Genomic DNA, 72,089 nt, shown 5'->3' on the forward strand with positions numbered 1-72,089 from the left:
TAGTCCAGGTAGCCATTTGATTAACTGTTCAGCAGTTGTGGATAGAAGCTGTTCAAGAGCATTTTGGACCCAGACTGGTGCTCCGGTACCACTTGCTGTGCGGTAGCATAGTGAACAGTCTGTGGCTGGGGTCTTTGACAATTTTCCTGTCCTTCCTCTGACACCGCCTGATATAGAGGTCCTGGATGGCAGGGAGATCTGTCACAGTGATGTAATGGGCCGTCCGCATCATCGTCTGTAGCATTTTGTGGTCGGATACCAAGCAGTTGCCATACGGTGATGCAGCCAATCAAGATGCTCTCAATGGTGCAGCTTAGAACTTGTTGTGAATCTGAGGGCCCAATTATCCACACACACGTCTTTTTCCTGCCTGCATGCATTTAGAAGTGCTCTCTTTACATCTTCACACACACACACACACACACACACACACACACACACACACACACACACACACACACACACACACACACACACACACACACACACACACACACACACACACACACACTCGCACGCAGGTTGAAGTTTATTGTCATTAGACTTGTCCTGGATGCAGAACCAGCTGCAAAGTAAAAATGGGCTATTTTGTAAATATTCATGGTCTTAAGGGTTAGCAGTGTGGTTAAGGTTAAGCTTAGGTTTACAACAGATTGTATTACTTTGTGGCTGTGCTAGTGACCACTGCCTCCAGAACAAGATTCATGACGGAAAACGCTAACCTGCCACACACACTGTTTTGAGGTCAAACTGTGAGTAGTAGTAGTGGTAGTGGTAGTGGTGGTAGTGGTGGTGGTAGTGGTGGTATTGGTAGTAGCAGTAGTGGTGGTGGTAGTGGTGGTATTGGTAGTAGTAGTGGTAGTAGTGGTAGTGGTGGTAGTAGTGGCAGTGGTATTGGTAGTAGTGGTAATGGTAGTGGTGGAAGTAGTGGTAGTAGTGGTAGTGGTAGTGGTGGTAGTAGTGGTAGTAGTGGCAGTGGTGGTGGTAGTGGTGATATTGGTAGTAGTAGTGGTAGTGGTAGTGGTGGTAGTAGTGGCAGTGGTAGTGGTAGTAGTGGTAGTGGTGGTGGTAGTGGTGGTATTGGTAGTAGTAGTGGTAGTAGTGGTAGTGGTGGTAGTAGTGGTAATGGTAGTGGCAGTAGTAGTGGTATTGGTAGTAGTGGTGGTAGTGGTAGTAGTGGCAGTGGTAGTGGTAGTAGTGGTATTGGTAGTAGTGGTAGTAGTGGTAGTAGTAGTGGTAGTACTAGTGGTAGTGGTGGTATTGGTAGTAGTGGTGGTAGTAGTGGCAATGGTAGTGGTAGTAGTGGTACAGGTAGTAGTGGTATTGGTAGTAGTGGTATTGGTAGTATTGGTAGTAGTGGTGGTAGTGGTAGTTGTGGTAGTAGTGGTAGTAGTGGTGGTAGTAGTGGCAGTGGTAGTGGTAGTAGTGGTATTGGTAGTAGTGGTATTGGTAGTATTGGTAGTAGTGGTGGTAGTAGTGGTAGTAGTGGCAGCGGTAGTGGTAGTAGTTTTATTGGTAGTAGTGGCAGTGGTAGTGGTAGTGGTGGTAGTAGTAGTGATAGTAGTGGTATTGGTAGTAGTGGTAGTAGTAGTAGTGGTAGTGGTGGTAGTAGTGGTAGTAGTAGTGGTAGTAGTAGTAGTAGTAGTGGTGGTAGTAGTAGTAGTGGTAGTAGTAGTAGTGGTAGTAGTGGTAGTGGTGGTAGTAGTGGTGGTAGTAGTGGTGGTAGTAGTAGTGGTGGTAGTAGTAGTGGTGGTAGTAGTAGTAGTGGTGGTAGTAGTGGTAGTAGTAGTGGTAGTAGTAGTGGTAGTAGTAGTAGTAGTAGTGATGGTAGTAGTAGTAGTGGTAGTAGTAGTAGTGGTAGTGGTAGTAGTAGTAGTGGTAGTGGCGGTAGTAGTAGTAGTAGTAGTGGTAGTAGTAGTAGTAGGCTTCCGTCAGCAGGTTTTCAAACCAGGTCCACTAGATAGAGAACATTCTCCTTACACCTCAATATGGTGCCTGTGGCTGTCTCTCATGCTCACAAACACACTCAAATAGCACATACGGACACAAACACACATGACATGGACACACGTGTGCTGCTTGTGATTCAGGGCAGTAACCCCATCCTGGTTCCTGTCACCCTGTGGGTGGGATATGTCACATTACCATACCTCCGAGAGGCTCAGCTGTTTGTCACTCTAATTCTGGCCGTGGCAGCTGAGCACTGGCTGGGAGACTATCCCAGTCCCAATAAACTTAGCCCCCATCACGGAGAGGGGGTATTTGCGGTAATCTGAAGCAGTGAGTCAAGGATATGTCCCACTATGGCTTGAGCCACAGGCTCTCTACATGAGGTGATTGGAGTCAGCAAGATTTTGTGCACACACATCACACACAAACATATATACACATACACACACATACACACAAACACACTTGTGTCCTTTCTCTCCTCAACTACAGATCATCAATTTGCTGGCCAGAGTGTATGGTGGTAACCCAAGGTTAAATGGCAGAGCTGTCTGGATGATTGTCAACAACACAACCCTCCAGTAGAGAACATGACAGTCCAGCAGCCTGCCTCCCAACTGGGCACACCATGTCATTTAAATGTGGAAATCTGGGTAATATTTGGTTGAGATGTTGATAAATGATATTTCAAACTTGATTCACCCACTCAAAAAGACAGACAGAATTTTGTTGCATTTCCAATGTGTTATAATTTTGCTATCAACCGTGATAAGCACAACCAAATTCCAGTGGAAATATAATGTCCGATTTTTTATTTAGTTGTCATCTAAATGTGTGCACGTGTGCACCTGTGTGTGTCAAAATGAGGGAAAGAAATATAAAGAGCCAGAGTGAAGTGTGTTTGTGTGCTAACCACATGAAAAGACGTCAATCCTTTCCACTAACTTGGATGCTGAATTTCACTGACAGAGAAAGAGAGCAACCAAAACAGAGACAGGAAAGCTTTGGACACAGAACAGGAAAAGTGTTTGCTGAGCTGGGCATTGTCTCTCAGAAACACTGTCAGCGCTCTTATACTTTCTGTCAAACACAAACACACACTCACCAGGGCACATGAGCACACACATGCACGCATACACACAATCGCACGCACGCACGCACACACACACACACACACACACACACACACACACACACACACACACACACACACACACACATCACACACAAACATATATACACATACACACATATACACACAAACACACTTGTGTCCTTTCTCTCCTCAACTACAGATCATCAATTCGCTGGCCAGAGTGTATGGTGGTAATCCAAGGTTAAATGGCAGTAGAGAACATGACAGTCCAGCAGCCTGCCTCTCAACTGCTAATACAGTATATTCATGGGTCAATACAGAATAGTCACGGCACCATTCACCTCCCTGTTTGTCATGCTAAATTCCATTTCAATTCACAAGATGAATTCACATTCCAATGCAATTTTGATTAGTGCCATCTATTAGCATTAAGGGATTTAGGAATTGGCTGAATCAAAATGGAACTGAGACAAATCCTGCTTCCTCTTCCTGTTGATCCTTTGAGGTTCTAAGAGAAAGACCAGTGTTGATGGGGTTTCCTGAGAGAGCCAGATAGATGACAGACCAGATCATAAAAACAAGGTTTGGAGAATGAACAAGAGAAGAATGGAGGTATGTGTCAGATCAGGATAGGATGTTGTTTCCAAATGTTTTTTTCACACGCACACGCACACACAAACACACCCTGGGGCTGGGTGTTTGAGTGGCTCGTTGTTCCCAGGTTAGGTGAACACAATATTCAGAGCCTGGTAATGGAGGTTAGATTAATTGCTGACAATGCTGTATTCAGCAGTTCCCTATCTCTGCCTCTGATGGATTTATGACAGAGATTGATGGAGGGGAGGGCCTGAGAGCTGCCTCTGTTAGAGTGGAGGGGGGTAGGGGGATAGATCATTTGTTTTGGTTTTGCCTTTGCAACAATGGCGGCAATTTCTGAAGGAAAATGAAGAGAATAGTCCGAGGGGTATGCTACGAAGCAGGTTTGAGAAGATAGCGAGGTAACTCTAAGTTCAACTCAGGATAACCGGTCATACGAAAGTGGCTCACCTTTTACCCATGTAAATGTCTATAGCAACAAATGATTCCGAACTAACCGGCTCCAGAGTAGGCTAACTCACAGCTAACTCCACTAACCCTGAATCAAATGACTGAGCAGCGAGTTGAAGACCAATGAAATCAGATTCCCTCCCTCTTCAAATCAAATGTATTTATATAGCCCTTCTTACATCAGCTGATATCACAAAGTGCTGTACAGAAACCCAGCCTAAAACCCCAAACAGCAAGCAATGCAGGTGTAGAAGCACGGTGGCTAGGAAAAACTCCCTAGAAAGGCCAAAACCTAGGAAGAAACCTAGAGAGGAACCAGGCTATGAGGGGTGGCCAGTCCTCTTCTGGCTGTGCCGGGTGGAGATTATAACAGCACATGGCCTAGATGTTCAAATGTTCATAAATGACCAGCATTGTCAAATAATAATAATCATAGTAGTTGTCGAGGGAGCAACAAGTCAGTAACACAAGAGTAAGTGTCAGTTGGCTTTTTCATAACCAATCTTTGAGAGTATCTCTACCGCTCCTGCTCTCTCTAGAGAGTTGAAAACAGCAGGTCTGGGACAGGTAGCACGTCCGGTGAATAGGTCAGGGTTCCAGCAGGTCTGGGACAACAGGTCTGGGACAGGTAGCACGTCCGGTGAACAGGTCAGGGTTCCATAGCTGCAGGCAGAACAGTTGGAACTGGAGCAGCAGCACGGCCAGGTGAACTGGGGACAGCAAGGAGTCATCAAGCCAGGTAGTCCTGAGGCATGGTCCTAGGGCTCAGGTCCTCCGAGAGAGAGAGAGAAAGAAAGAAAGAGAGAATTAGAGAGAGCATATTTAAATTCACACAGGACACCGGAAAAGACAAGAGAAATACTCCAGATGTGACAGACTGACCCTAGCCCCCCGACACATAAACTACTGCAGCATAAATACTGGAGGCTGAGACAGGAGGGGTCAGGAGACACTGTGGCCCCATCCGATGAAACCCCCGGACAGGGCCAAACAGGTAGGATATAACCCCACCCACTTTGCCAAAGCACAGCCTCCACACCACTGGAGGGATATCTCCAACCACCAACATACCATCCCGGGACAAGGCCGAGTATAGCCCACAAAGATTTGCAAAGATTGTCATCATCCCCTTCATTTTGACTGATTACATTTTTTACTTACCCCACGATGAAATCGGTGATGGCACTGTCGATCTGTCTCCGTATGTTAGTCACACACGGTATCCCAGACAGCACTGGCTACATTTTTACAAAACTTGGGTGAATGATGCATCTTGCCATAGAGATCTGGCATTTACAAAATTACACTGATTGGCTCAAGGCAGGAGCTTGTGCATTGATACGCACACCAAAGCACACCGAAGAAGGCATTAACGATAAGTAATACAATAAAGACCGCACTTCTAAAAGCCTATTTCACACCATAGCCTGCTGAATTTGAAATAACTTTTATTTGATTTTGATTTCAGCACAAATGAAAATGTGGCACTGACTCGCCCATGGATTGATTTCAGCATTGTCTCAATGAAGAGTTCTGTGTTTGGCCAGCCATGTGCGCAGTCACCCAGTAAAATACTACTTGAGTAAAAGTCTGAAAGTATTTGGTTTTAAATATACTTAAGTATCAAAAGTAAAGGTAATTGCTAAAATATACTTAAGTATAAAAAGTTAAAGTATGAATAATTTCAAATTCCTTATACTAGGCAAACCAGACGGCACGATTTTCTCATTTAAATTGTATTTTGAACGGAAAGTCAGGGGCACTCCAACACTCAGACATAATTTACAAATTAAATATTTGTGTTTAGTGAGTCCGCCAGATCAGAGGCAGTAGGGATGACCAGGGATGTTCTCTTGATAAGTGTGTGAATTGGACCATTTTCCTGTCCTGCTAAGCATTCAAAATGTAACGAGTACTTTTGGGTGTCAGGGAAAATGTATGGAGTAAAAAGTACATAATTTTCTTTAGGAATGTAGTGAAGTAAAAGTAAAAGTTGTTCAAAATATAAATAGTAAAGTACAGATACCCCAAAAAACAAACCTTGTACTGTAGAGTTCAATCTTTCCATATTGACACAGAAAATGCATGGTGCCTTTATTAATAAAGTTAAACAACACGAATAAGACCAAGAGACAAGGCCATATCATACACATACAGGTATATTACTAACATTATTATATTATTAATATTATACTTTCTCTGTAATAATCAGTGTGCTCCAAGAGGTGGGGGAGCTAGTACGATTCTTGCCATTCTCATTTTAACCTCTCTCATCGACGAGTTTACCCACTGCCACTCTTGGTAAACCCTAGACACTGTTGAACTGGCCCGCCTGGCACAGACAATCATACCACGCTCAAAGTCACTTAGGTCACTCGTGCCAGTCTGCCACGGCCACGTGACTCACTGTCTGTAGGAGCTAACCATTTTCGTGAACTGGCCGCTGAGTGTTCGTACGGCTTCATCATTGATCCCCTCCTCTCTGTTCTACTGTCCATAGCCACACCCTGCCCTGACGCTGACATCACAGGAGAGGGGCTTTGTGATTGGGTAGGACTTAGCACCACCAGCTGTTTGTAATCAGGACCTACTCCTCTTCTCTGACAGATGGATTACCTCCAGATGTCTAAACTCCACACTCAAGGACCTCACCTCAGGAGAGAGAGAGATAGAGATTCCCTCAGTCAATGCAGGACTTATGTCAGGCCTCCTAAACATATTTGGCCCAGTTAAATACTTACAAAATGCATCCTTCCTGCTTACTAAACTCACTGATCATGTATTGTATTTGATTGGGTAGAAATTCCATCTTTTGGCTTTCACCAATGAAGCCATGTCAAAAAGTATTCATTAAAAAAACGAATTGAATAACAGGGCCTTTGACTTTCTATGAGGCATCGCCATCTAGTGGCATAATAAGACTGCCTCTTGAGGATGGGATTATTACTTTAGAGACAGTATTGAATTACACATTTCATAAAAAAACACTTCAAACCTTACCCTCCTAAAATACCATTTAAATGCAATGACACAAACAAGAAGTATACTTTTAGAGATGTATGGTTTATTTCCCATGTTTCCATAATCAAAAATGACATTACACATATAAAACATTTAGAATCATTTTGCTATGGACTAAGCATTCAATATTTTTCAGACAAGGCATCTTTCTCCCTGAAAATCTCTCTCTCTAAGCCCTCTGTATCGCTCACCCTCTCTTTAATTTCTCTCTCACCCCGCCCCCTCCTCTCATCCCTCTCTTTCTCTTTGACCTTGTCTGTTAAATTAATTGTGGACACAAGGCCAATCTTGTATTTATCAGAAAAACACTGTCTGACACTGTACACTATGACTCATCTACTCACTACATGGAGGGAAGGAGAAGAGGAGGGGAAGAGGAGAGTAGGAAAGGATGGGAGGAAGAGAGGAGCGGACACACTCAATCACATTGGGTAAACACAGCTAATACCAGAAGTGTATGATCTCAGAGAAAAAGTCTGAGACTGGGGGTGAGGGTGAGGACGAGGACACAGTGGCACTGACTGCACTGCACTGGACAACGTCAAAGTCTCAACGCACACACACTCGACAGAACAGCCGGGGCAGCGCATACTGACATACAGTACCTTCAGAAAGTATTCACACAGCCTGAATTTAAAATGGATTACATTGAGATGTTGTGTAACTGGCCTACACACAATACCCCTTAATATCAAACTGTAATTAAATTTTTACAAAATTGTACAAATGAATGGAAAATGAAAAGCTGAAATGCCTTGAGTCATTAAGTAGTCAACCCCTTTGTTATGGTAAGCCTAAATAAGTTCAGGAGTAAAAATGTGCTTAACAAGTCACATAATAAGTTTCATGGACTCACTCAATGTGCAATAATAGTGTTTAACGTGATTTTTGAATGACTACCTCATCTCTGTACTCAACACAAACAATTATCTGTAAGGTCCCTCAGTCAAGCAGTGAATTTCAAACCCAAATTCAACCACAAAAAACAGGGAAGTTTTCTAATGCCTTGCAAAGAAGGGCACCTATTGGTAGATGGGTAAAAAAAAAATCTATAAAAGCAGACATAGAATATCCCTTTGAGCATGGTGAAGTTATTAATTACACTTACTTTTAATCCATTTTGAACTCAGGCTGTAACACAGCAAAATGTAGAATAAGTCAAGGTGTATGAATACTTTCTGAAGGCACTGTATACATAGAATAACACATTGTTTGAATCGATTTTTTTATTTCTCAATCACATAAAACTAATCATGTCATTTTTAAGATTGCTTTGCTGAATTATTCAAGTCTTTTCTGAGAGCACATCCACTAACAGTATGTGAATGTACAGTAGCTCTGCTTGCTTACAGGTCAAATGCAGCCGTTTTTATCTCAATATCAAATCATTTCTAGGTAACAATTGACCCTTTGCTAAGCCCCCCTTGGTTACTGTTGCAACCTATGACAACATTTTCCCGGGAAGCTCCATTCCCCAGTCAAACGTCTGGAGAAAACCACTCACAACAATCTTAAACTGTGTTTTTAATACACAATAAATTAAACACAAACTATCCTTGCTATTCAGGAGACTATTGGGTATGTTGTGGTGGACTGTCATTACAATTGCTTCACGGGAACCTGGTACAATTACGTTTGTGGAAGATTGGATGGCTCTGAATGCACTGTCATGCAGTCAAAGCTACTACTATAACTACTTTTGGAGCTAACTGGTTATCTCAAGTCGAATCCTGATGTCAACAGCGGATTATAGTTGTATTCATAATATAGATAACTTAGCTAGCTAACATACATTTTGAGAAAACAAGTTATAATAAGTGGCTAGCTAGTGTTAGCAATGTTTGGTGGTCAATGAGACTGAGAGCTAGCTAACCAGCTGAGCTAGCAAACAATGTAACAAAAGTATAATTAGGATAAAAAAATTCTCCAACAGGCTCTGCATTGCAGGAATCACAGTAGCAAGTAACCCTGGTGCATTGTTATTTAGCCATTGAAACAATTTAGCTACATTTTGATGAAACTCAAGTTTTGCCATCGCTCTCATTGGCTTTCATGCGTTTGACACGCTATCCATTGGAGCACTGTGATTGATTTCCCAACATTCTGGGGTGGGGCTTAGTTAAGGGTCAATTAAGGAACTTGCTGTGATTGTTTTCAATTAAAATTGTGAAAAATAAACAAAAATAGCTACTTAGCAAAGAGCAATTTCTCAAGCAAGAATTTTGCTAGGACTGTCTGGGAGTGGTCTGAGTGGGGAAGGGAAAACTGAAAACTAGCTGTTATTGTCAGAGGTTTAAAACTATCTTTCTTATTGGTCTATTAATGTCACCAGGCAGGCTAAAACTCCATCCCACCAAAATCAGGCTGATATTTCTGGTGGTCTTTTCAAACAGCTCTTACACTAAAAGGTTTATTATCATCATTTTCACAATTTCATAATATTATTCAAACCTAGTAATGTGGAAATATAAACACAGGAAAATCCATTTTTTAACTGCCCCGGGCCTTTTAAATCACATTTTGAGTTTGGTTTCTTTCTCTAAATGTATGTTCTGCTTTCACTGTATGTTTTGTGGTTTGTATATTTCAAGGTTGGCTATTTTAAGTGTTTGACTGTTGCTGTTTTATATTGTTTGAATTCTCATATTTTATTGTGTTTGTGTCACACTGTACTTTTACTTATTCTCAAAGCCATTTCATACTGTTGTCTGGGACAAAGAAACAAAATGATTGGATGATTTAAAAGGAAGTTGAGAGGTATAACGCACAGAGGCAAAACATCACCACACTGTATCAAAAACAATACAGTGTTTTCTAGTTACTCCTCAGTACAATGTTTCTTACATTCCATCCATTAGTATTTCCATCAGGTTTGGAAAAAAGAGGAATGTAATCTATAGGACCCATTGGGTGATCCATGTCAAGATGACTATTGACAAACAATCATGGCTTTATCTGAAGCAAGATGGTGTATCTCTCATGATCTTTGTAAGGGTATTATTACTGCATGTAGACTGTACTTAAAGCCACTTTGGCACTAGTCATGGGGATGTATAGAAATGATAACGATCATGACAATCATCATCACAATTACAATTATCATCATGTTGGACACATTCCTGAAGTTTCTCAGTAGTAGGCAGTTGGATTTAGTGGCGGGAAACATCTTGTAAACATGGGAGGATATATTCTAGTGGAGTCATTCCTATTACGTTAGTATTTAGATGCTTTTTGTGCTGCATTCATTAGGCTTCCTGTTAGCGCATTGTCCCATTTATTACACTATATACAGAAAGTGACCGTTTTTAACATTCATATTCTAAAATAAATTATTGTAATAAATTATTGTCATACATAATCTCTTACTCAGTTTCTTGAAAATAAAACATATATATTATATATACTATATCTATACAATGTGCAACTACAAATGAATTGTATGTTATTGAGGAATACTGTGCCAGTATGTTTTCTCGCCTCCCAACTGGCACTAGTCTAGGAGCAAAGAGCACACATCACAGTAAGGAAGGTGGTCCCAATTTACTGGATTAGGGTGCTGTTCAAATACATCCTTCCTTCATTCATTTATATAATTACAGATCTGAGATCAGTAATCAACAGAAGAGAGTAGAGGAAGGAGGAATGATGCACTTTTGAGAAGAAATGGACAGGTTTATCGATGAAATTAAATGTCCTCAAAACGTGGAGGTCATTGAAACATCTACAGTCAGGTCCAGTAAGTGTGTTTAGTGTAGGTAGATTCAGTGGTAGGTAGATCTTCTGCACAGGGCCATTCGTTTGGGATAATTTATTGCTCATATTCAGCATGTTTGGTTTTGCCGATGAATTATGGATGCCCACATATTAAACTCTCTCAGAAATGCACCCACACAGTCAAAAGGTGTGTATTCTGGCCATTTCTGTGAGTAATTTCTAGGTGTGGTCCTGTACTGCTCTAGGCTCCACTGCTACTCCCCTCTGGCTTCTAACATTTTACAGTGTTACCCATACTTAGGCGCTGTGCGTTGTTCCTGACCATGTGACCTGATCAGGAACAACCCAGATCATGTGATCTGGAAAAACTTAAGGTCCTACCCATACTGCCTGACAAGAGTTCCCAATTCCAAAGAGGTCGACTGAGGTAAAACACATGGACAGAAACAGAAGATCACATACATTCTGTACAGGAGCTTCCAATCTGAACAGTTATATTTAACACAGATATATCCACAAAGGTAACAGATTATTATAGCGCATAATCAAATGATTGATTTCACTGGTTGAACTGAAGTACGGTCTCTTCTAGCAATATTATCATATCGTACGTTGCACAAAAACAGACACAGATTTTATGTCCAAAGTTAAATATCTCTACATTATTGATCCAATAATATACTTTAGAATTAAAAAATAATTTGACAAGACCACCACGTTATAAAAAACACACTTATGGTACAGTAAAGAAAAAGACCAACTCTTTAAAGTAAAGATAACATACTAGTAGAGCCACTGTGATTTAGAAAATAACCTGGTTTGGGTTTGAAGGAGCATCCTCATAGACACAGCAAGGCTGTTCTGAAGGTTTGTTGTTGCTGTGGTTGTGGTTGGTTGAGGGAATGTGTGTGTGTTGGGGGTGTATGGTTGTGGTTGGTTGAGGGAATGTGTGTGTGTTGGGGGTGTATGGTTGTGGTTGGTTGAGGGAATGTGTGTGTGTTGGGGGTGTATGGTTGTGGTTGGTTGAGGGAATGTGTGTGTGTTGGGGGTGTATGGTTGTGGTTGTTTGAGGGAATGTGTGTGTGTTGGGGGTGTATGAGAGCAGCCGTTAGGTGTCAGGGGGGAGGGGGCTGGTGAGAATCTTGGGGTCCCGGTATTGTAGAGGAGGTGTTTGGGTTAAAGATGTGTGTGAGCCAAAACACAAGGGGGCATTAGAAATGCTCTATGACCTATGTGTCTGGCTTATTGAAGTGTAGCTCACAGCCTCTGTAGTCATCTGGTTCCACTCTCTCACTGATCTATATATTCCAGATCTTCAATTTCAATCCTTTAGAGAGAAGTACACACACACACACACACACACACACACCAGAGGGAAGTAAGGAATGAGAAAGGTAGAGAGCAGAGAGACATGGTTAATAATATACCATGGCAAATCCAGTTTGAGGGAGATCCAGTTTCCCACTTGTCTATCATAATATTAAAAACTCAAACAACTGATTCTATAAAATGCAAGCAGGAGAGGAGAGAGTTGAGAAAACAGAGAGACAGTAATCTCAGTGGGCAAAATGGAGACATGCAATGCACCAGACAGGGGCGGCAGGTAGCTTAATGGTTAGAGCGTTGGGCCAGTAACCGAAAGGTTGCTGAATTGAATCCCCGAGCTGACAAGGCAAAAATCTGTCATTCTGCCCCTGAACAAGGCAGTTAACTCACTGTTTCCCAGTAGGCTGTCATTGTAAATAAAAATTTTTCTTAACTGACTTGCCTAGTTAAATAAAGGTAAAAAATAAAAATGTGACTGTGAGAGAAAGGTAGAAAAAGAAAGAGGCAGAGAGGGATAGGGCCTTGCCTTCTTAGCAGCCCCCATGCGACTGTCCTTTTGGTTGGCGTTGAGGGATTTCCACACGGTGGTTTTAGACATCTCATCAGATATGTTAATGTCAGAGGGGTCACACCTGGGGAGGAAGGGGTTAAAGCAACGGGTCAGAGGTCAGAGGAGGTGGGAAGAAGGGGAGGGTGGAGTCTGAGGGGGTTAGTACTCAACAAGCGGTGCAATGAAGAAACCTCTACTGTACCATCAAAAGACACCACATACAGACAGTGAGCAAAGACATGAATCAAGACTTACCTGTCCACTAGATGTCATAGCCTAGGCAGCCAATAGTGGGTGTTAGATCTGCACTATCAACTAGGATGGATGTGCATTCCCAGTAATACACTCCCCCATGCACTGGCTAGTACATAAAGCATCCTCCATCCAGGCTGCAAAGGCATCATTTCCCTCCTTAACAACCGCGTTGAGCCAAGGGTGTGCAACATCCGAAATTACGAAAATGTTGACGGGACAGTTAAAGATAGTTAAGGAGGGAAATTATGCTTTGCACACACACAAGTGTACTCCCTTTTCACCCACAACTACATGGCTGCGCAGGACTCCAACACCATCATTAAGTTTGCAGATGACACGACGGTGGTAAACCAGATCACCTGCAATGATGAGACAGCCCAGAGGGAGGTTAGAGACCTGGCTGTATGGCGCCAGGACATCAACCTCTCCCTCAACATCAGCAAGACAAAGGAGCTGAACGTGGACTACAGAAAACAGAGGGCTGAGCACGTCCCCATCCACATCAACAGGGCTGTTGTGGAGCAGGTCGAGAGCTTCAAGTTCCTCAGTGTCCACATCATGGTCCACACACATCAACAAAGTCATGAAAAGGGCACGACAACGCCTCTTCCCCCTAAGGAGGCTGAAAAGATTCAGCATGGGCCCTCAAATCCTCAATAGGTTCTACATCTGCACCATCTACAGCTGCACCAAGTTCTACAGCTGCCATCCAGAACCTCTATACCAGGCGGTGTCAGAGGAAGGCCCAAAAAATTGTCAAAGACTCCAGCCCTTCCAAGTCATTGACTGTTCTCTCTGCTACCCCAAGGCAAACGGTACCGATGCACCAAATCTGGAACCAACAGGACCCTGAACTGCTTCTACCCCAAAGCCATAAGACTGCTAAATAGTTAACCAAATACACTCCTATTTCACTTTTTTCTCTCAGCATTGTTGGGAAGTAAGCATTTCACTGTTAGTCTGCACCTGTTGTTTACAAAGCATGTGACAAATAAAATTAGATTTGATTTATTATCGGGAATGCACATCAATCCTAGATGATAGTGCAGATCTAGCACCCAGTAGCGACTGCCTAAATTATCTCGACCATCACGTATGTGTGTGTTCGTAGGTAAGTGTGTGTGTCTTCATAAGGGTGTACGTGTTCATATGTAAGTGTGTGTGTGTGTGTGTGTGTGTGTGTGTGTGTGTGTGTGTGTGTGTGTGTGTGCGTAGGTAAGTGTGAGTAGGTAAGTGTGTGTATGTGTCTCTTCATAAGTGTGTGTCTATGTTACCTGGGGTCGTGTGTTTTGGGGAACTGCAGGAGCTTGCTGCTCTCCATGGGGATATGGACTGAGGTCTTATCCTCTACTGCTGTACCCAGAATCTCCTCATCCTGCTGCACACACACACACACACACATACACGCACACACACACACACACACACACACACACGCGCACGCACAGAAGAATATAGGGATGATATGTGCATGTCAGGTACAGATGTGGGATCTTAATTAGAGACAGTTTGCTACAGCAGGAAATTAATCCTGCAGCAACAGGAAATGTGAATTATTATGTGAATTATAATTTATGAACATTAATTAGAGGTTGATCCATTTTTCATAAGGGAACATTTTCTAAGTGGAAATTACAAACGTCAGAAGCCATTTTAAACAGCAAATACACTACAAGTAAAACATTTCCTGTATTGCAGGAAAGTTTACCTGCAACAGGGTGATCAAATTAAGATACTACATCTGTAGCAGAAAGAGTGTTACGGTTGGCGGACACTACATGTTTTTAACCCGATCTACGGGCTGCCGAGAAACCGGAGCAAACCTGGAGTAAAACGTACCGCCACAGCCCGTAAAGTGTAAACACATACCTGATTTGTGGTTGAATGCTGTCACAGGCTCCTGGGCACTTGGCATCACGATAATTTCAAATGTTGAATATATTCAGCCTCAAATCGGCCGAGTGTGAACAATGCTCAGAGCAGATGCAAGGCATGTCCCACTGTTAGTCAATCAGCTACTCAGAACTATAAAGGTTCTCTTTACCTATCTCGCTAGTTCATCACACACACACACACACACACACACACACTAGCTGGGCTATGTTACAAGTCACATTTAAATGTGTTCTTACCCCAAGCTCTTTCTGCAAAATCAACACTCCATATTGTCCTCTTTTCCGTACCCAGTTGCATGTCAAAATTCGCTTCATTCTTGCTTTTGTCTTAGCTTTTTTGGCACATAACAATCAGTGATGTAGTGCTATTTTTTTATTTATTACGTCATCATTTCTCAATTAAATTTGGTTCTGAAATGTAGCCTGTTGTAGAATATCATTTTTGAATATACATAGCCTACAATGCATCATCCAAAATGCCTACACAAAGTGTCTCAGAGAAATGTCTCTAGTTTTAAAATCCTAAAACACCTCATTAAGCCTACCTTATTATACATTTTAGGCCATCATCACTGTCAATCGTGAATGATAATTCTTCACCTTTTACGGGTGAAATGTCCATGCTGCATGCCAACCATTTGATCCCAATCAGTTTCAGGGTAATATGCGTTTCGATCTTCTTCTTCTTCTTGAATGATGTAGGCTTAGCAACCTAACTACTGTTTAATCACATTTTAGAGCAGAGGGAGTTTAAGAAGCTATACTTCCACTTGTATTTTGTTTCAATCAAAGCATATTAAGCCTAGTGACGTGCATTGTTGAGTTCTGGCCGCATGAGAAAATAAATGCGACTATTCAGCACAATCATAATAAAATGTCACAAGTAGCCTAATTACTTGGCAGTAGAGCGTAACGTTATACTATGGTTTGTTATGTAAAACACTAATGAATCATTAAGAGATCTTGTAAGACATATTGATTCAACTTTAGTCTAAACTTTATTAAACAAGCACCATTCTGAGAAGTGGAGGAGCGTTGCTTCACTGCATACTGGCTGCACTACACCCCTGACAGCAATGCAGATAAAAGCACACAGCATCTTCCTCCATGCCTAGTAAATATATGCAAATTCTGGCCCGATTGTCTAATCGGATGCTCCGCGAGGTGTATGTACTATTTCACAATAATTTGACTTGCCTAAATCGTTAAATGGGAGAGGTTCTCCGATGGATAGAGCCCGTACACCCGGCAAAAATTGTGTAGTGTATTTCAGCCTTTAGTCAAATAATACACCATACCCCATACAACACTGCCTCTAGTGGTGACAAAGCAAAGTTGACCTCCATGTTCCAAAACCAGTTGTGTTGAATGCTATAGGATCAAAGCATACTGTAATCATACTGTAAATAGATGGAGTACCTCAATGTCAACATTCTTGGAGGCGTCATGCAGTTGTTTCTTCTTGCTCTCAGGCATTATGTCGTCCAGGTAACTCAGCTCCCTCTTAGTGAAGCAAAGGTCCAACAACTTACGGATGAACACTAGAGCCAGAACCTACACAACACACACACACACACACACACACACACACACACACATACATACACACATATTGCCAGATGCGATATTTCACAAGTATGACATTCAATACAATGATACAACAAAATACTTTCAGCCATTTACACAGAGATTCCCAAAGCTAATACCATTCTTGCTCAATGGGACCAACCAGGATAAATTGGTTTAGAAGAAGCAATACCACAGTAGTGCTATGCTCTGTGCCATAGTGTAATTGTTACCATCATGGGGAAGACAATGGCAGCCTTGGAGGTTTTAATGATCCAGAGCAGGGCCAGGCAGGTGAGCTGGGTGATGGTGAACAGGTGCACCTTCCTCAGGGGAACGTGTCTCAGGTAGATGAAGTCTGGCTGGTGCTTGGCTGGCATACCAAACAACTTTAGACGGTCAAAAAACTGAGAGAGGAAAGAAGATAACATTGGAATTGTATGAGAGTGACTTATAATGGCAACAAATGTGTGTTTGTGATGTGTTGCTGCTGTAGAAGTGCATGCTTTGTAAAACATTACCTGTATCCCCCTCAAAGACGAGGCTCCCATGTAGAGAAATACTCCATACAGGACAGGCATGGGAATGAACTGCAGAGCCCCAGTCATGAAGACAGAGAGGCCCATCAGTAGGAAGATGACCAGGCCTGTGAGCCTCTGCTCTCTGATGCCCAGGAAGCGGGGCTGTTCCCCGGGGGCCGAGCTCTCTGACTCCAGTTTCAGGCTGTTGACGTGGGAGATGGAGAGCACGGTGGCTGCCACGAACCAGGGCAGGCCCATAATGGAGCACACAGCCAGCATCACCCCCACCATCAGAAGGTCCAGGTGATAGCCACAGCCCTTCTGTAAGGGGAAGGGGGTAAATACATGAAGGGAAAATAACGCATGAAAAATCATACAGATCGACCAACAAAGGCTTAACTCAAATTCTGTCTTGTGCCCTCAGAACAAAGCTGCATTAAGAACAAGTTCCTTCTGACTAACTATTGGGCAATGGCCACAGTGTAGTCTTGCATTGCCATACCTCCAACAGTGTGACGGCATCCCAGTCCTTAGTAAAATAATATTTGGGACCAATAAATACAGACTTGTCTTCCTCTCACCAGTAGTTTATGCTCCTTGCGGTTGATGATGACAGCGGTGATCTGTTGGTCCATGAAGATGAGGATGGTGCAGAGCAGAGCAGGGATAGAGGCAGCCAGGACCGTCCACCACGGGTTTCGACCTATCGGGTTGATCAACCAACCACGGTCATCTCGGGTGGGCTAGTTAGTAGAACACACAGAGACAAAAATAAAATATCTGAGATAGCAGGGTACGGAATGGATCGGCTCGATAGTTTATAAACCACCTATCACATATAAAACAGTGATCTTTTCATCCTACCTTAAAGTTGCTGGGCACCTGCAGCTTCTGCGAGGGGATTCCAATCAGGAAGTCAAGCATGACCATAAATACAATGGTGATAAAGACCGCAAAGTCACTGATCATGGACCGCACCTGAACAAAGCAGGAAGGAATCTTCGATGATGCAACAATACAAAATTGTCTACCAAAACTCAGGGGAAAAAAACATAGGTCTAGATGAATCAGCATATAGAACAATTAACACCGTAGCCTCTTCCCTTCCAAACACCAATGCCACAACCATTGCATTGGAATCTATTTCAGATTGAGCTTCATACATTTACACAGTGTTGTAATGTCTTACCCTGGTGGGGAAATAGCGGCTGGTCTTACACTCTTTGAGGAACGCTGACATGAAGACAGTGGCGAAGAAGAGGATGGCCGACCAGAAGAGTACGTCAGGGGTGTAGGGGCCATGGTGTCCACAAGCTGTACCCACAAAGTGGCCCTGCAGACCTATGCACTCCTGAAGATTAACAAACACACAAAACAATATAGAAGAATAGCTCAGACAGCACTGCAACTGTTTTGGGTTCACGTCCCAGACCCACCATTGCTGATTGTAGTCTCCCCTGGACAACTTCTGACATAGCATACACTACTGACACTTTTTCTCTGCTTCTACTGAATCTAAATATGATCTGCACCTGGTGGCAGAAACATCAGAATAGCTAAACAGCAACATCTTCTTTGACATGTATAGTAGTCTCTTACTAAACAATTTTTTTTTGCCAGGGCTGACTATATTTTAAGTCATCCCGGCGGGGTATTGGGTTAAGTTTTCAACCAGAAATCATCACGCTTCGGATGGACCTCATAGGCTACGATATTTCCTTTGCGAAAGGATACCTAAAGACAGCCGCTCAAAATGTGTGCAGTATCTCACACAGCATCTCCCCAAACGGTATTTGTTGTTTGTTGCATTGTCTAGCAGACAGCCCCCTACTTAACACTTTGGTGTATGCTTGTTTACAAGTATTTCCTCGTAAGGTGGGGTAGTGATACAATGATCAAATAGAGGGCCTCCCAAGTGGCGCAGCGGTCTAAGGCACTGCATCACAGTGCTTGAGGAGTAACTACAGACCCGGGTTCGATACCAAGCTGTGTCGCAGCCGGCTGTTACCGGGAGACCCATGAGGCGGCGCACAATTGCCAGCTGTACGGTGTTCCTCTGACACATTGGTGCAGCTGGCTTCCAGGTTAAGAGAGCAGTGCGGCTTGGCAGGGTCGTGTTTCGGAGGACACGTGGCTCTTGACCTTCGCCTCTCCCGAGTCTGTACGGGAGTTGCAGCGATGGGACATTACTGTAACTACCAATTGGATATCACAAAATTGGGGGTGTGTGTGTGTAGGGCCAGATGAACAAATCATTAGCCCTGGGGCTTTGTAGGCATTTGCTTCCAAACTGTGTGTTTCTCCCGTGATTGTATTTTGAAATCTGCAAAAGGCAAACTGACAGCTGCAACCAACCATAGAAATTGGATCCATAGATGGCAGTTCCCATTTATCCATTGCTAGAATACCCATGAGTTTAACAGTCAAATTGCCAGGGTAAGAGGTTACAAAATCATTCTATGGCCTCAACGCAACAAGCTGTTGCCTATATTTGTCAGGCATGCTGCCCAAACTGCAGCGTTTCTGACTGTAGGCACACCGGTAACTGACAAAATAAAGGAAACACTTGAGTAAACAAAAGATACAAAGTATATGTTACGGTGTGCAGTGCATTTTCCTGGCATGGTTTAGGTCCACTTGTAGAATCTATGCCAAGGAGCATTGTAGCTGTTCTGGCAGATCATGGTGCCCAACACCCTTTGAAGACCTTTATGTTGGGGTTTCCTTCATTTTTGCAGAGACCTGTATTTATGTGATAAAACTTAATCCACAGTTATTTTTTATTAACTGTTGATCCTTTGTGGCTAAATTATGCTGTCTGGTCTATTTTGAACATTGAGCACGGGCTCCTGTGGTTGGATAAAAATGATAAGAATATACCTTTTTTATATATACATTTTGTTTTGCCTGTAGTGCCCCCTACAGGCTTGGTCCCAGCCCCTGAATCTTACAGTTTACCAGTCACATTTATTTATTATGTAGTTCATTTTAATTGTTTTTATTAATCAGTTACCCAATCAACCCCCAGTTACCCACGTGGGCCCCCTACCTCCTCTCCTCCCCCCATCTGATGATTAGCAGAGAGGCAGCAGCTGGCTGATTACAGTCATTGAGTCTTCCTGTGGTTGCAGTGTAAAATTATAAAATATATACTACATATATAATATATACATTATATATTTCCTTAATTATTTTAATCATACTTTTATTTTTAATTTTTTGCTGCCTTTTGGGCCCCCCATGGGCCTGGGCCCAGGGGCTTCAGCCCTGGTAAGCCCCTGCATTAATCCGTCCCTGTGATTGTGTGTGTTTGTGTGGGAGTGTGTCGGCTGAGTTACCTTGACAGTAAGGTTGGCCCAAGGCACAGCAGAAGCAGTGATGTTTTTCTGACTCCATAGCTCCAGGGTTGTATTACTGGGGTTATCAGGCTCTGCACACCGACAGCTACAGAGAGAGATATACTCAATTGAATTAACTTAAGCCACGGAAAACATACTCTTAAGCATACTCTCACACACATAGTAGAAATAATTCAAAGGGACTAAATGACACAAAATGAGAAAATGGAAATAAAGTAAGAAACAGATAAATAAAGACAGAAACAGAAAAAGGTAGAAACAGGAAGGTGTATTGTCCTCACTATGCCAGTGTGAGCTTGTCCAGGTCGCTGTGGGTGTTGATGGGGTAGTGTTCCCCCAGGTGGATGAGCTTCTCCAGAGCCTCGTAAATGAAGATGATGCAGATAAGGGAAGCAAAGGCTTCTTCTGTGAAGCGGGTGATGTAGCAGACCAGGGAGCTGGCATCTGTGGCCACCAGGACGAGACACAGGAAGGCCGTCCACAGGCCGATACAGGTCCTCAGAGACAGGTAGGACAGGTCATAGTCCCTGAGAGAGGGAGGGAGACAGTCAGAGGAAATATTAACAGTCAGGCCCTAATTATAGTACATAATAATACATTAATATAATGAAGAGAATGTACTGACTTGCAGAACTTGAAGAGGATCTTCTCAAAGACGAGGACAGGGCCTGTGCTACCCAGGATGGTGAGAGGCTGACCAGCAAACAGAGAGTAGGCCACTCCTGTCATGGATGCTCCCAGCAGAGACTCAATGGCACTCTGAGATACACACACACATAAACACACACACACACACACACACACACACACACACACACACACACACACACGTAAGCAAGACAAAAGGGTGAGAGTGTTGGTGTGTGTATGTGTGTGCGTGCATGCATGCATATGTATTTGATTTTGATTTGATCTGACTATACATGAGTGTGTGTGATAGTGATGCATGGGTTTAGAGTCATTCAATATTGTGTGTTTGAAGGGCAGCTGAGTGAATATATATCTTCTTGTACAATTTATATAGGAAACATTGAGGCTTTTCTTTCATTATTTTAGGCTATCTGGTATTAGTGCATTTCGGGCCTAACTGTACGATAGTCAAATAGCTACATGCCAATCGCCAAATGCTTTTGGTAACAGGTAGAAAAAGTGAATGTCAATCCACAGAGGCAAAAAGGACAATATCAGACTTTAATTCAATAAGAGAAAAGCTGCGAAATAGAGAGTTGAAAATAAAGAGAAGGGAGTGCCATAAAATAAATGTTTGGGAAAGATTTAGTGAAGTGGTAAAAGAGGATGATAGCAGCGCTGGCTATGTTTTGTTTGATGATTGTGAGGCGCTATACAAATTTGACAGTCACATGACGGGGACTTCAAATAGGCCTATGACACGTCAAGGGAACTGTAGCCTACTGTTTAGATGGGTTAAATAGAAACTGAAATCTGGACACTGACTGTAGGTCTATAACCTCTCACATTGCCTTAATAATAACTCCTGTAGAATTAAGCATTTCTTGCTGTGAAATTATACAACAAATGTAGGCTACATTTTTAATCTGGGAACAGGAGTGGAGAAATATGATTTATTTCTTTCAGCATCTTGAGAGAATATGAATGCTCAGTTAGCAGCCATCTGCAGAGGCATCTATCTTTATCAGCATCATAAAAGCTGATAGTACTTCAACCACATCAAATATTCATCCAAGCCCAACTGAAATCTCATCAGAAGAAACATGTTGGGTCGTTTTCACAGCTTTCAATTTCCTTGCAACCAGTCAAACTGTCATTTTGAAATTTTGCACAGAAAATCTTTCCCGTTTTTTTGTTTGTTAAGTTATTGTATTTTCTCCCTGGTCCCTGAACATCTTTGCTCTGCGAAAGAAACAGAGATGACAGAGAAAACTTTCATTCTTTCAATTTATGACATTATTCTGGTGAGCAAGGGTTTATTTAGTCTTCGAGGGAAACATCTAATGACAGAAGAGAAGCTGCATATATTTAATTATAGACAAGTTGACTAACAAATAGCCTACCAAAATGTCTGAAATTAAACTGTAATATTTTTTTTCTCTTTTTGTTCTTCACAAATCTACACACAACACCCCATAATGACCAAGTACATTTTTTTAATGGAAATGTTTGCAAGTTTATTGAAAATGAAATATCTAATTTACATAAGTATTCACATCCCTGAGTCAATAGAATCACCATTGATAACAATTACAGCTGTGAGTCTTTCTGGGTAAGTCTCTAAGAGCTTTGCACACCTGGATTGTACAATATTCGCAAATAATTATTTTTAAAACTCAACCTCTGTCAACCTCTGTCTAGTTGGCTGTTGATCATTGCTAGACAGCCACTTTCAAGTCTTGCCATAGATTTTCAAGGCAATTTTAGTCAAAACTGTAACTAGGCCACTCAGGAATATTCAATGGCGTCTTGGTAAGCAACTACAGTATAATGTATATTTGGCCTTATGTTTTAGGTTATTGTCCTGTGGAAAGGTGTATTTGTCTCCCAGTGTCTGTTGGAAAGCAGACAGAACCAGGTTTTCCTCTATGATTTTGCCTGTGCTTAGCTCTATTCCGTTTCTTTTTATCCAAAATAAAACTCTCTAGTCTCTCTACTCTCTAAGTGACAAGCATTCCCATAACATGATGCAGCCACCACCATGATTGAAAATATGAACAGTGGTACTCAGTGATGTGTTGTGTTGGATTTGCACAAAACATAACACTTTGTATTCAGGACATAAAGTTAATTTCTTTGATACATTTTTTGCAGTTTTACTTTAGTGCCTTGTTGCAAACAGGATGCATGTTTTGGAATATTTGCATTCTATACAGACTTCACACTTTTCATTCTGTAATTTAGGTTAGTATTGAGGAGTAACTACTTGTTGTTGATCCATTCTCATTTTTCTCCAATCACAGCCATTTAACTCTGTAACTGTTTTAAAATCACCATTGGCCTCATGGTGAAATCCCTGAGCGGTTTCCTTCCTCTCTGGCAAGTGAGTTAGGAAGGACATCTGTATCTTTGTATTGACTGGTGTATTGATACACCATCCAAAGTGTAATTAATAACTTCACCGTGCTCAAAGGGATATTCAACGTCTGCTTTTTCATTTGTAAATATCTACCAATAGGTTCCCTTCTTTGCGAGGAATTGGAAAAACTCCCTGGGCTTTGTGGTTGAATCTGTGTTTGAAATTCACTGCTCGACTTAGGGACCTTACAGATATTTATACGTGTGTGGTACAGAGATTATAGTCATAACAAAATCACGGAAAACACTATTATTGCACAAAGAGTAAGTCCATGCAACTTACAGTGCATTCAGAATGTATTCAAACCCCTTGACTTTATCCACATTTTGTTACGTTACATCCTTATTCTAAAATGGATAAAATTATTATTTTTCCTCATCAATCTACACACAATACCTCATAATGACAAAGTGAAAACAGGATTTTAGAATTTTATAAATGATTACAAATAAAAAACCAAAATACCTTATTTAAATAAGTATTTAGACCCTTTGCTATGAGACTTGAAATTGAGCGCAGGTGAATCCTGTTTCCATTGATCATCCTTGAGATATTTCTACAACTTGATTGGAGTCTACCTGTGGTGGAGAAGGGCCTTGGTGAGGGAGGTGACCAAGAATCCGATGGTCACTCTGACAGAGCTCCAGAGTTCCTCTGTGGAGATGGGAGAACCTTCCAGAAGGATAACCATCTCTGCAACACTCCACCAATCAGGCCTTTGGTGTAGAGTGGCCAGACGGAAGCCACTCCTCAGTAAAAGGCACATGACAGCCCGCTTCGAGTTTGGCAAACGGCACCTAAAGGACTCTCAGACCATGAGAAACAAGATTCTCTGATCTGATAAAATTGAGATTGAACTCTTTAGTCTGAATGCCAAGCATCACGTCTGGAGGAAACATGGCACCATCCCTACAAGGAAGCATGGTGGTGGCAGCATCGTGCTATGGGGATGTTTTTCAGCGGCAGGGACTGGGAGACTAGTAAGCATTGAGGGAAAGATGAATGGAGCAAAGGACAGAGAGATCCTTGATGAAAACCTGCTCCAGAGCACCCAGGACCTCAGACTGGGGTGAAGACAACGACCCTAAATACACAACCAAGACAACGCAGGAGTGGCTTCGGGACAAGTCTCTGAATGTCCTTGAGTGGCCCAGCCAGAGACCGAACTTGAACTCGATCGAACATCTCTGGAGAGACCTGAAAATAGCTGTGCAGCTCCCATCCAACCTGACAGAGCTTGAGAGGATCTGCAGAGAAGAATGGGAGAAACTCTCAAATACAGGTGTGCCAAGCTTGTAGCGTCATACCCAAGAAGACGAGGCATTAATCGCTGCCAAAGGTGCTTCAACAAAGTACTGACTAAAAGGGTCTGAATACTTATGTAAATGTTATATTTCAGTGTATTTACTTTAATAAATTTGCAAACATTTCTAAAAACCTGTTTTTGCTTTGTCATTATGGGATATTGTGTGTAGATTGATGAGGGAAAGAAATATTTTAGAATAAGGCTGTAATGTAAAAAAAAAAAAGAAAAACGACTGTATCTAAATAATAACAACAACAAACGTCCCTCCAATTCTGACTGTAGCCTACAGTACATTTTCTATATTAGCGGGTGTGAGCCTCAGATTTTCACTTTATCACATATAGTTGCACATTTGCGGATGGGTTATTAGCAATTGTGGGCAGGTGCGGGCGAACAAACAGCTGACCCGTGCACCACTAGTGCAGGAGTCTGTGAGTGTGTGTGAACATATTTGTGACCCGCTTCAGGAAGCTAGGCGTATGTAGCATGTCACTACTTCACAGGATAGGCATTTGAACATCACTTTTTTGTAACAAATTTGTATACCATCTGTAAATACGAATACAATTGTTAAATTACGAGCCTAGTTGGTTTAACCACGGAAAAAGACAGGACCCTTCCTGCTAGCCATGATTGGCTGAGATAATGGATGGGCTGGACATGCCGAGAGATGAGTTTGGATTGGTCATGTAGCATGCTTCTGTCTATAACATGAGCTCCTCAGTATGTGTATATAATCCTTGCTACCACAGCTCTTTTTTAAAGATATAACGTTAGCCATGGATAACTGCAAAAGTGTTGCTACTGCTCTCAATAACATTGCTGCCCTAAATATAGCAGGCGTTACCGACAAAGATCAGTGGGAAAAAGTTGTGATGAACTACTTTTTGCAAATGGTCAGTATGAAACGGAGTGACTTGACACAATGGGCCAAACAAGCTGTAGCCACAAACAAAACTGAAATGACACAGGAGGACAACTTACCTAGTTAAAGTGGTTCCAGTCTGTCGTAAACAGTTCCTCCATGTATACGGGTTTGAGTCTAGCTACATTTTCAGATATTATACGTTTCTAATTTTGTCAGAAAGTCACTTTTTTATTGCAAGTTAAAACATCCTGTTAGCTAGCTACCTTTAGCTTGCTGGTTACATGTATGATCTGTGTAGTAATATTATTTGTATCTCAGAAAGCCTTTTGCATTGCTAGTTAGAGCCTATGGCCTAGTTATAACATTGAACCTAGTTGGTTAGCTTTAGCTACCTGCAGATTCATACTACAGAATTTCATGCATGGTGGCTAGCTATGACAAACCATTTGTACTGTGTTGGTTGGGATTATGGTTCATTGTTTAGCTAGCTAGCTACATGTCTAAACAAAAGACTCCACTTGGCCAGATGATTACATGACCCATCATGTTAGCCAGGTGTGCCTGGGGGTGGTTACGGATTACATTTCTTTCACATGAGCCATCATTTTAGACAAGTGTGTCGGGGTAAGCATCATATAATAATTATAAAATATTTTTATCTAGACACTTTCTATTTTTGATATTGCTACTATGCAAATATGCAAGTAACCATTTCACTGTACCGTTTACACTTTCTGTGTCCTGTGCATGTGACAAATAACCTTAGATTTATAGTGTGTGTTTACCAGAGACGGTAATGTGAAAAACAACATGACCTGCACCAAAGTCAGATTAGGATATAGGCCAAGGACTAGATAAAGTATATTTCTACCTGGCGTTTTTCCTTATTGTAGGCTACTATTTTCAAATTTTTTGGTCTTGAAATCTCTGTTTGTTTACTACATTACCTTACTCACTCTGTTTAGCACATGGCCTCACATGTGAATCCTTAAAGAGATGGGTGGGGCTAAGGCTTACGAGGGTGTGGACGATGCTGAATATGTGTAGATAAAGAAGAGCTCTACAGTAGGTTTACCAAAACATTCAAGGGCCATTTTCTCAAAAGTGGGGTTACAAGTTTATCAATTTTCAAGGCAGAATTACTTTCCCATTGTTCCTCAACTGCAGTGTATGATATACCATTTTGTAGCTGAGAGTCTCTACTTTTATCCAATGTAAAAAACACAATTTCAAATTTTGCAACACAAGACCAAATCGAGGTGGTCGGTCACATTTGTATGTGTGTGTTCTTACAATGCGTCCTTCCGTAGCCTCCCCCAGCAGGCCTCCGAAGGTGATGACTGGGGACATACAGGCGCAATAGAGGAAGAGGAAGGAGGCAACACACTGAAGACTCAACCCATCTTTGTAGTCACTCAGATAGAACGGAGCCTTCCGCTTAATGTCCAGGATCAGACCCCCAAACAATCTACACAGGAGAGGGGGAGGAGGAGTGGGAGGAGAGCAGTACCAATATCAATACATCACCTTATGGAGTTCAAAGCTCAATTAGGCAAAATAAAAAGTTAAATACAAAAGTAACTCAGTCAAAGTCACAAGAACACAAATATTGCTTGTTTGTCTCCATTTAGACAATAAATTCACTTTTATTTAGAAATAGCAATACTGTGGGCAAGATCCTTGTTCTTATGCATTGATTGAGCTCCCCAGCAGCAGAAACCTAAGCCTAACTCCTAACCCTTTTGTTGTTCAGAGTAACATACCTTCCTGTTCTCTGGAGCTCAGGACCATGATGTTCTGCGTGAAACTCCTCTTCCACAGGGCAGGTCGTACCGTTGGGCATCCCCGGAATTTTCCGCTTCTCCTGCACACACAACCAATCAAACAACTCCCAATGAGCAACAGCAGCCAATCAGAAAAAACAGCACAATTTGAACCCCAATCACAAAAAGCCTTGCCACAAACCATTACAAATGAAGCATACTGGTGCTCATGTCTGCTCCACATTGTTTAATGGATCACTTAAACCATACAGTAAGATATAGCCAAAGGGACAGTCACATTACCACAGCCACATTACCACAGTCACATTACCACAGTCACATTACCATAGTCACATTACCTGAGAGGGGACACTCTTGGGGGGCTCGATGCGGATGGAAGGGTCCCACTCCCCGGGGGGCAGAACGGTTACCTGATCCAGGAACTCATCTATACCAGCCAGCAGGTCACTGCGGTCCTTAGCTTTGTATGCCACATCATGGAAAATCTGACAGAGAGAGAGAGATAGAGATCTGATAAAGATAGGAGGTAATGAATTGTCTGTGCCAACTGAGATCTGACACAGAACAAGGACAAAGATCTGGCACACAAACTGGCACATTCTGTAACTCTATCTAGGGTTGCCAAGAGTTGCCATTTACCCCCTGAATGTTTAGTGTTAAAGAGGAAGAATGTAGACTTTTGTTGAACTTTACCTCGTCAGTCATGATGGTTGCCATGGAGCGGCCAATCTCGTGGTACTGCTGAGCCTTTCCGTCTGGGCCCAGGAGGATGAACATGAACCTGCAACAGTGACTGGGTTAACAATACTGGATACCACTGGATACTGCTATGCTATCATACGCAACGCTACTATGCTATGAAAGCATCGGGTGGCTGTCCTATCTGACCAGAATATCATCTGTCATTTTCTGTTCATTTACTGAAGATTCTACACACCTCAGTCACCAACTGCTTTTAGCCAATCATCATTCTGGGGTGTGTCCCCTCTTACTAACATTATCATATGAATGCATTAGAATCATAGAATAGGACCAACACTACCTGGTGGGTATGGGGACCTCAGTGAGGCCAGTGAGCAGGACACACACACACACACACACACACACACACACACACACACACACACACCTGGTGGGTATGGGGACCTCAGTGAGGCCAGTGAGCAGGACACCACACACACACACACACACACACACACACACACACACACACCTGGTGGGTATGGGGACCTCAGTGAGGCCAGTGAGCAGGACAGACAGACACACACACACACACTGGTGGGTATGGGGACCTCAGTGAGGCCAGTGAGCAGTACGGCAGGGGAGAGGCGTACGAAGGCCACCACAGGTCTCTCCAGGAAGTCCAGCTCTCCCACCAGGACGTTAGAGGCCTCGGCTCCTGTAGGAATCTTCTTCATGAAGTGCATGTCCACCTGGGAGAGGAGAGGAAGGAGGTTTTTGAATGCTTCAACTAAATCCCTGACCTATAGACAAAAAAACATTAATATAGTAATAAGTACTGCCACAGTAGGCTACATTGCTGCAGTATCAAACTTGTCTATTTATCTATACTATGCTTGTGTTTCTATTTACAGTATTACTATATGAGTTCAGGCCTTGGGTTTCTTGGGTTTCTAGTCCTTAGTCTAAAGTGACTTCTTCTCCTCGTCTTCATCTGTACTGATCTGAGAACACATAGTGGATACAGAATGAGGAATATGCTTTCACCAGTCTGATGTTGCGTATCAGAGCAGGTGAAGGAAAGGAGACAAGGAGATTAAACCACTATAGAGTATTGAGATGCATCCTTAAATCTGAATAATGTTATATATGATAAAGGCTGCCTGGGACAGGATGTGGCTCAGAAATAGTAAGACAATGTGTAGTACCCCTGCTCCTCCCTGGAGGGCGCTGTGTGGCCCAGATATCCCCTGACTGACACCAGTGACTGATTCCAGCAAGATGGTGCATAGCAGCCACACAGTATCTATCACCCAGTCAGCAAGTCAGGGGATGTCTGTGTGCTGAGGTCTGTGTAATACTGTACATTGATTATCTCTCTCTCTCTCTCTCTCTCTGTGTCTGGTATGATCTTCACAGCTCTCTGATCCAGACAGCAATGAGACACTTCACCGCGGTACCAAACACACACGTACCTTGCTAAGGTCCACTTGGCTGTTGTCGTGGTTGGCTCCATTTTTTACCTCTATGTTGGTGGGGAGAGGCTGGGGGGAGACAGTTGGACCTGAGGGATCAGAGGGGTGTGGAGGAGTGTGTGAGGTGCTGTTGGTACATTTTCCTCTGTACTTCTGGTCAACTGCCAAGAGAGTGAAACTAATCGTTGTTCAGCTAATATATCAGACATTTTCTCTTTGGGAACAATTTGATTGATTCCTGGCAGACGACTAACGGAAGGCTGTCTGATTAGTTACTACATCCCACTCTCTTTCTCTCCCCACTCTCTTTCTATCTGTCACCCACCTGTTGACTCCCTCCCTCACTTCCTCTCTCACTTTTCCCTCCCCCTCACGTTTTCCCTCCTTCCCCCCCTTTCCATCAGCAGGTTGGCATTTATTGGAATGACTCATGTAATGGAAGTAGCTCTGCAGAGTGGTCACTGACTGGCACAGACAATTAATACAATCAGATGTTTTACATGACCCTAACCGTAACCACACTGCTAGCCCTAATGTCTAACCCTAACCTTAAATTAGGACAAAAAAGCACATTTGTATTTTCATGAATTTTTACCATATAGCCAATTTTGACTTAGCAGCTGGCCCATTTAACGGAAATCAGCTCTGCCCCCAGGGCAAGATTCATGACAATAAATGTCAACCTGCTTTCTATCCTCCCCTTCCCTTCTCTCTGCCCTTCCTCCCACACTTCTCTCTGTCCTTCCACACACCCTTCTCTCCTGGTACCCACCGCTCTTGTCCATGTGGGGTTCAGAGTGCTTGCGTCCGGCATCGGCAAATGAGCGCACCATGTCAGGGATGAGCTGGTGATGGCCTGACCTCTTCTTCTCGTTCTGGTGGTGGTGTCTCTTCAGCAGGGCCTCCCTTACCTTCAGCCTCACACTGTCGTCCAGCTCATGGGACGCCTCTTGCTGGTCCAACACCATATCTGCACCAGGACACACCACAAAAACAATCCTAGATTCTGTAACTACCAGTGGTGGTCGGTGCCATTTAAGATGAGGGAGGACTTTTTTTAATGAGCAGGAAAATGAAACTGAAAACCGTGATTATTTTGTCATAATCGAACCGAAACTGAACCGACCTCAAAAAGCACTAATCGTGTGCTTATGTACTGACTGGTGTTATTGCAGAGAATATCAGCAGTCCCCCATATAGTCTGTCTCTCTCTTTCTGAGCACACCAATATGGCTGCATATTCATTGTTATGTCTAGACTAGGACCCCACCTCTCTCTCAGCACACTCTGTAATGTCATGCATGATCAGACTAGAGGACAGTCTCTGTATGCTGTTAGACACAATGCTCTTACATCATCTAGACAGACAGGTGACAGGTGCAGCTGACAGGTGTCACATGGAGAAGAGCGAGGGAGCCACCTGTTCAGCCTGTCTGTGTACCTGTCACCCTGGTGAAATGTCAGGCCAGTGTGAGATAGACACAGTTCACTGCTCTAGCATCACAGTGCATGCAAGTTCTCATCATCATCTCTCATTTGACTGTAATGTCTTTATATATTTAAGGGGGGGGGCACTAGTCTAGCAATATGGTGACAATTGCCTTGTCAATGTGAAGCTAATACTGTACATATGTCATATTTTCTTTGGGGAATTTGTAATTGGTCTGTTAGTAGCAGCTGTTGAGGTGGTGTTTTGTGTGTGAAACTGCAGGAATGTGAAATTACCTATTCTTGAACTGGACTTTTGATTCCTGTTCAAAATATTGATTGATTGAAGATATTTGTAGATATGGGGATTGAACCCGTCTCTGGTGGGGAGTCATACATGTGTCTGGAGCCAGGAGCATTACCACTGGACCACAGGCTCTTCCCTGTCTGTGTGTTGGTCTGACTAACCTGCGATCTCCTCGATGGTGTTGGCCTGCATGTCCAGCAGCACACTGCCGTTGATGAGGCAGCTACGCAGCTCAAACAGGCTGTGGAGGGACAGCGTAGCCACATAGGGCTTACTCCACCTCTCTCCTCCATCCTCCACGTCCTCCTCAAACTTCAACCACCTACAGGGATGAGAGAGATGTTTAGCCGTTAAAGCAATGTAGGGATTCTCACAAGCCTCACTCATTCACACACTCCTATGTCCCTCCCTGACCTGGCAGTTTCTTTCCACTCTGCGTCCTTGCCCTCTTTGACACAGATCTCGTCCAGCTCAGTGAAGAGCTCGTGGGCCACATGTTCAGAATCCTCCTCTGTCCCCAGAATGAACTGGACACGCTGGGACGGAGTGTCTACATGGAGTGAGAGAGATGAAGAGGAGAGAGAGAAGGATGGATAGAGAGAGATGATGAGGGGAGAGATATTAAGAGGGACATGAGAGGGATACAGGGCAGGGAAGGTGAAGAGAGATGAACAGAGGAGCGATGAAGAGGAGAGAAAAGGAAGGACAGAGATTTGGGTAGAAGAGAGATGGAAAAGGGAGAATGATGGAAGGATAGAGAGAGAGGAAATAATGGAGGGAGCAGAGGTAGTAGGATAGGATGTGTGGGTTGGGAAGAGAAGAGAAGCAGAGTAAATAATGATAGGAGATGGACTGTTTAGATATTTACAATTGTTTCCTGCCTGTGTTGATGGAGGGATTATTGACTGAAATCTTGTTGACCTCAAAGATATTACAGTATTTCAGACCATATTGCAGATGGACCCCCCCCCACACACACACACTGACACAATAGTGTGTGTGTGTGTTTGTGTGTTTTATGTATGCCAGTTCCTGCTCTGGGCTGCCTAATCAGCATGCTTATCAATATTAGCCTGGGGTGCTGAGGCAGGTTGCATTAGCAGTGTGTCCACAGCCCTGTGAAGGTGACATGGATTAACACCACTGGCCTAGCTGCCTGGCCTGGCCTGTGCTGCAGTATTGACTTGATTTGTTTACCATCCTCTCTCTAACAGAGAGGAAATATAGACACGTAGGTTAGCCTACACATGTCAATGGCTTCCAATAAAACAACCTCAGGGATAGAACTGCAGAGAAATCTCCCCCATATGGACCAGCAGCCAGCAACCTTGGACATGATGTACAGTTAGTGTCCATGTTCATTCATGGACACAGAAACATTTATATAGGATTTCATTGAAATTCCACATGACGCTGTTTGGATTGAACATAGTCAAATTGCTGCACATGTACAGTGTTGTCACGACTTCTGCCGAAGTCGGTCCCTCTCCTTGTTCGGGCGGCGTTCGGCGGTCGACGTCACCGGCCTTCTAGCCATCGCCAATCCACTTTTCATTTTCCATTTGTTTTGTCTTTGTCTTACACACCTGGTTTCAATTCCCCAATTACCTGTTCATTATTTAACCCTCTGTTCCCCCATGTTTGGTTGTGAGTAATTGTATGTAATACGGCCCGTTATTGTGGGCTCGCATTATTGCGTTGTATTTGTTTGTATTTTGAGCAAATACATTTTTTACTCATATCTGCTGTCCTGCGCCTGACTCCTCCACACCAGCTACACACAGACTTTATTACAAGTGTACATTGCGTGTGTGGTCTTGTTCTTCTATCCTTGTGGGGACCTAAAATCCCCCAAAGTCTCCTCAAGGATAATAAAAAAAGGAAAATTCTCCCTCGTGGGGACATTTTCCACGTCCCCATGAGAACAAATGTTATTTTAAGCTTAGGGGTTAGGTTTAGGGTTAGGGTTACAATTAGGGTTAGCGGTTAGGTTTAGGATTTGGGTTATGGTTATGGGTTAAGGGTTATGAATAAGATTAGGGAAAATGAGATTTTGATTGCAAATCAATTTTAGGTCTCCTCGAGGATAGAAAACAAGTTTGTGTGTGTATGTCACCATGAGAGGCTGAGGCCCCCTCTGCCTCCTCGTCCTGCTGCGTAGCGTTCCCTGCCCTCCTGTCCTTCTTGCGGTGGCGTGAGCCGTGGGGGCGGTGGTGGCGGTGGCTCTGTCTACCCATGGGCATACTCACCCCCAAAAACAGAGTCCTGTGGCCTGGAGAGAGAGGGAGGTGGTACAGAGAGGAGAAGAGGTGGAGCAGAGAGAGGGAGAGAGACAGATTTAATAGCCCTCACATCAGCACTATAAAAACTCAGAGAAAGAGAGAGAGTGAACAAATGTTTTGTGATTTAGCTTGGTGCAATGGTGCATATTCAACATTGGTCTTACATCGTTTTCTATAAATACTTTAGGTAAGCTTGATTTAGCTTATCCAGCACAATGGGACAGGTAAAAAAGCTAAGGGCAGGATGAAGTAACTAAGAGTTAACGTTCTAAAGGCTCACAGCAGTCAGGAATCAAGCAGCTGTTGAATTTGTTGAATCTGCCCAATCTCATCTGTTAGGGAATCATGAATAATGCATGACACAACAGCCTTTTGGCAGCCACATCTTGAAGGCTGTGTGTATGTGTGTGTGCCTGTGTTTGTGCATGCGTGTGTGTGTGTGTGTATGTGTGTGTGCCTGTGTTTGTGCATGCGTGTGTGTGTATGTGTGTGCCTGTGTTTGTGCATGCGTGTGTGTGTATGTGTGTGTGACTGTGTTTGTGCATGCGTGTGTGTGTATGTGTGTGTGCCTGTGTTTGTGCATGCGTGTGTGTGTATGTGTGTGTGCATGCGTGTGTGTGTATGTGTGTGTGCCTGTGTTTGTGCATGTGTGTGTGTGTATGTGTGTGTGCCTGTGTTTGTGCATGCGTGTGTGTGTATGTGTGTGTGCCTGTGTTTGTGCATGCGTGTGTGTGTATGTGTGTGTGTGCCTGTGTTTGTGCATGCGTGTATGTGTGTGTGCCTGTGTTTGTGCATGCGTGTGTGTGCGTGTGTATGTGTGTGTGTGTGCCTGTGTTTGTGCATGCGTGTGTGTGTATGTGTGTTTGTGCATGTGTGTGTGTGTACGTGTGTGTGCCTGTGTTTGTGCATGCGTGTGTGTGTATGTGTATGTGTGTGCGCGCGTGTCAGCTACCTTGATAAACATTCAGTGCAAATGTACTTGATGTGAGTCGACCGCTACCCGTTAATAATATAAGAAAGTTGTCAGAATAATGTGTTTGTTATAGGAGAGTTAGAAGAGTCAAATCATCAGGGTGTGTTCAGTTCTCTATCCAGCTTTCTCTTCATTACAGAGGAAAGTGAGTCAACACATACACACACACACCAATGACAGAGTAGACCCCCTCAACCTGCTCAGGCCTACCTGGCGGATCCATTACTAATGTAGATCTCTATCCATCTGCACCAGAACACGGCCATGGATGGACAAACACATACACACTTACACACACTAGAAAGAAAGACACACTTCGCATTCTCTCATGAACAAACCTGTGTGGTACACAATATTGTGCTAACACATACAAATATGCTCATACAAACACATTCACAAACACACACACACAAATATATATACACACTTGCACATGAACAGTGGTTTCCCGACTCCTGTACTGAAAAATGTATGAGCTCAATAGCTAAGCACACATACACACAGATAAAGGTTAATGAGGTGGTCAGGTGTCTCACCCTCTAGCTCCTCCTTCTCATAGTGGATGTTGAGGACTGAGCTGGTTCCTCCTTGGTCCACTACCACTTCCTCATCTGCCCTCTGGAAGATACAAACACAGAAAATACACTCTTAGAAAAAAGGTATTATCTAGAACCTAAAATGGAGAAACCTTTGAATAAGCTTTTTTGGTTCTAAGTAAAACCATTTTAGGTTCCACGGAGAATCCTTTCCACAGAAGGTTCTACATGGAACCCAAAAGAGTTCTACTTGAAACCAAAAAGGGTTCTACCTGGAACCAAAAAGGTTATCCTATGGGGACAGCCAAATAACCCTTTTGCCTCACACACGCACACACACACACACACAAGGTTTACACACATACGTATGCGCTCATTCACACATACACACAGACGGACACGCACACACAGTCACATGTACAAACAGAAGCTGTGAGGAGCTAGATCAACATCATAATAATAATAATACATTTAACTTTTATAGCGCTATTCATTACATAATGAATCTCAAAGCGCTTTAAAGCAACACAAAAAATACAAGCAATTTAGAAAACAACAACATCATTCATGAGATGGAAGGTCACGTGGAGGGGCGTGAAAGTGCATGGCCTGAGTGGTCATCGGAGGGAGGTGGTCAAATGGGGAGAGAAAGCAAAGATGGTCTCTGGAGCAAGTCCAGAGGAAGGCAGGCGGCAAGGTGTCTCAGAGTCCTTGTCATCTGTGTCATTTATTTTTATTTATTTATTTCACCTTTATTTAACCAGGTAGGCAAGTTGAGAACAAGTTCTCATTTACAACTGCGACCTGGCCAAGATAAAGCAAAGCAGTTTGACACATACAACAACGCAGAGTTACACATGGAGTAAAACAAATATACAGTCAATAATATAGTAGAAAAATAAGTCTATATACAAAGTGAGCAAATGACGTGAGATAAGGGAGGTAAAGGCAAAAAAGGCCATGGTGGCGAAGTAAATACAATATGGCAAGTAAAACACTGGAATGGTAGATTTGCAGTGGAAGAAAGTGCAAAGTAGAAATAGAAATAATGGGGTGCAAAGGAGCAAAATAAATAAATAAATAAATACAGTAGGGGAAGAGGTTGTTGTTTGGGCTAAATTATAGACGGGCTATGTACAGGTGCAGTAATCTGTGAGCTGCTCTGACAGCTGGTGCTTAAAGCTAGTGAGGGAGATAAGTGTTTCCAGTTTTAGAGATTTTTGTAGTTCGTTCCAGTCATTGGCAGCAGAGAACTGGAAGGAGAGGCGGCCGAAGGAGGAATTGGCTTTGGGGGTGACCAGAGAGATATACCTGCTGGAGCGCGTGCTACAGGTTGGTGCTGCTATGTTGACCAGCAAGCTGAGATAAGGGGGAACTTTACCTAGCAGGGTCTTGTAGATGACCTGGAGCCAGTGGGTTTGGCGACGAGTATGAAGCGAGGGCCAGCCAACGAGAGCGTACAGGTCATAAGGTCAATTGGAGCACCCAACCCCATTCTCAGTTCCAAAGAGCCACTAACTGGCCCTAACTGATGATCTCCTATCAAAAACCAGCATCAAAGCACAGACACTTGCTAACTCAGAGAGAACTCAAACTTCAGTCAGAACAGCCTCAGAGGCTATTTCACATTAGGAGCCTCAGAGGACGACACTAATGCATAAAAAGTGGATTATAGGTCAGATGGTTGTTTCTTTCACACACGCTTGCGCACGCACCGAGACATGCTACCTGTCCCAGACCTGCTGTTTTCAACTCTCTAGAGACAGCAGGAGCGGTAGAGATACTCTGAATGATCGTCTATGAAAAGCCAACTGACATTTACTCCTGAGGTGCTGACCTGTTGCACCTTCTACAACCACTGTCATCATTATTATCTGACCCTGCTGGTCATCTAAGAACATTTGAACATCTTGGCCATGTTCTGTTATAATCTCCACCCGGCACAGCCAGAAGAGGACTGGCCACCCGTCATAGCCTGGTTCCTCTCTAGGTTTCTTCCTAGGTTCTGGCCTTTCTAGGGAGTTTTTCCTAGCCACCGTGCTTCTACATCTGCATTGCTTGCTGTTTGGGGTTTTAGGCTGGGTTTCTGTACAGCACTTTGTGACATCAGCTGATGTAAGAAGGGCTTTATAAATACATTTGATTGAAATTTGACATACACACATACACATACATGTGCACACAGACACACACCCACACAGACACACACACAATCACACCCGTACACACACAATTAGGCCTGGGCTTGAAGAAGACAAGAGACGTGAAGGGCAGGCAGGCCAGTGAAACCTCCAATCTGTGCCATCCAGGGAGAGTTGAATCAATAAATAAACAAAGTGACACATCTATCAGACTGACTGATGCTGCTAGTTGGTTGCGGTGATGTTGTACCGTATCTTCAGAGAGATCAAGGTTTCTACATGAACTTGTTTCACCACATTTATGATAAACATTGTTGGTGTTCTCACATTCTTTTTGCTTACACTGCAGTGTGAGTTTGTGTGCGTGTGTGTGTGTGTGTGCGAGGGAGGAGCGGGGGAGTGATGTAGTATTGGTTGATGTGGGTGGTGTGCTCGTGGGAAAGTGATCTGTTTGGACCTAATGCTCAGAGCTCAGCATGTTTACCAGGAGTACTCCATCTGTAAACTGCAGCATCTTCAACAGAGCTGTTTAACTGAACACACATGCAGAAGTAACGTGTTGCTGCCATGCTATGTTGTTGTCTTAGGTCTCTCTTAATGTATTGTTGTGGTGTCTCTCTTGCTGTGATCTGTGTTTTGGCCTATATTTTTATATTTTTGGTCTTTTTAATCCCAGCCCCCGTCCCCGCAGGAGGCCTTTTACATGTTGGTAGGCCGTCATTGTAAATAAGAATTTGTTTTTAACTGACTTGCCTAGTTAAATAAATGTTAACTAAAATAAAAAATAAGTAAAAAGCAGGCCTTATGTACTTGGTGTTAAGTCTACAGTGTGGGTGGGGGTCATTTCTGATTCATTCCCACTCTGACCATTACTCTTCTGTAGTAATGCAACCTTTACCAACCTTTGACCAAGCAGTAGGGATTAACAGTAGGAATTAAATAAAGCTCTCCTCATGCATATGGATATCAGTGTGTGAATGCGTGTTCCTGTGTGCGTGAATGTGTGCGTGCGTGTACACTTTAGTGTTGCACGGTATACCGGTATCATGGTAATATCACAGTACCAAAACGTTATGATACTTATGATACCAAGATTTATGAATGCCATAGTACTGTTTCATATGATACTACTGAATTTTTCGTCCTACCGATCAAAAGAACCACGAAACAGCAATGAGAGTTTCATGTATTATTGTTCTGCTTACTGCCACAATGACATGTCAATCATTATGTTAGGTTTAATCAATGAGGGGCTATGAGTTCTCTGGAAAATAATGCAGGCATGATGCGGAAGTTGTGTGCCACGATGCACAGCGGAGACACATTTTCCCTGTGGTCTCTCGATACCACCTGGTATAGTATCGTTAATAAAATGTTGGCATCGTGACAACCCTAGTACACTGAAATACCTTATTTACATAAGTATTCAGACCCTTTGCTATGAGACTCAAAATTGAGCTCAGGTGCATCCTGTTTCCATTGATCATCCTTGAGATGTTTGTACTTGATTGGAGATCACCTGGGGTAAATTCAATTGATTGGACATGATTTTGGAAAGGGACACACCTGTATATGTAAAGATTCCACAGTTGACAGTGCATGTCAGAGCAAAAACCAAGCCATGAGGTCGAAGGAATTGTCCGTAGAGCTCCGAGACAGGATTGTGTCGAGGAACAGATCTGGGGAAGGGTACCAAAACATTTCTGCAGCATTGAAGGTCCCGGGGAACACAGTGGCCTCCATCATTCTTCAATGGAAGAAGTTTGGAAGCACCAAGACTCTTCCTAGAGCTGGCCACCCGGCCAAACTGAGCAATCGGGGGTGAAGGGCCTTGCTCAGGAAGGTGACCAAGAACCCGATGGTCACTCTGACAGAGCTCTAGAATTCTTCTGCGGAGATGGGAGAAGCTTTCAAAAGGACAACCATCTCTGCAGCACTACACCAATCAGGTCTTTATGGTAGAGTGGCCAGACAGAAGCCACTCCTCAGTAAAAGGCACATGACAGCCTGCTTGGAGGGCACCCAAAGACTCTCAGACCATGAGAAACAAGATTCTCTGGTCTGATGAAACCAAGATTGAACTCTTGGGCCTGAATGTCAAGTGTCACGTCTGGAGGAAACCTGGCACCATCCCGACGGTGAAGCATGGTGGTGGCAGCATAATGCTGTGGGGAAGTTTTTCAGCGACAGGGACTGGCAGACTAGTCAGGATCGAGGCAAAGGTGAACGGAGAAAAGTACAGAGCGATCCTTGATGAAAACCTGCTCCAGAGCACTCAGGACCTCAGACTGGGGTGAAAGTTCACCTTCCAACAGGACAACAACCCTAAGCACACAGCCAAGACAACGCAGGAGTGGCTTTGGGACAAGTCTCTGAATGTCCTTGAGTGGCCCAGCCAGAGCCCAGACTTGAACCCAATCGAACATCTCTGGAGAGACCTGAAAATAGCTTTGCAGCTACGCTCCCCATCCAACCTGACAGAGCTTGAGAGGATCTGCAGAGATGAATAGGAGAAACTCCCCAAATATAGGTGTGCAAAGCTTGTAGCATCATACCCAAGAAGACTCAAGGCTGTAATCGCTGCCAAAGGTGCTTCAAAAAGTACTGAGTAAAGGGTCTGAAAACTTATGTATATGTGATATTTCAGTTGTTTATTTTTTTAAATAAATTAGCAAACATTTCTAAAAACAAGTTTTTGCTTTGTCATTATGGGCTATTGTGTGTAGATTGATGAGGGGAAAAAACAATTTTAATACATTTTAGAATAAGGCTGCAACGTAACAAAATGTGGAAAAAGTCAAGCGGTCTGAATACTTTCCAAATGCACTGTATATAAAAAAATATATATAAAAAAAATGTTTTACCTAAATAATCTACCAGTGGTGCTGTAACAGAGACAATAAATGTACTGAAAACCCTATTGAATGAAAAATCTGTTGGCCATCAAGTGGGAGGGTTTTCAGCGGTTTAATTAAATGTTTTTAGTGCCTGGAAGGGGACCGTGCCTGCAAAGCCTGTTACGCACCTGCATAAGGTAAGTCTGAATACCAACTACTGAGAAGTGCATAGGAAAGGCATGCGTAGAAAAAGCATACATTTTAAGTCCAAATCTGGCCCTAAGGCCTGTGCATGTCATTGACCCTATAGGTCGTCATCAATAAAACGTCACAATAATGTGCAGAGCTTTTGATTTGCCTGCTGGGGGGAAAGAAGACTCCCAGCTCCACTAAAACCATTGACAACTGCGTGCAGTTTTCAAAGGACTGTTATATAAATGTTAACTATTTGGTTGTAATAGCATCACCTCTTGAAGAGTGTAGTCAGAATGACAAATTTCCGATTATTCCATGCAAAACAATTGCGCAGATTTTGCTCTATCATCAGAGTTATAGAGCAAGTAACCGCATGCTTTTCACCATCAGTAAACATCAATTGATCATGTCATTTCAGATACATGAGGGTAGCCTCATGATATTACAGACTATCGGCCACCATTAATTGGATATTTGAGTGATATAAAATAAAAAAGTTACCTATACCTGACAAGTATGAGTGGTTTAGGTTCATTTCCCTTCCTTTGTGGGCTCTGTCTGTCAAGCAGTAGAAGGGTGCATTTACCCATGTACTGTTAGCTGATAATGTTTACTTTGCAACCTACTAGTAGAAACGTTGTACAGTTGGCTACACATATAAGTAAACCTAATGTACTATTTTCTTCAACCTATGTAGGCCTACCTAGTGAAGTTACCTAACATCCCCTTTTCCACATTGTTTTTAAGAGTCTTTAATCACGATTGCTGCTGACAGACATGATAGGCTACATTGATGGACTACGTCAAATTAGCTAGCTAAACAGATCAAGTCAATATGGCTAGCTACATAACAAGCAAACTTTCAGGGGATAAATGGCTATATATCCAAATATTGTTTGATTTTCTTGCCATCTATAGTGGTGATGACAATAGTCCAACTGACAACTTTACCAGGACGAGGACTTGCCGATGTCAAGCTCTTTCCAAAAGCCAAATCTCTGATGAAGCAAGCCAATGCCATGTTGTTTGCCTAGCTAGCTAGCCAGCTACAGTAGCTACACTCTTAGAAAAAAGGGTTCCAAAAGGGTTATTCGGCTGTCCCCATAAGAGCACCTTTTTTGGTTCCAGGTCGAGCCCGTTTGAGTTCCATGTAGAACCCGATAGGGAAAGAGTTCTACACGGAACCCAAAAATGTTCTACCTGGAACCAAAAAGGTTCTAACTGGAACCAAAAAGGGTTCTTCAAAGGGTTCTAGATAGCACCTTTTTCTCTAAGAGTGTAGCTACATGCCAAATGGATGAGCTACCCTCACATATCTGAAATTACAGGTGGGGGTCTCCTTGCGCCCCAGTAGGCAAATCGAACGCTATGCACCGTATTGTGACTTTTTATTGACAACGCCCTATACTGTACTGGATCTGAGGGTTTAAATCTGGTTTCAGATCAAGGAAATGCTGCTCTTATATTTCAATATCATTGTTACAAAGTTGCAGCAACCTTTCAGAAGTGTTATTAGATGGCTCAGAGGACATAAAATAAAAATCAATGTATAATACAGTTATAGAAGTGTGTGTGTGTGGTATGTGTACCTTTTCTATGTCATTATTGGCGAATCCCAGTCAATATTGTTGACCTTAGCCGGAGACAGACCGTCAAACCGACACACACATGCACGCACGGACACACACGCAAACCCATCAAAGAGCAAGACAAACGAAAATCCCCCACTCAACCAGAGGAGCTAGGTCAGGATGTTCTACTAACACATTTCCACACAGAGCTCCATTCAGCAGTACAATCACAAACTGAGTCTGTTCTAACAAACAAGCCATTAACCTTGTGACGTATTCTGTCACAATGTCTCAAAGTTTAACTGTTCAATCAACTGAACAGAAAAAGAAGGATTCAAAAACAAGGGTGTGGTTCCACTGGTCCAAGACAGCTAATGGTTCTGCATCTACGGCCAGGGCTGCACTGGAATTGTAATTTTGTGTGTATGTGCTGGTATGCGTGTGTGTGTGGGGTCTGCAGCAACACTGCAGACCCTAAATCATAGGCATAAACTAATCATGGTTTGGCTGTTCTGACACACCCTTGATGGATCATTACAAACCTGGACCAGGGCCAGTCTGTCATCATCTGGCACAGTGTGTGTGTGTGTGTGTGTGTGTGTGTGTGTGTGTGTGTGTGTGTGTGTGTGTGTGTGTGTGCATGCGGGCGTGTGCATGACCGGGACACTGGAGCCAAAGGACCGGTATAAACATGAAAATGTCCTGCTGTTTTATCACTTTCAAAGCGGAATTCAAACTGCTAAATAAAAGGCCTAGCTCAAATCAGAGTATATATCACTGTTCAAGCACTTAATAACTCAACAGAGCTCAAAACTGTAACTGAAATATCTCTTACCACCATTCGACTGTCAGTCTATCAAAAACATTTCATCAAAAGGTCCATAGTCTTTCAGATAGTCACTGGGCTGGAGACCCACCGAACGCAATACAGCTCAGAGGCTGTGTTTATACAGGCAGCCCAATTCTGATCTTTAGACCAATGAATTGCTTTGCCAAAAGACCAATTAGTGGTAAAAAAATAATAACATTATTGGTCTGCCTGTGTAAACGCAGCCTGACTGCAGCAAGGTGTGCTGCTTAAACAGGGCATGGCCCTAATTGGAGTGGCTGCAGCTGGTACCTTCTAGGGATTAACATGGATAACTGGGATCCCGGGACTGCCCTGGAAACACTGTTCACATTTCCTGAAAAAACGTAATGACAAGACCCGGGAAATTACAACATTTTCCCCCAATGTCGCACTAATGCAGTTCCAAAGCAGCAGATTATCAACTAATACAATAGCACATAATCAAACAGGTTGTCGCATCGAAGCCTTTAGCCTAGCGTATTTACTTCACACAAAGTCGCCATAAATCCAAAGCACACACATAATTGACACTGGACAGCACACCCGACCCGAATGTAGTTAATAAACCCTACAGGAAACCCCTACAGTATAGCCTAGAAAAAAACACGTGCCTCTTCAGATATCACAAATTTGGTAGGCCGATGGACAATTCACTACATAGTCATCTCTGTCACAGACATGAAGTATGTTAACAATTCAGAGACATGAGGGAAAACGATATCTTCTCCTGTCCTAGAGCCTAGGTTAGTTTCCTGTCCGGCCCCAATCTTACTGAAACCCCAAATCCTGACTCCTGTCTCGCATGAAAATTCCTAACTTTATTCTGTAATCCATAAATTGCATTATGAAAGCACGTCTCTCGCCTAAGTATGTCAAAATACCGCTGTAACATTTTCCTTGCTTCTCTGCTCTGTCTCGTATTGCTGCCCATATGAGAGCTTCGGTAGAGAATGTGTGATCAACAAACGGTATGAGAGAAGATATGGATATTTTGGTCTGGGTTAAGATACCTTGATATTGCAACTACTTCCACTCTTCATCTCCCTGTTATTCATGAGTTGATCTGCTATCTGCATAATCGTCAACTCGATTTTGCCAAATATAGGAGATATTCTGTCATTCGTTGAAGGAGGTTATCTAGCAAGCTTAGCAACTTTAGTAATTTAACTTTTGATTGACTGCCATTACAAAGTTTGTATGATTCGACAACGCTATACTCAGGGTGCACTATGTGCGTCCTGAACGCTCTCTGTGTCCAGATAGCCTACTGCTGAAAAGCACTGAATGAGTTGAGGAACATGAACTGCCTGTTTCGCAATTCACAACAATGTCATTAGCGATCAGAGATAGTTACTCTATCACCATTAAATATCAGTTTCACTTTCTCTGAAATCTTTACATAGTGATGCAACCAAGCCTACAAGGTGGTGCAAAGCCCCTCTGATTGGCCTGGCATAGTGACAATATCTTGGTTTTAAACGCTTTAAACGGGTACTTCTGATTTTTGCAGTATTTCCCGGGACTCTCTGGATAAATTGGAATTATTCCCGGTATTGAAACTTGGTAGATTTTCGGGAAAATATGAATCGCTATTAGTGCCTTCCTCTGCTGCAGCCAGGATCCCTTTATGTGAACTGCATGCATCAATACTTTCCTTGAATGAGATGATTCAACCTTCCTTTCAGCACATCACTGCCTGTCTCCAGCCTTCCTCTCTCTCTTGTGTGTGTGTGTGTGTGTGTGTGTGTGTGTGTGTGTGTGTGTGTGTCATTAGCCGCAATGCGTATCAAAGTAGCATGGCATCAGAGTAAATACATAGAACACTGATTTACTTTTTCTGGTTCTCCTGTGCTCTGTCCGATTGAACACAGGGGCAATATATCGACCCATTTAGAAAAGGCACTTTAGAATCATTCTTGTTCCGCCAGCTAGCTTTAGAGTTGTGAGCTGTGATAAATGAGAGTGGGGGGTTGAGGAGGGAGACAGTCCCTGTCCCTGTAAGCTCCACCTCTTTAGCAGACCTGTTCTATCAGTTTCCTCCCCCTGGCCAAACCCTTTGATGGTGGCATAATTCATGGCAACAGAAACCCCACCATAAACAGGACAGAGGACAGCTGGGCCCACTCCACCTCACCTCAAGGAGAAGGCTGTTTCACTTATCCTTCAGAGGTCTGGCAGGTTCACCTTCACTGGAGTTCCCTCACTTTCAGTTCAACATTTATCAAACAAACAGGTCTTAATAGTTGGCCACTGGCATTTGTAGCTGTAGTTTGACGAGTTAAAAAAGTTGCAGTATTGAAAGTAAAGTATCATTTTTCATTATCCTACATATTTCATCTAAAGTTGTATTTTCAAGCTTCCAATCACAGTTTTATGTAACTAGTCTCCAGATTAAGATATGACACAGACTATGTTTTTCAAGGGAAAACCAAGACTCAGAGACCATTCTTACCTTGTGAAGTCAAATCTTACAACAAAAAAAGCAGATCTGTACCTGCGCTGTAAGGTATAGCACCTTTCCCTCAGCTTAGAGTCAACACAATGCACATACACAGGGCATGCAGGCACACCTGTTCTGTCAGTACCCCCTACACCTCCCTGGTGAGAGTTCATTGAAATGGTTGACTTGGTGCTGATGCTTAGCCATCCTTGGTTTTTCCACTCCACCTCACCCTCTCCCTGTCAATGTTGAGCCACAGGGAGTTATTTCCATGACTAGGCAGTTCCATCTCCCTAGACACCTCTTCCTCTCACTGTTAGACAAACACACTGAGTATTACATGGAACTATTAGAAAATACAGAAAGACTGGGAGAGTGAAGGAATTGTTGCAATGCTGAATGAATGTGTGGCTCAGTTGGTAAGAGAGTTGTGCTAGCAACGCCAGGACTGTGCTTTCAATTCCTGCTGGAATCACTAAAATGTATGAACTCCCTGTACTGTAAATTGCATTAGATAAAAGCTGAATGGCATATATAGAATTCCTTCATTATTGATGGATGGACCTTGAGTTGGAAAAAACATGAAGAGTGCCAAGTGCACAGAAAAATAGAATAGGTAGAAAGAATGTATTTAGGGCTCAATAAACCTGGTGATTAAGAGGAAAGATTTGATAAAGAGTCTCAGTGATCTCTTTCACAATGGCTCTATAGTCAGACTTCATTTACCACTGGTATATTAAAATGGTGTTGATTAATCTCACACTGTCTCTGTCCTCTCTCATTCTCCTCTCTCCTTCCATCTACTGTATAGACACAAACACATGCACACATCCTTCCTCTAATTCTCTCTCCTTTACCCTTCTAACACACACACACACACACACACACACACACACAACTCCCCTATTCTGTTCAATGTGGTGGCGGTGCTGTGTTATCAGGCAGTGCAGCTGTGGCTGGTGAATTAGGGCTGTCTGTGGGACTCAGCTCAGGCTGCAGGCTCTATAATCAGCTCTATTAGGAGGACTGGAACTGCAGCTAGGATACAGCTCTCTCTCTTTCTCTCTCACTCTCTGTTTCATTCTGTTGAGTGCAAATGAAGAATGGTGGAGGGGTGACCTGTTTCCTGCTTTTAGCTTGTAACCCTTGATTCAGTCCAATACAGGAAGTGATTGGTGGGTACACAGAAAGCTGTGACATAACATACATTTAGAGAATGCATGGATATACAATGACTTTAATTGTTTTATAGGGCCCTAAAGTTTCCCTGACCATGTGACCTGAAAGGGACAAACTGTGATCACATGGTGAGGAAAAACTCCTGGCCCCATACATAGGATCACTAGCTAGTGAACTGAGTTAGCCTTTCCCTCCTGCAGTATTTATCCTATTCAGGGTGAACGTGATGTATCCTTCACACAGTTCATTTGTACTGGTGGTAAAATAGAATTCTCACCTTAACCACAGAGCAATGCAGGTATTGGTGTTGTTTTAACAGGTTAATGGCTCAAACCAATCACCACTCAACTCTAGTTTACCGTTAGGTTCTATTTTAATTCAAAATACACACAGCCCACTTAAGGTGCTACTCATTCTGCTATCACCTAGGTACTGACTCTCTCTCTCTGTGTGTGTGTGTGTGTGTGTGTGTGTGTGTGTGTGTGTGTGTGTGTGTGTGTGTGTGTGTGTGTGTGTGTGTGTGTGTGTGTGTGTGTGTGGCAAATAACCTGTGTCTTGCGGCCTCTCTCCCCTAGCAACCACTCTCTCTCCCTCCCTCTCTCTCCTTCTTTCTCTCTCAATTCAATTCGATGTCAATTTCAATTTAAGGGCTTTATTGGCATGGGAAACATATGTTAACATTGCCAAAGCAAGTGAAGTAGATAATTAACAAAAGTGAAATAAACAATCAAAATAACAGTAAACATTACACTCACAGCAGTTCCAAAAAAATTAAGACATTTCGAATGTCATATTATGTCTATATACAGTGTTGTAATGATGTGCAAATTGTTAAAGTACAAAAGGGAAAATAAATAAACATAAATATGGGTTGTATTTACAATAGTGTTTGTTCTTCACTGGTTGCCCTTTTTTTGTGGCAACAGATCACACATTTTGCTGCTGTGATGGCACACTGTGGTATTTCACCCAGTAGATATGGGAGTTTATTAAAATTGGTTTTGCTATCGAATTCTTTGTGGATCTGTGTAATCTGAAGGAAATATGTGTCTCTAATATGGTCATACATTGGGCAGGAGGTTAGGAAGTGCAGCTCAGTTTCCACCTCATTTTGCGGGCAGTGTGCACATAGCCTGTCTTCTCTTGAGACCCAGGTCTGCCTACGGCGGCCTTTCTCAATAGCAAGGCTATGCTCACTGAGTCTGTACATAGTACATATGTACAGACATAGTCAAAGCTTTGCCAAATAGCATTCTAGTTTTCTCTGTTTTTTGTTAATTCTTTCCAATGTGTCAAGTAATTATCTTTTTGTTTTTTCATGATTTGGTTGGGTCTAATTGTGTTGCTGTCCTGGGGCTCTGTGGGACCAACTTGCTTAGGGGACTCTTCTCCAGGTTCATCTCTCTGTAGGTGATGGCTTTGTTATGGAAGGTTGGGAATCGCTTCCTTTTAGGTGACTAGATTTTAACGGCTCTTTTCTGGATTTTGATAATTAGTGTGTATCGGCCAAAATCTGGTCTGCATGCATTATTTGGTGCATGTAAATAATGCATGTCACTCGCCCACCACACCCCAGTCACGCCCACGACACCCCAGTCACACCCACCACACCCCAGTCACACCCACCACACCCCAGTCACACCCACCACACCCCAGTCATGCCCACAATGCTCAAGAGGGCTTGACGTCACACAGTCATTTTTCACACAGCTTACCACCATCAACCCCCAATCTCAGCAACGCGCTACCACACACACACACACACACACACACACACACACACACACACACACACACACACACACACACACACACACACACACACACACACACACACACACACACACACACACACGAAATAGCTCTTTACTTGAGTTTGTGTCCTTCACAGGCTCATCAGTGCTACAGTAACTACATGTACATTTACATGTAAGTCACTTAGCAGACCACTCACAGTAGTGAGTGCATACATTTTCTTACTTTTTTTTTACTGAGAGACTGACAGAGTGTGAGGGGAGGACACCACCACCACCTCAAATCACTATAGCACTGGAGTAGCCTGGGGACAACACAGCTTGAGCTTCTAAACACACACACATACACACCCCAGAGACAGAGACAGAGAGCGAGAGATAGCCTACCTGACAGAACAATAAAAACAGACGTGAATTTATGTTCTCCAATTAGCAGAATGTCAGAAAGTAGCAGATGGTGTTGTGTGTATTCAACAATATTTGTCACAGCTGCCAGCCACACAGGGAGTGAAGCCAGTGTTGCTCCAGGTCTAGGAATCATCATAGTCTGCATCTCACACTGAGAAGACCTCTGTTGACCTTTCTGTTACCTAGTAACAGTACATCAAAACACAACCACATACTTGTACAGACACACACAGCTGTATCACCCAAAGCATCTGTCTAATTTAGCTCTGAGCTCAAGGCTGGGAGGTATTTCTCCTCCAGGAGGATGAATACATGTGAAATATGTCTTGTGAATAAAATCCTACAGTGAGTTACTATGTGTCTCTGTGTCTCTTTTTCATTCTTGATGATTTGGAGGTTTGATATGGAAATAGAAAATGTTTTCATTGGATGTAACAAGCTTACAATCTGGTGGAATATCCCAAAGAGATGAGTTGGCTATCAACATTAGTTGGATTTCATCCACAAAAGCATACATTTGGTGGAAGCAGTGTAATCCAGGCCAGTAGTAGGATGCTGTTCAGTTTTTGTATAAAAGTTGTAGCATTTTAAACATTTTAGAAGGCCTATTGTCTAGCATCCTTTTTTTACCTTTCTGTTCCTAAATAAATATCCTTCATTTTGGAAGACTCTGTCAGTCCATTTTGAGTGCACACAGCCAGGCCAGCATTGTCACAAGTAAGATATATACATACAGATGTAGAATCTTAATTTGATCCCCCCTGTTGCAGGAGGATTTTCCTGCAATGCAGGACATTTAAAACTTGTAGTGTATTTGAGGTTTAAAAAGTCTTCTGAAGTTTGTAATTTCCAATTTGATACATTTACGAAAAAGGTATCAAGCCCTACAAAAATTTCCATTAATTATAATACAAATAATAATTCACATTTAATAATAATTATTTTCCTGCTATAGCAAACTGGCTCAAATTAAGATCCTACATCTGTACAAGACACAGTTTACAATCCAACACATTTAATCTCCCATTGTCCTGGCTGTACAGAGTGATCAGTGAACAAACAGCACCATACCCAACAGTCAGTCAGCTCCATGGAGAGAGTTACTGTTACTGTAACTGTCCTGGGAGCCCCGCCTAAAGGGATGTTGTGGGCAGAATATGTTTTGTGACTAGAGGGAGTACAGCTATGACCGGAAGTGACTTTCCGTACCAGGGTAGTAGTGTATTATAGGTAACCCTAACCATTTTCCAAACCGTAACCTAAGTCTCCTAACCTGCCACATTAATTATCCTAACCTGCTGCGTAAATTCTTCTAACCTGCTTTGGAAAAGTAACTTTCGGTCATAGCTGTAGTCCCTCTAGTCAGAACCCAGAATGTGTCCCTTAGCTCTGTGCTATGAGGCTGTCTTTAAAGGGATGGTGCTCTATGGTGGACCTAATGAGGCCTGAGAAGCAGGGGAATAACTACCACAGCACATCACACTCACTTACTTCACCACACAGACTCATCTCCTAATTGCTATCACACTGCCAACGAGTTATCAATGGGAGAAAGTATTTCAATACAGTTCTATTGTATTGTGGAAAGAAAGTGTACCCAAAAGCTTAATGAGAGATGGGAGCGTATTTTGAAAGCCTGTTTGTATGTCCCGAAAATAAATTCTCAGATCAATGCAGACACAGACTTCGCCTTTATATTTTTCTGGATAGTCACTCATTGGAGGGACGATGGACGGGGCCATGTACCGTCAAATCTTGGGTGAGAACCTCCTGCCCTTGCCAGGGCATTGAAAATGGGTCGTGGATGGGTATTCCAGCATGACAATGACCCAAAACACATGGCCAAGGCAACAAAGGAGTGGCTCAAGAAGAAGCACATTAAGGTCCTGGAGTGGCCTAGCCAGTCTCCAGACCTAAATCCCATAGAAAATCTGTGGAGGGAGCTGAAGGTTCGAGTTGTCAAACGTCAGCCTCGAAACCTTAATGACTTGGAGAAGATCTGCAAAGAGGAGTGGGACAAAATCCCTCCTGAGATGTGTGCAAACCTGGTGGCCAACTACAACAAACGTCTGACCTCTGTGATTGCCAACAAGGGTTTTGCCACCAAGTACTAAGTCATGTTTTGCAGAGGGGTCAAATACTTATTTCCCTCATTAAAATGCAAATAATTTTATAACATTTTTGACATGCGTTTTTGTGGATTGTTTTGTTTTATTCTGTCTTGCACTGTTCAAATAAACCTACCATTAAAATTATAGACTGATAATTTCTTTGTCAGTGGGCAAACGTACAAAATCAGCAGGGGATCAAATACTTTTTTCCCTCACTGTATGTGAGAATGCTGTTCATTGACTACAGCTCAGCTCAGCGTTCAACACCATTGTCCTCTCCAAGCTTGTCAATAAACTTAGGACCCTGGGACTGAACACCTTGCTCTGAAACTGCGTCCTAGACTTCCTGACGGGCTGACCCCAGGTGGTGAGGGTAGGCAACATCACCTCCGCCACCCTGACCGTCAACACGGGTGCCCCACAGGGGAGTGTGCTTAGTCCCCTCCTGTACTCCCTGTTTACCCAGGACTGCGTGGTGATGCACAACTCCAACACCATCATCAAGTTTGCTGACGAAACAACGGTGGTAGGCCTGACGATTAGACAGCCTACAGGGAGGAGGTCAATGACCTGGCAGTGTGGTGCCGGGACAACAACCTCTCCCTCTACGTCAGTAAGACCAAGGAGATGACCGTGGACTACCGAAAATGGGGGTGGGGGGGGAGCATGCCCCCATCCACATTGACAGGGCTGCAGTAGAGCGGGTCGAGAGCTTCAAATTCCTCAGTGTCCAAATCACTAAGGACTTAAAATCTTCCACTCACATGCGCACAGTCGTGAAGAAGGCGTGACAGCGCCTCATACCCCTCAGGAAGTTGAAAAGATTTGGCATGGGCCCTCAAATCCTCAAAAGGTTAAACTGCTGCACCATTGAGAGTATCTTGACTGGCTGCATCACCTCCTGGTATGGCAACAGCACCACCCTCGATCGCATGGTGCTACAGACGGTGGTGCGGACAGCCCAGTACATCACTGGGGCTGAGCTCCCAGCCACCCAAGCCATAGGCTGTTCTCTCTGCTTACGCATGGCAAGCGCTATCGGTGCATCAAGTGAGACACCAACACACTTCTGAACAGCTTCTATCCCAAGCCATAATACAGCTAAATAGCTAACAGAATGACTACAAGGACCATCTGAGTTGACCCTTGTATTTATTTTTTTGCACGGTCTCTATGCACACTCACAGAACTCTACACACTCAAGCACACTGACACTCCAACACACACATAACATCCACACACACATACAATAATCATTTACACTGCTGCTACTCTTGTTTATCATATATCCTGATGCTTAGTCACTTTACCTCTGCTCTATACATATCTACCTCTATCACTCCAGTATCCCTCCCTGCACATTGTAAAAATGGTATTGGAACTGACCTTGTATAAAGCTTCTGACTTTCTTGTGTTCTTAATATTTCTTATTTTTATTTCTCATGTGTTTTTGTTCTACCTTAAGTTATTTTTAGTGCTACACTGATATTGATTACTGCATTGTTGGGTTTGAAGCTTGCAAGAAAGGCATTTCACTGTACTTGTGCACGTGATATTAACACTTGAAACTTGAAGTGCTCTATCTCAGAGCAATAATGAATGACCACAGCAGACCCACTGTGCAAAGACGTCTAGTTTTGATTTACATTTGATTTAGTTGTCAACTAACGTGACTCAGCTGACCAAGGCAATAACCATTAACACTAACCAGGGACCAATGACTCAGCTGACCAAGGCAATAACCATTAACACTAACCAGGGACCAATGACTCAGCTGACCAAGGCAATAACCATTAACACTAACCAGGGACCAACGACTCAGCTGACCAAGGCAATAACCATTAACACTAACCAGGGACCAACGACTCAGCTGACCAAGGCAATAACCATTAACACTAACCAGGGACCAACGACTCAGCTGACCAAGGCAATAACCATTAACATTAACCAGGGACCAATGACTCAGCTGATCCACAGACATGCAAACAGTAGACACTGGCCATGTTTGAATACCCATACTTGCGTCCTAATTAGTAGGCCGTTTGCGTATGGAGAAAAAAATGTAGTTTAATAGTAAGCGACATTTAGAAAAAAATCAAGAGTACTTTAAATGCCAGATGTCATACTAATTTCAGCTTTGACAACAGCTGATCAATTAGATATGGAGATGCGCTACCGAAATCAACGAATAGCGGGAAACAACGCAATCACGCATGACGCACTCTCAGTATGGGAGAAAAAAATAATTATAGTATGGGAATTTTCAAAAATCGAGTATAGTTTAAATGCCAGGATGTTATACTCACTTCGGCTCTTCATCTAGTAGAATACGATACACACGTTCCACAATGCATTGGAAGAGGTGGGCTGCAAGTAATAGGCCCCATGTTCTCTTCAAACCTAACAACAAAACTAGGCTAGTTAATTGTGAAGATGCCAAATAGAGAACTTTCTGTGGTGGTGTTCAAATGTAGGCTAAGTAGTTTTTGTTCTCCTCGATATGATCACGAGTATTGCATCATAGGCTACTGATGTCATGTTAATCAGGCCTTTTGATTTGAACACATGGATTGTTTTAGTTTTGTAGGCTAGGCTACCTAATTTAATTATTTCATTCATGGATCAAGCCTTAGCAGTCATTCTGATCTCGTTTCCAATGATCAGTGCTGTAGTTTATTGTGTTGCTCTCCATCAGTTCTGAATTTGCGATACAGCCGCAAGTCCATGTTTTTCTGTGCAATAGCCTTTTGATTTGATTAATATGTTACAGCGCTTTGGTTTCACTAATAATGGAAATGGAACCAATGATCTGTTTCTGTCTTCAGTCCTTTTTAACAGGATAGATGGGCTATATGGTCTACTACAGTACAGGTCAAATGTGATAGTCTGCCTATAACCAGCCTGAGTAGGCCTATAACTCCATTCCTATTCTATTCAGAGTTTAGAGAAATTAAACAAATTGGAAATGAACTATTATCAGGCTGGTTGAAGTGATACATGTTGAATTCGGAAAAATCCATCCGCACTCGGCCCGCCCCGCCTACTTAGCCAGTCACGAGCTGCTACTGTGTTGCGGTCGTGGCATACTGCATACTTTTAACTAAACGCGCCTCTGTTTCATGCTGCATGCAAATAAAGGTTGCTTCACTACCACACCAACAACAGAAGCACAATCATGGCCTCGGATTCGCGGGTGGTCGCGTTAGAACAGACCCAGGATCTGTTTCTGTTGCGGCAGAAACGCTAAGGCTCATGTTTAGTGTAGTTTTTGGTGCTCTTTAAAACCAGCAAATTATGGTAAAAACACGACTTCTCAACACAAAGGCTGAATCATTCATTCCCGATGGGCACTACACGAACATGCAAATTGTTTTGCCATCCTTGGAGAAACTGGAAGGTCTACGTTGCACAGTAATCTCATGGTTTATTTTAGGGATGAGGAGACTCTTTATGATTCCTTAGTAAAAGGGAGTTATGAAATGTGAAGACACGTTACATTGGTTATCACATTAAACCAATCATATTCACTGTTTTAAACATGAACTTCCGCGCTGCACAGTTATGTGAATCATCTGTCTTTTTAGTGTAATAAACTTTGGGGTTTCTTTAACACAAGAGGTTGCTGTTATGCCTGAATTCGACCCAAAGCCAACAAGGCTACAGTGTTGCGAGCGGTTGTATGAAACCAATCGGTAAGTCAAGAAAAGCTCTCAACTGTGCCGGCCCACTCTTCATTTCTATTCAGTTCGACTCGCCATAAGTTTGGCGTCTGAACTGTGTGTAAGTCATGGTCAGGGTTATAGGCCTAATAACCTCTCCTCCTACAGGCTACTTCTCTTTAAGTAGTCCACCACTCTCTCTCTCTCTTCCTTCCTCACTTTCCTAGAGTCCCCCTCTCCCTTTTCTACTTTCTCCACACTCTCTTCTTCCTCCTTTCAACTCAATTTCCACACTTCCTTCTCCCTCTCTTTACTTAAGCCCCCCTCTCCCTCTTCTCCTTTTTTCCACACTCTCTCTCCTCCTTTCTCACTCCCCCTCCCTCTCATTCTCCTCTCCTCTTCTCCATTCTCCCTCCAGCAGCACACTGACCTGACAGCAGTGCTACAGATCCTGACTCTGACAACTGGGCCTGTCACTTCCAGACGCGGCCCAGTGTGTGAGGGGGCGGGGCCAGCAGGCCACAGAGGCTGCTGTTCCTCCTCCACATGGCTCATAGTGTAACTGTAACCACTCAGCCCCAGGCCTGGCCCCAGACACCTGCACTGCTACTACACTACAGTCTAACACACTGCTGTACACTACAACTGACCTGACTCTGGAAGAATAGAGAAGGAGTTAGTTCCATAGGACACTAGGGATGGGAGAGGCTGATATCTAAGCCGTGAAAGAGAAGATGAGAGAGGGATTGGACAGATGGGGATAGAGAAAGGGGGATGACTGAGGTGAAGGGGATAGAGAAAGGGGGATGACTGAGGTGAAGGGGTGGGGGGGTAAAGATGAGAGAGGGATTGGACAGATGGGGATAGAGAAGGGGGTGACTGAGGTGAAGGGGTGGGGGGGTAAAGATGACAGAAAGTGGTCTTAGTCAGGTAAAAAAAGAGAGAGAGCAGAGAAAGGGGAGAGGAGAGGATGCATTCACTGGCATTGTTCAATGCCACTCAATTACTTGTGTCTCTCTCTATTTCTCTTTCTCTCTTTACCTTCCTCTTCCCTCCATCAGAACACTGTGGCCTTGGTGGGTTGTGTAGGTGAGAGAACACAACAATGCAAATAGAGCTCATACAGGGAGGGAAGGGTGTTGTATAATTACATGTGCATCATTCAGCTTCTTCTGTAACTTCCTTTGATTGAGGAGGCACTATATTATAAGCTGTGTGTGAGTGTGTGCGTGCGTGCGAGTTACCAGTGAGAAGGGATATCACCCATATCATTTATGTGTTTGTGTTTCACCACAACTTATTTTTTTTCACAGCCTCTGTCACTAAAAGGACAATGCTGCCAGTGCTAACAAACAGATCATAACATAAACATTATAGTGGCTAGTTTTTCCCTCTCAAAGCAATTACTTACAGGTACATATGGTCTGTCCAAACACAGAGATAAGATCAGAGCCTAATTAAAACTGTGAGATAAGCTGGACAGAACAACATTAAAGAGAGTTTGTCATCACGAAGGGGAGTTAAGGGATTAAGGGTTATCACCATGGAAACGTTCTAACTGAACCATAACTGAGTTATTATCTGCAACAAGGTAGAGTTTGTGAATGTACCCTTGTGGCTTGTCAGTGCCAGGTGTCCCTTATTGGCACTTAAAGGCATTACCTAGAGTATAAAAGGTTGGCCTTCCTGTTCGGTCAGGGGATCCCTTACTATGGTAAAGATGGGCATGCCTTGGTAGGACGGGAGTGGTGACAATGGCGTAACCAAATTGAAGATGTGTAATTGTAAGAATGTGTCTACCGCAAGTGTGCTGGTCTCCATTGGTCCACAGTCCTTCTCTCATGGCATGCCTTAGGTTTGTGATTATTTTGTTTGCCAGAATCTAGAATCCATGTTGTATGCTACACTACTTAGTGAAAATGACTGCTCTAAACTGGAACTCTAAACACTGTGCTGTCAGCAGATATTGTGTGAAGCACAAAGACGTTAAAGATGTTCTTCCAGTCCAAGCATCTATTGAGAATTTCTTGTGGCAAACAAATATTATGTCTTTGTATATTCTAATAGTTATTCTCTTGTTCTGTCCTTGATTTTAAGAAACATTTGAGCTGTAGCCCTGAGGATTTCACCTCACAATACAACAATGTGGTGTACTGTACTATGGCTACATTAATAAGGCCTATCCATGTTACATACTTTTATTGATACTCAAGACTTGTGTTGAAATGGGCCAATGCCATTATAGAAATTCAGTAAGATTTTAGAAAAACGTGGCAGTGAAATCGCTGTCCTTTAACAACATTGTCATATATTTAGGGCTGGTCTGTTTTTGGCATTATCAGTCCTAGATTCCCTACTGTATGACACAGTACATGTGGTGACTAATCAGAACAAACCAAACTATTGGGGCATTATAGCTCCTTCACACATGGCGATATCATAGCCTGATATTGCCTAGTTCTGTGCTAACTGGATTAGAGCTAATAGATTAGTGAAATAAAGCATTAACCTTATCACAAGATGATATACAGAGAGTGGTAATGGGTTCACTGGGAGGCTAGAGATCTGTAATGTCTGGGTCCAGATGTCTCTGTCTGTCTCCCTCCCTTTCCGGTGCTGTGCAGTAAAGCCATCAAATTATATTACCATTGTCTTCCCTTGACACCAGTCATTAGGTCTGCCCATGCTCAGTCCAGTCTAGATCCTCCCCAATCACTTTAACCTCAATACTTAGGCTACAATCGGGCTTAATCTAATGAGACTTTTGGCTGTCTATCAGATCTGTGTATCATAGCATATGTATTTGAAGGACACTTACTGTCCAAATAATGCCCATTTGAACAACTACAAGCACCATCAGACTACAGTCTAGTCCAGTTGATAATCTTTGATTAGTTGTTCTGGCACTGGAATGGAATTTCAGAATTTTCTCCTATAATAAATAAAAAACACTTGAGTCTCCATACATCCTCCCAGCAGTAAGCCAACCAATGACGACATAGGAGACTGTCATCCAGGTGCTTTGCATAAATATTCATTACGTTATCCTATCTTAAACCCTGGTAAGGTACTATGTACACTTATATCATTCATCACCCAGAGATGCTTCAGTGTACATTCACGAGCAGTCGCTGTATTTTGAACTGCCTGTATTGTCGGTTGACTATGGGTCAGATCAATCAGGTATTGAAAGCTGCCGCTAATTATATTTTCTCTTTATCTTCTTAGAAACTAGATCTATGGTCCCACCCTAATTAACACAATGATGAAACTAAAGCTTAATTCGGAGCTCGGTTTCCTTCCACCGCCACGGATTACACATAGGATGGCGTCAAGGTCATTTGAGGGTAATTGAGAATGTATTCGGGGAATGAGTAGAATATTATGAACACTTTAGCTACACTGAGCATAGTAGATGTGTGTTGTAGGCTATCATTGAGGGTGAATGGTTGATGTTGTCTGAAAGGATAAGTAGACCGAATGCTTCAATTGTTTTGGACAACCCATAGCCTAGGCTGCTGTAGGCTTCATCATCGAGATTGATCAAACTCAATATTAAAACAGTTTTAATAAGTGTCCGTTTTATATAGCCAACCAATGATCAAACATAGATATACACTAAGCCTCTATCCTTGTTTACACTTGCCTGCCTTGCCATGCCTGCCTCGCGAGTGATTGCATGCATCTCCAACATTTTCCTTATTTCTGGCGATGCCAGACACATTTTAACATGCTTGAGGTTAAAGAAATGTAACTCGTGAAAGATGGGTCCACACTAGACGGTGTATTGCAATGTGATATGTCCATTGGGAATTGTGCCATTGCACGTGCCAGCAGTTTCCGAATAATAAAAACACTTCGTGCGCACTAACTCTGCTCCATCCTCACAGGATTGTAGCCTTCTACAATAATGCCTACCTGTTTTCACATGAAGAGTGGCAAATTCATCTAAAGCTCAATCCGTTCACATTGAGATGTAATTAATAATTATGTTAATCTTAGTAACAAACTGGATGAAGCTGCCCTATAGGCAAACATGGCTATTGATCTTCCCGCGTCCAGATGCGTTCCATTTTTCCTCTCCAGATAAAACCGTTATAACGGCATCGGTAACGTTCAATTACATTGTTATTTTTATTTTAGGCTGATGTACAGATCTCTACTTTTATTCACTTGACTGTGCCATATTTTGATATGACATTTTTCAATAAATAAGGGAGTGCACAAAGAAAGATGACAATACCTGGTAGCTCAAAATGCTCTCAGGGTCGTTGACTTCTGCAGGCATGGTAGTAGGGTCCGTGTATCGTCCTTTCAGTTGACGGGAGAGCTACTATACACGGAGTCGGAAGCTGAAGCTGATAGCCAAGGCGGCTACAAGAAGAGACTCGCGGTGTTATCAGTCAATTCTTTGACAGATATTCATTGGTGACATTCTTTGCCAGTTCTGACAGACATGGTGTGGGAAAACATGTTCCCAGTTGAGAGAGAATCGTAGAAACGCTGCAAATTCCACCTGTTCTGTTATTAGCGTTTTGACGTCCTGATGCGCGCGCCTCAACCGTTCCTCCCTTTGGTCCTGGACAAGGTTAGCGGTGGATGTAGCATCACTGCTTGTTCAGCCAATTATGAGAAGGCAGCAGAAAGACTGCGACGCATTGCTGTTTCCACCGAACTGATGACAAGATAAAGTCCCGTTTCAAGTTGCACATTCAGGGGGTAACAAAGTAGCCTATGTATCCATAATACTGGAGTAGATTGTTACAAAGTATACGGATTCATTGTCAGATGTTTTACATTATCATTTGAACTTGCAATGTATAGGCCTATGACGACAGCAATCATGGCATAGACCAGGGATGGGCAACTGGCGGCTGCGGGCATGCGACTGCGGCTCCCCTTTTTAAATAAAACCCTCTGAGTTCTTTCAATAGATTGCTCAACAACAATTTGGTTGTTCATCATCCGAAATGTTTTCTCTTATGTCAGTCACTGATTAGTCAGTCAATTAGGCACCCATTGGATTTTATTAGTCAGTCTCACACAGATATCATATTAAAAACTGCAAACATTTCTTTCCACCCTATGGCAAAATGTGTAGAATTGCAGGAAATTGGCTGTAAAACAGCACATTTTCAACTCCGCCCCATGCCAAAATGAGTAGCATTGCACGAAATTTGTAATAAAATTGCAACATTTTCACTACAACCAATGGCACAATTTGTTGAATTGCACAATTTATTTTAAAACTTCCTCTCCATTGTCAAGATGGTGACCACTAAAATGTTTTGCTCACAGTGTGGGGAGTTGGGTACTGCAGACCTGGAGAGCAACTGCGGCCCCTCATGATGAGTTCAGATTTTTTGTGACCCCCGCCCCATCAAAACTGCCCATCCCTGACTATAGCCTATATGATATTGCTATATACAGTACCAGTCAACATTTTGGACACACCTACTCATTCCAGGGTTTTTCTTTATTTTGACTATTTCCTAAATTGTAGAATAATAGTGAAGACATAAAAATGATTAAATAACACATATTTAAACAAAAGAGATGATCGTGGACTTCGGGAAACAGCAGAGGGAGCACCCCCCTATCCACATCGACGGGACAGTAGTGGAGAAGGTGAAAAGTTTTAAGTTCCTCGGCGTACACATCACGGACAAACTGAAATGGTCCACCCACACAGACAACGTGGTGAAGGCTGCTGCCAACATACTGACTCAAATGTCTAGCCACTTAATTAAAAATTGGATGTAATAAATGTATCACTAGTCACTTTAAACAATGCCACTTTATATAATGTTTACATACCCTACATTACTCATCTCATATGTATATATTGTACTCTATACCATCTACTGCATCTTGCCTATGCCGTTCGGCCATCGCTCATCCATATATTTATATGTACATATTCTTATTCATTCCTTTACACTTGTGTGTATAAGGTAGTTGTTTGTGAAACTGTTAGATTACTTGTTAGATATTACTGCATGGTTGGCAATAGAAGCACAAGTATTTCGCTGCACTCACATTAACATCTGCTAACCATGTGTATGTGACCAATAAAATTAGATTACATTTGATTTGATTATGGAATCACATAGTAACCAAAAAAGTGTTGACTTCTCTAGGGCCAGTGGGATGATTTCGTCCCACCTACGTAACAGCCAGTGGAATCCCGTGGCGCGTTATTCAAATACCTTAGAAATGCTATTACTTCAATTTCTCAAACATATGACTATTTTACACCATTTTAAAGACAAGACTCTCGTTAATCTAACCACACTGTCCGATTTCAAAAAGGCTTTACAACGAAAGCAAAACATTAGATTATGTCAGCAGAGTACCCAGCCAGAAATAATCAGACACCCATTTTTCAAGCTAGCATAGAATGTCACATAAACCCAAATCACAGCTAAATGCAGCACTAACCTTTGATGATCTTCATCAGATGACAATCTTAGGACATTATGTTATACAATACATGCATGTTTTGTTCAATCAAGTTCATATTTATATCAAAAACCAGCTTTTTACATTAGCATGTGATGTTCAGAACTAGCATACCCCCCGCAAACTTCCGGTGAATTTACTAAATTACTCACGATAAACGTTCACAAAAAAACATAACAATTATTTTAAGAATTATAGATACAGAACTCCTCTATGCACTCGCTATGTCCGATTTTAAAATAGCTTTTCGGTGAAAGCACATTTTGCAATATTCTAAGTAGATAGCCCGGCATCACAGGGCTAGCTATTTAGACACCCAGCAAGTTTAGCCCTCACCAAAGTCAGATTTACTATACGAAAAATGTTATTACCTTTGCTGTTCTTCATCAGAATGCACTCCCAGGACTTCTACTTCAATAACAAATGTTGGTTTGGTTCAAAATAATCCATAGTTATATCCAAATAGCGGCGTTTTGTTCATGCGTTCAAGACACTATCCGAAAGGGTAAAGAAGGGTGACGCGCCCGACGCGTTTCGTGACAAAACATTTCTAAATATTCCATTACCGTACTTCGAAGCATGTCAACCGCTGTTTAAAATCCATTTTTATGCCATTTTTCTCGTAAAAAAGCGATAATATTCCGACCGGGAAATCGTGTTTTAGTACAAAGAGAGAGAAAATAAAAACATGGTGTCGCCCTGTGCACGCGCCTCAGTCTGATAGTCCTCTGATAGACCACTTACCAAAGGCGCTAATGTGTTTCAGCCAGCGGCTGGAATTACATCATTCAGCTTTTTCCCGGGTTCTGAGAGCCTATGGGAGCCGTAGGAAGTGTCACGTTACAGCAAAGATCCTAACTTTTCAATAAACAGAGCCAAGAAGCCCAAGGAATGGTCAGAGAGGGCACTTCCTGTACAGAATCTTCTCAGGTTTTTGCCTGCCATATGAGTTCTGTTATACTCACAGACACCATTCAAACAGTTTTAGAAACTTTAGGGTGTTTTCTATCCAAAGCCAATAATTATATGCATATTCTAGTTTCTGGGCAGTAGTAATAACCAGATTAAATCGGGTACGTTTTTTATCCGGCCGTGTAAATACTGCCCCCTAGCCCTAACAGGTTAAACAAACCAAAATATATTTTATATTTCAGATTCTTCAAAGTGGCCACCCTTTGCCTTGATGATATATTTGCACACTCTTGTCATTCTCTCAACCAGCTCCATAAGGTAGTCACCTGGAATACATTTCAATTGACAGGTGTGCCTTGTTAAAAGTTAATTTGTGGAATTTCTTTCCTTCAGAATGCGTTTGAGTGAATCAGTTGTGTTGTGACAAGGTAGGGGTGGTATAAAGAAGATAGCCATATTTGGTAAAAGGCCAAGTCCATATTATGGCAAGAACAGCTCAAATAAGCAAAGAGAAACAACAGTCCATCATTACTTTTAGACATGAAGGTCAGTCAATCCGGAAGAACTTTGAAAATGTCTTCAAGTGCAGTCGCAAAAACCATCAAGCGCTATGATGAAACTGGCTCTCATGACTACCGCCACAGGAAAGGAAGACCCAGAGTTACCTCTGCTGCAAAGGATATGTTCATTAGAGTTACTAGCCTCAGAAATTACAGCCCAAATAAATGCTTCACAGAGTTCAAGTAACAGACACATCTCAACATCAACTGTTCAGAGAAGACTGCGCGATTCAGGCCTTCATTGTCAAATTGCTGCAAAGAAACCACTACTAAAGGATACCAATAAGAAGAAGAGACTGGCTTGGGCCAAGAAACACGAGCAATGGACATTAGACTGGTGGAAATCTGTCCTTTGGTCTGATGAGTCCAAATCAGAGATTTTTGGTTCCAACCACTGTGTCTTTGTGAGATGCAGAGTAGGAGAACGGATGATCTCCGCATGTGTGGTTCTCACCATGAAGCATGTGTGATGGTGTGTGATGGTGATGGTGTGTGATGGTGCATTGCTGGTGACACTGTCAGTGATGTATTTAGAATTCAAGACGCACTTAACCAGCATGGCTACCACAGCATTCTGCAGTGAGATGCCATCCCATCTGGTTTGCGCAAAGTGGGACTATCATTTGTTTTTCAACATGACAATGACCCAACACACCTCCAGGCTGTGTAAGGGCTATTTGACCAAGAAGGAGAGTGATGGCGTGCTGCGTCAGATGACCTGGCCTCCACAATCACCTGACCTCAACCCAAATGAGAGGATGAGGGATGAGTTGGACCATAGAGTGAAGGAAAAGCAGTCAACAAGTGCTCAGCATATGTGGGAACTCCTTCAAGACTGTTGGAAAAGCATTCCAGTTGAAGCTGATTGAGAGAATGCCAAGAGTGTGCAAAGCTGTCATCAAAGCAAAGGGTGGCTATTTGAAGAATCTCAAATATAAAATATATTTTGATTTGTTTAACACTTTTTTGTTTACTACATGAGTCCATATGTGTTATTTCTTAGTTTTGATGTCTTCACTATTATTCTACAATGTAGAAAATAGTAAAAAATTAACGTTTTACCAGTAGTGTATTTCAAATTCATGTAACAGAAATAGTGTCATTCTACCTGTGATAGTACACTGTATTATTGACTATATGTTTTGTTTATTCCATGTGTAACTCTGTGTTGTTGTATGTGTCGAATTGCTATGCTTTATCTTGGCCAGGTCGCAGTTGCAAATGAGAACTTGTTCTCAACTAGCCTACCCGGTTAAATAAAGGTGAAATATTTTTTTTTTTAAATAGCTCAATGTAATAGTTTCCATTAAACAACAAATTTAGGATCAGATGAACTTAACTCCAACCTTAACGTTTACCATTATAGGTATGTAAAAGTATCTGATCCTGTATCAGTGGTTAGCAGGAACTTCCACCCAATTCTCCCTATAGGCACTTATCCTTCTGCAAGCACCTCTCCATCCCCAATACACAGTCAACGATACTGTATAGTACACGTTCATTAAGAATGTCTAAGTCCGAAAGATGATAGTTTGCATTATTCCTTCTCTCCCTCGCTCTCCACATTTTTAGAAGACTTCAGGAGGACAGCATGCACGAGACTGCTCCAGTACATAGTGGAAAGGAGTGGCGGAGAGGGAAGAACGGGAGGAGAGGGAAGAGCGGGAGGAGAGGGAAGAGCAGAGGAAGAAAAGGTGGAAAAGAACTCATCACAATTCAACAGTATCAGAGTGATATACTGAACACACACACACTTAATAAGCTGCAATAAATTGTGCCAATCATTCCTTCCCCCAGTCCCTAAGAAACGCAGAGCAACTCGATTAGTCGCTCCAGGAATGATTGACAAGGCTTTGCACATATGCCATGAGTTCCTCAACAGCTTGGACCATGGTGACATTGATGTCACCATGGAAACGCCACCCTCCCTCACTGAACAGCAGTTGGCCAAGTTCATGCATGACTACTACCTGGTCGTTCAGTGAGTGTGTTGTGTGTCATCAATGGTCATTAGTTAGTCATTCATAGCTTCATTGTTCTTGCTCAGCTTACCTATAGAAAATGTATAGCACTGGACTAAGGTCTTTGGTTCATGTCAATATACAATATGTTAATATGAACGCTCCCCACCCCCTATGTGTGTGTGTGTGTGCGTGCGTGAATGCGTGTGTGTGTGTGTGTGTGTGTAGTGAAGTTGTGGGGATCGAGGGAAGTGGTGTGTATGTGGAGCGTTGCCAGGTCATACTGACCAGACTACAGGTTGTGTGTCCACAGCTTGACACTGACGGACTCCACAACATCTGGATCATCAAACCAGGGGCCAAGTCACAAGGTTGGGGTGAGGCTGGCTATGTGTGTGTGTGCGTGCCTGTCTGAGGGACAATTTGATATGATGTGGGTGTCACAGTGTTTTTTGTGAATGTGTTTTTGTAGCTCTCTATTCTTTCTTTCATATCTTATTTATGTCTTCCCCTACACCCTCATTCCCTCTCGTTATCCCTCTTTCCTACCTTATCTCTCTCTCCCTCCTCTCTCCGAGTGCTACATGTGCTTCTCCACCCAAATCTACTCCACACTGACCCTGGACAGGTAGGAGAGAAGAGGGGAGGGGGAATGGGGGAGGGGGAGGAGTGTGAGAGGTGAAGAATAGAGAGAATAAAGGAGGGAGACTTGAGAAAGAGAGAGAACTTGCTTATTCACTTGTTTCACATCAGTCTTCCTTAGCAAATCTACAGGCAGTTTAGAGAAGAACTGCGCAAAAATATGAATAGTTAATTCTGTCCTCTCTCTTTCTCGCCCTGCCTCCCTCCTTCCATCAGTTTGGTCCACCTGTGCAACAACTCCATCCAGAAGCAGCCTTCCCTGTAGCTCAGTTGGTAGAGCATGGTGTGTGCAACGCCAGGGTTCTGGGTTCGATTCCAACGGGGGGCCAGCACAAAAAAAAAAAAGAAGAAATGTATGCATTCACTACTGTAAGTCGCTCTGGATAAGAGCGTCTGCTAAATGACTAAAATGTAAAAATGAAGCACTTCCAGCCGTCTCAATGGCGCCACCCGGAGATGCCCGAGGACAACATGCGGTCATGCTCCCAGTTCCTGGTCTTCCTAAGTGCCCAGGGCCGGGGTTCAGCATGGGGGGGTGCTGGTGGTGCCCGGGATGCAGCGGGCGGTGGTCCAGGACCTGGTGGAGGGGCGCAGGGGGCTTTCAGCTCATCTACAAGCAGGTAAGGACAGGGATATACACTGAGTATACAAAACATTAAGGACACTTGCTCTTTCCATGACATAGACTGACCAGGTGAATCCAAGTGAAAACTATGATCCCTTATTGATTTAAATCCACTTCAATCAGTGTAGATGAAGGGGAGCAGACAGGTTAAAGAATGATTTTTAAGCCTTGAGACATGGGTTGTGTATGTGTGCCATTCAGAGGGTGAATGGGCAAGACAAAGTATTTAAGTGCCTTTGAACGGAGTATGGTAGTAGGTGCCAGGCGCACCGATTTGTGTCATGTCCTGACCAGTATAGGGGTTATTTGTTATTGTAGTTTGGTCAGGACGTGGCAGGGGTGTGTTTGTTTAGACTGTTTCGGGGTTTGTTGGGCTATGTTCTTATTTAAGAGGGGTGTTTGTTTAGAGTGTTTCGGGGTTTGTTGGGTTATGTTCTTGTTAGTCTATTTCTATGTTAGTTCTAGTATGTCTATTTCTATGTGGTGTTTGTTGGGTTGCCCTTCAATTGGAAGCAGCTGCTCTTAGTTGCTTCTAATTGAAGGTCCTATTTAAGAGGGGTGTTTTTTCTATGGGATTTTGTGGGTAGTTGTTTCGTGTATAGCTGTATGCCTTACAGGACTGTTTGTCGTCGTTATTTTTGTATACTTTTGTTTTGGTTTTCCTTCTTTCTGCCAAATAAAAAGAAGATGAGTATACAGACTCCCGCTGCATTTTGGTCCAATCTTTACAATGCCCGTGACAATTTGTGTCAAGAACTGCAACGCTGCTGGGTTTTTCACACAACAATGTCCCATGTGTATTGGGGGAGGGTGCGCAACTCAATATTAAAAAGGTGTTCTTAATGTTTGTACACTCAGTGAATGTATGCATAGACAGACATACATGCAGATCCTTGTGCATTTTGCAATCATGCAGACACACAATTGATGGATTGATGATCACATATTATTAGTTTATGCAAAGCATTACCAGGTACTATATAGCAAGAATAATGCCCAGTCAGGAGTGTGTGAATGCATCTCTCTTCCTTCTTCTCCCAGGCTGCAGTTGAAGTCCCTCAGTACTTGGGGGTAAACCTGCTGTCGGAGGGAGCCCCTTTAAGACGACTCCGACCGCCCACTCACAGAATCCCTGTCATCCCAGAACCCCCTCTCACCACACACACTCACACCAACCATTCAGGCCCAGAGGCAGAGGACAAACCCTCCAAACCCTCCAAACCCTCCATTCATAGACCATCCCCATGCCACCGGCCCTTGGGCAAAGAGAACCAATAGAGATGGGTTCCCCAATAGAGATGAGGGTGGAGCTCTGGGGAGCCAGCACACCTCCCCTGCTATGAGATCGTCTCGAAGGATGGCACCAGAGCTCGCTTTGGCAAATGCTTGCCCGGGCGAGGCTGAGTCTGAGCAGCGGTGAGCCTCTCCGCCTGGTTCCCAGGACTCTGTCCCACTCCCTCAGCACCTCCTGTGGCACATGAGGGGGGACTTCCACCCCTCTCACCCGAAACCCCTTCCCGCCACAGGACTTAATATCGCCTGGCCCTTCCTCCCAGAGTCCATGCTGGGACCCCAACGCAGGGTTCTACACCGGGGCTTGCCCACCCTCTATGGCCCAATCCCAGCCCTGGAGGTCCTTGACCTGTGCCCCACCCCACTGACAGGACCCCGCCCAATGCTGGCCTCCCACCCTGGCCTCCGCATACACCAGCTCCTCCTACTTCCACAGGCAGGCCATGGCCACCAATAAAAGGGGCTGCGCTGGCAAAGGACCCAAATCCTCTTGACGTAAATCCTGATCTGAAACATAAGAGGGGAAAACACAAAACTGACTCTGGATTAGCATCTATGGGCAATGTCAACTTTTTATTTTCTCTCTGATGGAAGTCTTGAAAGTAGAATGAAATAGAACATGAAGTAAAGACTTTCCATCTGTGAGGTTAATGTATTTTATTTAGTGTTAGATTTAACAGTACTTCACTTCACATACAGGACCGCCTGCAGATATCACTATCAGTGATGGTTCAGGGGACATTCTAAGGATGTGTTTTTGATAACTAGGTTTTTCCTGTATTGGTACTGTTCTTTCCAGTAAATGGTTAAATTGACTTTACACTTGCACACAACATGCCAGCGTCTCACCTCATTGGCAGCATCTCACTGGTATGGTCACTATGTGTCGGGATTTCCACTCACCCATGCAAACATACAAACAACCCCCCCCCTTCCTCTCCCAGGCGGATGTGGTCCAAAGAAGATTCTTTGGATGCAACAGTCTTCAAAAGTAACATCGAACCGCAGGGGGTAAACGAGAATTCTGTAAAAATCTGCCAGAAGTTAGACAATAGATACCGCTACACTACCCTGTACTCCTTCAAGCACAGGGTGCCTATCTACAGCGGGTACACCTATGACAAGTGTCTTATTCAAGACCACCTAAAGCCAGACCGATTCAAGACCAAGACAGGATCAAATCGAGTCAAGACCAAGACCGGGGAAGGGGGGGGACTGAGTTAAGACCCGAGACCGGGAGGGGGACAAGAGGTTCGAGACCGAGTCAAGACCGAGACCAGAAACATGGGAGTCCAATTCAAGACCATGACTGTAATTTTGTCAAATTGTCACCATAATACGAGTTCAAATGTCCAGTATTTCTGTCTTCATATTTCAGAAGAACATTTGGATTCTTTAGACATTCAGAATGGTGAATGCTGAGGGCAAATAGAGCCACAAACCTAAACACAGTGGGGAACAATGAGGGCCTTCTACGCTTTCATGGAAAGACTAAGGATTTATAAAATATTAAAAATAATAATAATTATATTATTATTTTCAATGATGTTCTACCTTCAGTGTTTGTTAGAAAGGAAAAGGTTAACACTGAAGAGAAAATAAAGATCCAATCAGGATCATTCAACTGTATTAGCATTTAACTGTATTAGGGCAACATTTGGGAGTGACAGTGGAATCAACCAATTACATTCACTTGTAATGGCCAACAAGTCAAAGGCCAACAGGTCACTGTGCAATAGCGAGCAGTAGTTTTCCCACAGTCAAGTCAGCTAGCTTTTGTTGTAGGCTAGTTTACAGCGGCTGCAGCAGGTGTTATCTAAAAGGATGTTGTTGCTAATTTGTTAGCTTCTCCCTTTTCAAGAATAACTTTCAACAAAAAGTTAAGTTTCAAATGATCATCATCTGGTGAGTGGAACTGTGTTTTTTATTGCAGCTCGCATGCTGTTGTTAGCTATCTCTTTGAAAGTAATTTATGTGTGTGAAAAATGGTTGCATTCAAACTTTAGATAACCGGTTACCTTGTGTGCTAAACGTGAAAGGTTTTTTGCAATGGGAAGTAATAGATGTACATTTCGATTGGGAAATCCTTAGGCTAATGGTTGTGTTTTTGTATTCTTATGATTGGGACCTACTGGCTTATTATGTCCGAGTGAATGGACTGCTTTCTTTCCATCGGCCCTATGCAGTGGTGTGGTGGTGCCTGGAGAGGTGGGTCCTGTGTGAAGGAAAGGCGCCTTGTGTGAAAAATCCTAGATTTTCCTATAGATTTTCCAGATTTTCACTCTCAAAATCACACTTTTTTAAATAAAATAAAATGTTCTAATTCCACATCAATGCTCAAACCACATCAGGAGACCATTGTTGAGGTCTGGGAAAAATAAAAATATATATTTGTGATAGAATTAGGTATTATATCGTTCTGCAGTAAACATTTATTTGGGAAGTTTTTTTGGGAAAGCCTTAAGAAATGTTCATAGAAACAGCACATGATGATTAGATTGGACATCATAAAAATCCTATAACCAAGACTAAGGACCAAACTTTTCAATACCCATTGTTGCCTTAGTTAGCATTTACTGGTAGATATCATAAATTGAAACGTCTTTCCTACCGGTATACCAGCTACCAATGTTATTCTTCTGTGAGCTGCTCCATGTTGAGAGCAGCGCGCTCTTGCTGCCTGTAGATGATATTCTTCTAAAACTAGGCTATGTGTGCTGCGTCCATGTGAATATATTACACGTGCTTTTCGATTGTGTAGGCTACTTTGTGCATGATTTCTCTATTCTACTACTTAATTAATAAGTCGTATACCTCCACTACACTCATGCACTCTCCTGCATGAGTGCACTGGTATTATGAGCCTGTCACACACTGAAGGCCTAGGTCCAATATAATTATTTGTTATTCTAATCTCTTACTTTTTTTAGGTATTTTCTTAAAACTGCATTGTTGGTTAGGGGCTTGTAAGTAAGCATTTCACTGTAAGGTCTACACCTGTTGTATTCGGCGCATGTGACAAATACAATTTTATTTGTTGTTGTTATTATTAGTGGCTTGGGTCTTTTTTAATATTGAGGAATATTTCACTTTCTCTGTTCATAGGAGTAACGACATGAATTTGTGCATGAGGCAGAAATAATGCGATGCGACTCGTGTTTCACCATCAGCTGGTGTCCGTTTTTGGTCAGTGTCAGTGGAGGAAAGGGAGAGCCGAGGGATGTTGAGAGGTGGACCCTCAGTCTGCTGCTCTCTCCCTCCACTGAGACTGACCAGATGCAGGCACCATCAGCCCAGTCAAATTGCTCACTCAGCTGTGCCTCAAAAGTAATACAACAAAGGCTCTATTACCGGTGTGATCATATAGCCGAACATCAATGCATTGGCAGGGCAATTCAAGCAAAGCCAATATGCGGTGATAATGTATTGGGCCTATACTGTAGCTCACTGCACAAACCTCATTGCTACAGTACTGTTTTTAATTGGTTAATGTTGCATAGACTTACGTTTTTTTAAGTCATTGAGCGGTAGATGTCGGCTGCATTTTGACTCAGAAAGTGATCTTGACTCAGAAAAGGTTGGTGACCACTGATCTGGAATTTTCCGTGTTAACACTATCAACATTTCCCTTTACTGTGGCAATTATGATCTAATCCAATACAATATTAGCCACTTTCAATGCAACATACCGAAACTATCAGGTTTTAGGGAAGACCCAGATGCAGACAGTGTTGAAGTAACAAAAGTTTATTACTAGAACAGGGACAGGCAAAACAACAGGTCAAGGGCAGGCAGAGGTCAGTAATCCAGATCAGAGTCCCTCCTGGGCCATATACGGCCCTCCGGGCCATATACAGCGTTCCTCTCAAACTTTGTAGTCATGGCAGATAATATTTACATTTTTGGTGACTTTAATATTCACATGGAAAAGTCCACAGACCCACTCCAAAAGGCTTTCGGAGCCATCATCGACTCAGTGGGTTTTGTCCAACATGTCTCCAGACCTACTCACTGCCACAGTCATACTCTGGACCTAGTTTTGTCTCATGGAATAAATGTTGTGGATCTTAATGTTTTTCCTCATAATCCTGGACTATCGGACCACCATTTTATTACGTTTGCAATCGCAACAAATAATCTGCTCAGACCCAAACCAACCATCTGTTATAAGAAACTAGCTCCCTGGTATACAGAAAATACCCGAGCTCTGAAGCAAGCTTCCAGAAAATTGTACCACACCAAACTGTAAGTCTTCCAACTAGCTTGGATAGACAGTACCACGCAGTATCTTTTTTATTTGACCTTTATTTAACTAGGCAAGTCAGTTAAGAACAAATTCTTATTTTCAATGATAGCCTAGGAACAGTGGGTTAACTGCCTTGTTCAGGGGAAGAATGACAGATTTGTACCTTGTCAGCTGGGGGATTCAAACTTGCAATCATTCAGTTACTAGCCCAATGCTCTAACCACTAGGCTACCCTGCCACCCTCACTGCTGCTCGATCATCCAATTTTTCCAACTTAATTGAGGAAAATAAGAACAATCCAAAATGTATTTTTGATACTGTCGCAAAGCTAACTAAAAAGCAGTATTCCCCAAGAGAGGATGGCTTTTACTTCAGCAGTAATAAATTCATGAACTTCTTTGAGGAAAAGATCATGATCATTAGAAAGCAAATTATGGACTCCTCTTTAAATCTGCGTATTCCTCCAAAGCACATTTGTCCTGAGTCTGCACAACTCTGCCAGGACCTAGGATCAAGGGAGACACTCAAGTGTTTTAGTACTATATCTCTTGACACGATGAAAATAATCATGGCCTCTAAACCTTCAAGCTGCATACTGGACCCTATTCCAACTAAACCACTGAAAGAGCTGCTTCCTGTACTTGGCCCTCCTATGTTGAACATAATAAATGGCTCTCTATCCACCGGATGTGTACCAAACTCACTAAAAGTGGCAGTAATAAAGCCTCTCTTGAAAAAGCCAAACCTTTACCCAGAAAATATGAATAACTATCGGCCTATATCGAATCTCCCATGCCTCTCAAAAATCTTTGAAAAAGCTGTTGCGCAGCAACTCACTGCCTTCCTGAAAACAAACAATGTATACGAAACGCTTCAGTCTGGTTTTAGACCCCATCATGACACTAAGACTGCACTTGTGAAGGTGGTAAATTACCTTTTAATGGCGTCAGACCGAGGCTCTGCATCTGTCCTCGTGCTCCTAGACCTTAGTGCTGCTTTTGATACCATCGATCACCACATTCTTTTGGAGAGATTGGAAACCCAAATTGGTCTACACGGACAAGTTCTGGCCTGGTTCAGATCTTATCTGTTGGAAAGATATCAGTTTGTCTCTGGCTGGTTTGTCCTCTGACAAATCAATTGTACATTTCGGTGTTCCTCAAGGTTCCGTTTTAGGACCACTATTGTTTTCACTATATATTTTACCTCTTGGTGATGTCATTCGGAAACATAATGTTAACTTTCACTGCTATG

General features: G+C 42.8%; 1 protein-coding gene and 1 pseudogene across 1 annotated transcript; both read right to left on the reverse strand.

The window, feature by feature from the left end:
• Window positions 1-7,137: 7,137 nt before the first annotated feature.
• Window positions 7,138-58,785, reverse strand: slc4a8 (solute carrier family 4 member 8). Its single transcript, XM_014167035.2, has 24 exons — window positions 58,378-58,785; window positions 34,990-35,071; window positions 33,315-33,470; window positions 31,613-31,748; window positions 31,360-31,520; window positions 30,236-30,433; window positions 29,464-29,552; window positions 28,583-28,740; window positions 28,001-28,088; window positions 27,646-27,792; window positions 27,287-27,387; window positions 26,817-26,991; window positions 20,926-21,059; window positions 20,582-20,827; window positions 20,280-20,385; window positions 18,131-18,292; window positions 17,806-17,919; window positions 17,523-17,684; window positions 16,942-17,262; window positions 16,654-16,827; window positions 16,274-16,408; window positions 14,234-14,337; window positions 12,681-12,786; window positions 7,138-12,155 (listed from the first exon to the last, which is right to left on the reverse strand). The coding sequence occupies exons 1-24, from the start codon at window positions 58,420-58,422 to the stop codon at window positions 12,150-12,152; spliced, it is 3,306 nt and encodes a 1,101-aa protein (XP_014022510.1). The 5' UTR covers window positions 58,423-58,785; the 3' UTR covers window positions 7,138-12,149.
• LOC123729748 (uncharacterized) lies at window positions 18,542-18,673 on the reverse strand (annotated as a pseudogene).
• Window positions 58,786-72,089: the final 13,304 nt, after the last annotated feature.

Source organism: Salmo salar, chromosome ssa22, assembly GCF_905237065.1.
Source record: "Salmo salar chromosome ssa22, Ssal_v3.1, whole genome shotgun sequence".
Classification (NCBI taxonomy): domain Eukaryota; kingdom Metazoa; phylum Chordata; class Actinopteri; order Salmoniformes; family Salmonidae; genus Salmo; species Salmo salar.

Coding starts and splice junctions, on each gene's coding strand:
- slc4a8 (XM_014167035.2), bottom strand. CDS start 58,422: ATGCCTGCAGAAGTCAACGACCCTGAGAGCATTTTGAGCTACCAG. Junction 28,741..29,463: donor GCCAAGTGGACCTTAGCAAG/GTACGTGTGTGT, acceptor CTCCTCTCCCAG/GTGGACATGCACTTCATGAA. Junction 27,793..28,000: donor CAACCATCATGACTGACGAG/GTAAAGTTCAAC, acceptor TCTCTCTGTCAG/ATTTTCCATGATGTGGCATA.